Source organism: Lemur catta, chromosome 2, assembly GCF_020740605.2.
Source record: "Lemur catta isolate mLemCat1 chromosome 2, mLemCat1.pri, whole genome shotgun sequence".
In the NCBI taxonomy this organism is placed as follows: domain Eukaryota; kingdom Metazoa; phylum Chordata; class Mammalia; order Primates; family Lemuridae; genus Lemur; species Lemur catta.
This window is the reverse complement of record NC_059129.1, coordinates 50620686-50689860: the sequence shown is the minus strand read 5'-3', so window position 1 is coordinate 50689860 and position 69175 is coordinate 50620686. Positions and strand designations below refer to the sequence as shown.

Here is a 69175-nt window from a genome sequence, read left to right as displayed (position 1 = left end):
GAGAAACTCTGCCTACAGATGCTACGCCCCTCACTCTGGCTTTACCTTATTCTGGCCCTGGTCCCCAAGTGCCCACATCATACCTCTGGTTTCTGCACAAGAAGTAATCTTTGCCACTCCATCTTTTGGCAACTTTGTTCTCTGTTATCGCTTGTACCTCCTGGCCTCCACTGCTTGTATTAAAAAGTCAGTAAGATGCAAAGTCTGTTGTGGCCACACTCGAGAGGGAAAAACACGCAGAAACGATGGATACATGAAACACAGGGTACACCCTAGATTGGGGTCATGCTTGCCCAGGGCAGGGAGGCAGGGACTGGGCTAGACCCTGCGGGTATAAAAGAGGAAGGAGCACTCAAGCCTTCCCTCTTCTGCAACTGCAGAACTCGGAGTGGCTTTTCCTCTGCGGCCAGTTGGGAATCAGCATGATGAAGTGGATGGCGGTGGCCTTGCTCTGTCTCCAGCTCGTGGAGGCAGCAGTGATCAGGTGAGTCTGGGCCTGGCTGCTGGTGCAGGGAGCCTGGGTGGGAGCCTAAAGCCTCCGAAGGGCCCTCTCGCCCAGAGCCCTCTCGCCCAGGGGCCGCTCTACCTATCTCTGCTCTGAAATTTCTGCTAGGGAAGGGACATTTCTGCTGGTGTTGGACAGGACTCAGAGGTGGGAGGAGACACAGTCCCTGCCTTCAGGAAACAATCCTTTCTGGATAAGGGATAAGATAATCCTTTCTGAAAATGTTCTTAAGGCCAAAATCATCTAAGCGGCAACGCCGTAAATGTAAATCTCTATACCTGGAGGGGTCAGGAGAAAACTCGAGGAGCAGTAGGTGGCACGGCTCACAGCTGGCGGGAGGGGAGGACTGCTGCCCGGTGAAGAGCTGGCTCCTCTCAGAAACCTCTTTGAAAGTGCAAAAGGGGTGGCTGGCATGGAGCAACTACCAGTCTTCAAAGGCTCAGCATGAAGCGGTTTAACAGGGAATTTCTGGAGAATGCAGGGGGCTGAGGGAGTGGGGACTAAGAAGGCGAAAGACATGAAAGAAGGAGGAATTCTGGAGCTGGAGTAAGGCCTCGGTGGACCCCAGAGACTCAGGCAATGGCAGCAAGCAGGCCTGGGAGAAGGAGGGTCAACGGGCTGACTGTGCCCGTGGGAAGAGGGGCAGAGACGATGATTCCAAAGTTCCAACTCCAGAGCCGATCTGGGCTCCAGGCCACCCAGGCTGACTTCCCGGTGGCCCTGCTGTCCTGAGAAGAGCAGTGACGAGCCCTAGGCCATACCGTTAGCAGCAGGGGCGGAACTAGGACCCTGTCTCCTGAGTCCCAGCTAATTCTGTTCCTGTCCCTCCATGCTCGGTCATATCCAGCCGGTGACGGGTGCCTGAGGATCACCATAGAAAGGGACTCTGGGGTGAGCTTTGCCATCTCTAAAACTTTCCTTTAAAAATGCACATATCCTGGAAAGGCTGATGCCTGAAGCCCCTCTCCCCTTCCTGGGAAGGAATGAATGGGATATTTGAGTGGAGGGACAGGGTAGCCCCTTGAGATAGGGTGAGGGCACGCATGGATGGAATTGATGGCTTTCTGAATCTTGGAGCAAGTGCTGTGAAGAGTTTTGAAAGAAAGAGAAGAGGAAGGGAAGAAACAGAGAGGCCGAGGGAGACAGAGAGACACATGCAGAGACAGAGAAACAGAGACTGAGACAGGGAGAGAGAGAAAGAGACACACAAGCAACAGACTTGGGGACAGGGTGGCGGCAGAGTGAGGCGCCCGGGTAGAGATGGGGAGAGAGGGCAGACTGGGAAGAGAGGAAGGGGCCTGCCCTGATGCACGGCCCTTCTGCAGAATCCCCGTGAAGAAAGTTAAGTCCATCCGCGAGACCATGAAGGAGGAGGGCTTGCTGGAGGAGTTCATGAGGACCCACAAGTACGACCCCGTTCAGAAGTACCGCTTCAACCAAGTCGTCGTGGTGGGCTACGAGCCCATATACTACAAGGACGTGAGTCCTGACCCTCCCCAAAGGCTGAGAGCCAGGTGGGGCAGCAAGCTGCACCCCTTCTCCCTGCCCCCGTGGTCTGCTCCCCGACCCCACACACAGCTTTGCGGCTGCCCTGGGCAGGCACAGACTGAGGGTCCCTGGGTTCTGGGCAGGTGTCAGGGGGAGAAGGGCCCCTGCTTGTGGTGCGGGCTGGAGGGCAGGGGCTGGTGCTGTCACTGCTCTGCCCACGGAGAAACTGGGCCCCAGGATCCCCCTGGAGCTGACAGCCTGCCCATGGCCCCACAGGCTTCCTACTTTGGTGAGATCAGCATTGGAACTCCACCCCAGAAATTCAAGATCCTTTTTGACACCGGCTCCTCGGACTTCTGGGTACCCTCTGTCTACTGCCAGACCGTGGCCTGCAGTGAGTGCCCGGCTGGGCAGGGAGGGTGGTGGGCAGGGCAGGGCAGGTCACAGACACCCCCCAGGGAGGGCCACACTGCATGAGGGAGAGCTGGGGGGGGCTCAGCCCTGGAGACGATGTCACAGGGAATTGTGCAGGGTCACACAGCACGCCCAAGGCAGAGGGAAGAGTCTGGTGACCCCTTAGCTTCCCTGCTGCCCAAGGTGTATCCCTGCGTTTGTGCCACTCCACCTCACCCCACTCCATTTATCCCACTCTAACCACATTCTGTTAAGTCTGGGTGATGCCACGCCATGTCACATGCATAATTTCCCCTCCATTCCAACGCACTCAATTCTACAACATTCTATTCCATTCCACTCTACTATCAAGGTCTCACTGAGTGTCTCTAAGAGACATGACAGAATACAGGGTGAGGTCCCTGGACTGTTGTAGCTTTGGGAGACAGGCAGTGTTCACTTTGCCCTGGCCCCTGCCAAAGCCCTGGGGTTTTGGTCCTGACACCTCTGGCCCAATGGGTCTCTCGACAGTGAAGATTGGGGCACTTGGGGATGCCCTGGAGGATTGGGAGAATCACTGCTTCATCTGCTGAGTGATTAATTACTCAGCCCCCGCTGTGTGCCAGGTGCTCTGCCAGGGCCGGGGACACAGAGATGGGTTCTATGCAACCCTGCCCACAGGGAGGCCACAGTCCTGGCGCATCCCAAGATTCTGTAAGTCACAGGGGGCTTTGGGGCCAAGGCTGGCCAGCTCTCATGGGCCTTCCAACACCAGGAGCCTTGGCCGGCTCCCCCGACTTGGTGAGCAGGGCTGCTAAGGCCCAGGCTGGGTGAGAGGCAGAGGTGGGAGCCCTGCGGGCCTGGGAGCCAGCAGCCCTGCGTTCATTTGCCCGCCCGACTCTCCATCCTCTCCCTCTGCCTGCAGCCAACCATTCTCGCTTCGACCCCGCCAAGTCTTCCACTTTCTCCACCAAGTGGCAGAGCTTCTCCCTGGAGTACGGCAGCGGCGGCCTCAGCGGCTTCTTTGCCTACGACACTGTGGCTGTGAGTGGGTGCCACCTGTCGCTCCCCATCCTGGGGTGCGGGAATGGAGGCCAGGGCTGTGAGCTGTGAGCTGGCAGGGACACTTGTACGGAGCCCCTGAAGCATGGTGGGACGCTAGTGCTGGGCTGTGCAGGACAGGAGGGCAAGACAAGAGGGGCTCATTCAGTGACTCCCTGGACACTCACTGTCAGCCACCACGTGCCAGGCACGGGGGCACCATGCTGGACGGAGACAGACATTGTCCTTTTTCTTAAGGAGTGTAAAGCCTGGGGAGTTCAGAGAAGAGGGAGAGGGGGTGGGGAGGCGTGCTGCAGCAGTCAGGGAAGGCTGCCTGGAAGAGGTAGCTCCTATAAGACCTGTCCAAAAGGGAAGGGGCAGAAATGAGGAAGGGATGAAGAGGGGAGCTTTGAGGGGTCTTTGGGGCAGCCTGGGGGAGATAGGTGAAGTCAGACTTGTCACCTTCCCTCCTTTGTGTGCACCCCCCACCCCCAGTTCCCGTCCATCACTCTCCCCAACCAGCAGTTTGGCCTGAGCGAGTATGAGCGTGGTATGGCTTTCTTCTACGCAAAGTTCGATGGCATCCTGGGCATGGCCTACCCTGACCTGGCCACGAATGGGGCCACCACAGTCTTTCAGGGAATGGTGAATCAGAAAATTATCAGCAACGCCATCTTCAGCTTCTACCTCTACAAGTGAGGAACCGCCACCTCCCAGCCCCTCTCCTGCAGCGTTGGACCACTGAGGCTCAGTGCTTTGGGGTTTGGGGGTCTCCCAGCAGGCACCTGGCTCCAGCCACTGCTGTTCCAGGGCCTTCCCGCCTGGGCGCCTGAGTCCTCCCCAACCCCACCCCTGTGTCTACCCCCAGCTCACTCCGACTTTTCTTTGCATTCCTTGGCCTTGGCCTGGACAGAATCTCTCCCACTTCCAGCTGAACTTTGCTCTGGTTCTTGGCACCTCTCGGGTTTGCCTCCCGCCTGGGGGCCCAGTTAGCTTACTTCCTTCTGACTAAATGTTTTCTACCCGTATACCTCTTTTGTATAGTAATCTATTGCTTCATCTTCTTTGATCTATTGTTCTAGCCTGGTCCCGGAGTCTTCTGGTCTAGGTCCACCATTGACTTCTAACAAGCTGTTATCCTCACCAGCAAACACAAGCAAAGGCAGTCATTTAGAGAGCGGCCTGGGACTGACTTCTCTTTTCCTCTTCCGAATCAGCCAACCACCTTCTCCAGCCAACCACCTTCTCCAGACAGCGTCTCCTCTCTAAGGCACAGTTAGCGTCTACTGTCTAAGGCTTAATCACTTGAATATGACTTTGAACAACAACACCCTGTTACCGATGTTGCTAACTTACTCTGCCTCTGTTTACAATCTGTCTGCATGTGACCTTTCGGAGCTCCACCCAGTCCCACACTCCAGCTGCCAGGGGAGGCCTCTGGAACAAACACCGAACATCCTTCCCTCCCATCCTCCAAGGCCCTATCTCTCTCGAGTCCCAGCAGAAAATTAACAAGCTGGGTGGGCCTGGGTGGGGCTCCTGGTGACATGTTCCACTAGTGGCACGAAGTGGAAGGCAGAGGAGAGGGAGTGTGGGGTGGGGTGGGGGTCCCAACAACGAGGGGCTCCCCTGGAGGCAGACATCATTCCGGAGCCTGAGACACTGGGAATTCCGAGAGGCCCAGCCAGAGGGGAGCCCTAGTCTGAGGGGAGACCCGGCCCTGTCCTCGGGGAGCTGCAGTCTGAAGCCGGGGAAGGAGCTCTGTTTCCCTCCTAAGGTGACTGCTTAGCAGGAAAGTCCTTTTCCACAGCTCTCCCTGACTTATCCTGGCTTTTGTCTCTGTAGGCGGACGGTCACTGAGTACGGAGGAGTGATCATCTTTGGGGGTGTGGACAACAGTGTGTACACAGGGGAGATCCACTGGGCCCCCGTCACCCGGAAGCTCTACTGGCAGATCACCATTGAGGGGTGAGTCTGGTGCAACCCTGGGATGCAGCACTCCCTTGGAGTGGGCTTCAGGGAACCCCACGTCACACACAACCGGGCACTGCTGGTGAGGGGGTGCAGAGGCTTGCCCCACAAAGCCACAGCTGCCCTCTGCAGGAGTGTCAAGCCCTGGAGAAGAGGGGTGGCGTGGGGACAACATAGGGAGGGGCAGGACCTAGAATTCCAAACATTAGAGACCCCGTGGTCCAACCCCATCTATAAACGTTATAGGTGGTTTATAGATTAGAAATGGGGTGGGGGGTGTGGTGAGTAATATGCTCAAAATCCTTGCAATGAATCAGTGGCCCTGGCTTTCAGTGTTTTTAGAACCTTCCTTGAAACTTTCTAGGAATAGATACCACGGCCAGTGAGGTGACCTTGGACAGATTCTGGTATGGTGTGATTAGGCCAATAGCTAGATTGCCCCTGCAGGGTCCTTACTTTCCTAAGTACAGCTTGATTCTGAGGCTAGCTGCCTGTCCCTCAGTGGCAGGGAGAGCCCACCCCCAGCCGCCCTGAGTTGGTGGGGTGCTGAGGCCGCCCATCTCTCCCATTCAGGTTCCTCATTGGCCAGAAGGCCACCAGCTGGTGCTCCCAGGGCTGCCAGGCCATCGTGGACACGGGCACTGCTCTGCTCACTGTGCCCGAGGAGTACCTGGGTGAACTTGTGCAGGCCACAGGGGCCACGGAGAACGAGCAAGGACAGGTGCATCTAGTGGGGGTGTCTCCCTCCCCAGGGGAGACCAGCCCATGGCACTCATGGTTTCTCCTGGGAACACAAGAATAGCCTGACTTGGCCTCTGTGCCTCCAGCTGCCCAAGGAACTGGAGGTGGAGGGACCTCGGCCGACGGGCTGGGGGCTGGTTGGGGGCCTGGAGGTTCAGGTGGGCCAGAGGCTTGTGCTGAGGGGGGATGGGAGGTTACCATTAGGCAAGAATTTCTCTGAGCTGCAGTCATTCAGGGGAAACAGATTAAACACTTGCTGGGCTTTGGGGTGAGAGCAAAATAACTGGAATGTGGGGCTAAGCAAGTGAGTGACAAGGGCTAACCTTTAATCCACACCTCCCCCACCTCCACAGGGCCATGCGCCACCCCCCCGCCCCCAGTCCTGAGCCCAGCAAAGAGTTTGCCTAATTAGCCCATCCCCACTAACTATGGGGGACCAATGGGGTGCTCTTTCTGCAGATCTGTGTGTTTTAAAAGGACACTTGTAGAGAAGGGAAGAGAGTCAATCTTTCACAGGGAAAATTCAGGCAAGAGAAATGTTTTTGGGGTGGGGGAGATTCTCAGGTCTCCCCAAATTATACCTATTCTATAGGAGTTCATATGTGTAATGCCGGCCCTACTGACACAGGACTTTTCCTTGGAGCTGCATCCTCTAGGCCAAAAGCAGGCTTGGGGCTTGGCCTGGGGCTCAGGCCTGGGATCCCAGGGATGGGGTGATGGTGTTAGTGGGGTCTCTCAGGTGGGAGATATGGCACCTGGGAACCTGTTTCTCTTGGCAGTATCTTGTGAACTGTGACAAGGTCGAGAGCCTGCCTGACTTCACCTTCATCATCAACGGTGCACAGCTCCCTCTGCCACCCTCTGCCTACGTCCTCACGGTAAGTCCTGGTCCCTGCAGGCTGAGCCACCATGACTGGGGGTGGGAGGAAGGGGTGGGGAGCCAGAAATGCTCAGCCTCCTTACCTTGTGCCGTTTCCCAACTCTTTGCAAACACTGATTTATTGTATCCATTCATTGATTCTAAACCCCCTTCTTTGGAACAAGGCTATGAAACAGAAAAGTGTCATCTATTATCAATTAATATTAATTAATGGGGAGAGGCACTGGGCTCTTTGTTGAGCACTTACTGGGGCCAGCCACTGTAGGAAGCCCTTTGCCTACACTATCCCACTTAATTGTCACCTTTGATTAGGAAGATACTCATTTCTGTTTTACAAATGAAAACCTGGAGGTTCAGGGAGGTTAAGTAACTGACTTAAGGCTACACAGCTAGTCAGGGTGAAGCTAAGATTTGAATCCAAGTTCATCTGGCTCCTAGGTTTAACCACCACGCTGATCTGCTCCAAACTGGAAGCAGGACGGAGGCCTGTGGGAAGAGGAGTTTCTTACCATGGGGAGAGGAGACCCTGTGGAGGACCACTAGAGCCTGAATTTACCTATTCCAGAAATCCCTCCCACCAGCCTCTGCTCTGGTGGTTCAGCTGTCCTATGAGCCCTCAAGGGCGGAGACCTTGGCTCATTTATTTCTGCACTTATACCTCTAGCCCAGGTTCAGGGCTGAGCAGTGCCCAGCTCACGTGTGAGCAAATGAATGAACACTGCCTTTCTGTGTTGAGCAGAACGGTGTCTTCTGCGACGTGGGAGTCGAGATCACCTACCTGCCCTATGACGACGGCCAGCCCCTGTGGATCTTCGGGGATATCTTCCTCAAGTTCTACTATTCCATCTTTGACATGGACTTCAACAGGGTGGGTTTTGCCACTGCCGTCTAGACTTGCTGCCTGGACACATGGGCTCCCTTCTTCTTCTTGGCCCTGCCCCTGCAGGGGGGTTCTCTCTCTGTGGCTCCCCTCTGGATTCAGCTTTCCTTTTCTGGACTCTGGACTTTCTCTAACAATAAATAGTTCTTCCTTACGTTGGCCATCCTGTTGTTTTGGGAGGGGGGAGTTGTGACCTGTAAGGTGTTTCTAGTCTCAGGGAATTGGGAGAATGAGAGTCAGGGGCAAATTTCACTTTGATGCACCATGTTCTCCCTGAGCAACTAGGTTTCCTGGTGGGTCACTGAGATTCTAAGAGAAATGGGCCTAAGGCACGGCTTGGGGATGAGCTCTGTACTCCTCAGAGCTTAGAGTTGTTCATACCTCCGCCCCCCAGAGGGAAGACAGTGGTAGTGGCATTGTGGGGGTATTCCTTTTCCTTTGTGATAGACAAAGGGGCCCTCCTCTAATAATCTGAAATGCTCTGCTGACCCATCTACCAAACTACCACCAGAACCAGCCCCGGGACATCAGGACCCACATACATGTCCACTAGCAGTATGATTAGTGGTCTGACACACCTCAGATCTAGGCCTCTGTCCCCTCACCTGTTGATCTAGTTTGGACTAGAAGTTTCTGAGGAATGTTGGATGCCTATATGTACTTGTAAAAGTCATGGGATCCTTTGTGGGGAGGGTACTACTTCCAGAAGCTATTTCCGGAAGGGCTTCAGAAGGCTGGGGCTAAGTTAGGCTGACTGTATTTTTACCCGGACCCTTATGCCCCAGGACGTGTATCTGAAGGAGGGCTGGCCCTCAGTTGTGGACAAGAGGGTTAGCTACTTGAGTCACACAGAAATCAAGCCCACTTGCTCTAACCAACTCAGCAAGAGGTCTTGTCCCTCTAGACTTCATCCTTGTCTTTCTTAGGATCCTCCTAGCGATATATCCAGAAACCTGGGGCAACATGGCTTGTGGGGGCGGGGGGCGGGGGAGAAAGCAGAGAGCGATGGCTCAGCACCCTGTTAACTTCCAACAGGGGAAGGTAACATGAAAGGAGATCATGTCCAGCAACACGGTGGTGGTGGGGTGCCAGCAGGCTCGGGCTCATAAGGGGATGTAAGTGGAAAACCCATAAGGCGGGGGGGGGGGGGGGGGGGGGGCGGCAGGCTCCATTCTCGTCATATTTTACCGTGTCCTTCACTAGGCTGACCCCAGCCTTGCCCCTTATGCTCAGGGGGAGGCGTAAAAGTGCAAGATCCAGGTCCTGCACCCCGCTGCAAACCAGGAGGGAAGCTGGGGTTTGCCACCAGAGGAGTTTCTATGGTAATGGCAGCCATCTGGGACCCTACATCTTTCCTAGACTGCCAGAAATACAGCCTGCTGCAGGTCCCTCCTTGAGGGTCAGACAAGCCACTGGATGTATCGTAGTGAACCCTAGTTCAGGACCTTACTACCTGAGGAAAAAGGAAACTTGCCAAGGGGCAGCAGTGGGACAAAGGTTCCAGGTCAAACGTCAACTCCCCGTAGGCCTTGGCCCGCAGAGCGGGACTACAACTCCCGGTGTGCCTAGCGGGGCTACAGCGAGGACTACGCTTCCCAGCGGGCGCCGCGGCAGACCGGCGGGGGGCGGGGCAGGGCGGGCCGCGGGGCGGGTGCTGCCCTCTGCCGGGCGCGGAGGGAAGTGGGCGCGGAGTGACAGCCGGAGCCCGGGCGCCGGGCGCGGGGCTCGGTGACAGCGGAGGCGGCGGCCGCGGGCGGGACGCAGGGAGCGGCGGCGGCGCCGACAGCGGCAGGAAGGGCGGACGGGGCGGGCCTCCCTGGTGGTGTGGAGCCGGAGGAGCCCGGGAGCGGGTGGCGGGCGCCGCTCCCAGGCCGGGCACTCAAACTTGGGACAAGTTGCCGGAGCCGCGGGGCGTGAGCGGCGGACGGATTGACCTTCAGAGCGAGGTGAGCGGGGCCGAGGGGCAAGGGGGGCGCGGAGGGCCCGGGACGTCCGCCCCGGGTCCCCCGCCGCTGTCCCGTGGGTCCCGGAGACAGGTGGGCGGGCGGGTGGGGGATGCCGGCAGGGCAGGGAGCGGGACCTCGCGCGCCGCCCGCCCCGCGGTCCATCCAGTCCAGGCGCCCAGCGCGTGGCCGCAGCGGCGCCGCGAGCTGAGCCCGGGCGCCCCTGCGACCCCTCCCTTCAGGCCGGGGCCGGGGGCGGCTGCTCTGCGACCTTATGTAACCGGGCGGGAGGGGCTGGGGCGGGCACGGGCCTTCCCGGCCCGGGAGCTGGAGTCGAAGGGGCGGGGGACGTGGGAGTGAACTTGCAAGAAGTTTGAGGGACGCGTGAGCTCTGCGCCCACTCCCTCTCCACCGGAAGCGGCGGAGGCGGTGATGCTGGGGAGGGGGTCGGAGGCAGGGGAGGCGAGCGGGGGCCGAGTCCGGCCGGGCCAGGCCCAGCCTGGATGGTCCCCGGGAGTGGGAGGGCCGGAGCGTCGCCACGCCCCGGGGGCTGGGCTGCTGGCGGGGCGGGTGGAAGTACCATCTCTCCCCCCTTCCCGTCCCTTCCTCCTGCTCGGTCTGCTGAAGGAGCCGTCCCTGCCCGTGTCCCTCTGGTGTCCCTGGGTGGTCTTTTTCTCCCCTTGCACTAGTCCACGAACCCAGGGAACACCATCTCCGGAGAGCGCCCTCCGCGCGCCCGGCTTTCTGCCTCCCCCAGAGCTCCCTGCCGTCGCCAGACCCCCGAGTTTCCCCCTTCCCCCGGTGTCGGTCCCGAATCCCGGAAAACACGCCCCCTTCCCCCTAAGCCCGCGTCCGCGCCGTCCCCCCGCCGTCATGGCCCCTCGGTCCCCGCCTCCCCGTACCCCACCAGCTATTGGGCCCGGCGCGTACGCTCGCCTCGAGGGGAACGGGCAGATGCCGGCTCGGCCCCCGCCCTCGGCCCCCTCCCCGCGGGGTTCTGGCTTCACGCACGGCTGCCCCGAGCTGCTCCGGGCTGCGCGAGCAGGTTCGCGCCGCAGCCGCCTGGCGCGCCCCAGCCCCGCGCCCCGGGGGAGGAAGGGAGGGCGCCCGGGGCGGGGCCCGTCCGCGCCAGCGCCCGCTCTGCCGGGCCCGGCCCTCCGTCCTCCCTGAACCCCCGACAACTCCAGCCGTCGTTCTCTCGTTCTCTCGCCTGTCTGTTCTGGGGACGGTTCCGCGCGCGGTTTCTCGATTAAACTTGAGCGCAGTTCTTGTGCTTGGCGCTCGGTGGGGAAGTGCAGGTTAATTACTGCCCTGCTCCCACCCCCTTGGGCGAGGGGGTGCTTAAATCGAGCAGGGAAGGGGACAGGGCCGATGCAGGCCCCTGTGCACCTCTGGGGCGTGGCCTCAGGCCCCTGCACCCGCCCTGGCCAAGATTCCACTGGCCCAGACCTGGCACTCTTGGGCAATTTGGGGTGAGGTGGAGGGCTGGTCTCTGGTTTCCTTTAGGGCCCAGAAGCGAATGTGCTGAGTTCAGAGCGCAGTTCGTGGTGCCCTGCCCGGGAGACAGCCCCCAGGCCCTCCCTTTGGGGAGCTCACAGTCTGGGGAGAGACAGCCAGCAATAGTTACTGGAGGGCCTGGAGAGGCAGTGGGAGGGGAAGGGTCGGTCGGGGAAGGGTCGGTCGTCTTGGAAGCCCTGCCTGGTAGTCTGACAGTATGCGTTTACCATGCCTCAGTTTCCTCAGCCCCAGGAAAATTAGCACTCGCTTGGTCCCCTTCTTTCTGCCAGCCGCCTGGTTGCTGGGACAGGGAGAGCGGGGAATCTGAGCGTATAAGTGAAGGGCAGGGCTGTTTGGGGTGACTCCGTGCTCCGCTTCTCCCAGAGGGGAGCTCGCGTGGCTTACATTAGAAGGCCTGTTCCAGCTGCAGTGTTATGTTGTCCTCAACTCAGCTCTGTGAGGTGGAGCCAAGTGGGGACCCAGGTGTCTTGGTTCTGGGTCCCATGAAAGGGAGCACAGGGGATGAGGCAGGGGTCATCTCAGGTGAGCACTGAATCCAGAAAGAGCCAGCTGGGCTTTTGAGGGGTAATGGCCTTGTGACTCACAGTCAGAGGTGGGCAGGGGTTGACCAGGGCAGGCAGGAGCCCACCCCGGGTTCCAGGATGGTGGCAGTGCCCAGTGCCCGCATGCACTGCATGGGGCCTCCTCAGCCTGCTTCTGAAAGCTGACTGGTAGGCGGGAGGGGACTCCCACCCCTCAGGCCTGGCTGCCCTTTGAGGGTCTGGCTTCTGGCCCCGTCCCTCCTGGGGCTCTGTTTATGGCTGTAATTGCATCATTAGCCAGAGTTTATAGAGTTACTTAGCACCTGCCCCCACAGGGAGTGGCTCAGACACCCCCTGGCTTCTGTCTCTTCCTTTTCAAAGTCAACTTGGTTTCTGCCTGCAGCAGGGGTTTCCCCAACCACAGCTGTCATTAAAGCCAGGTTGGGCCTTTGTCCTGGGGATGGAGGGCGGTCAGCACTTGGGGCCCAGCCGGGGCTGCCCTGGAGATGACTGTGGAAACTGGGTTGGCCTCCTCGGATTGGAGGGAGGGAGTTCAGGGTACCCAGCGCTGCCAGAAATGTCCAGATCCCAAGATGCAGTGAGTGTATATGCACACTGTACTGCATATATCCTCTGAAAGGAGGGAGATAAAAGCACACTCACCTCACAGGCTGCTGTGAGGATTAAGAGAGGAGCACTGCCTGGTACATGGTGAGTATGTGATGTGGCTCTTTGGGTCAGTGTGGGGTTTGTGTAAAGGATGTGAGTTTGCGTGTGTGGTTATGAGATTACAGGTATCTAGGTCCATGTGTATAGATGACTTGTGTATGTGTATGTCTGTAAGAGTATAACAATATATTAATAGAATATGTTTTCTCTTTATGCTATACTAGAACAATGTTATAGTAAAATTTGTCACACACTAGTTGCCAGTGTTTATTGTGTATTTACTCTTTAGAGTGAGGTAGGAATTATTGTTTTCATTATGCTGATTCAGAGAAGTTAAGCAAGTTGCTTAAAGTCACACAGCCTGGAGGTGTCAGGACTGAGATTCTAACCCAGGACCACTTGACTCCAAAATCTGTGTTCTCAATCCCTAAAGACCACTTCAGGGTTTCCCAGGAGCTCTCTCTTAAAAGGTGGGGGTATGGTGGCCTGGGGACCTTCTTTTCCCTATTCAGGGTTTCCTGCCCTAAGTAGTGTGGGAACTTGCTGAAACTCCTGCCCCAGGGCCACACCTGTCTCCTGGCCTGTGTTCTGAGCTGCCAGCATGGGTGACCAAAGGAACCCTGACTCGAACCCGTCTTGACTGGCCAGGGGAGGAGATGGATTCAGACAAGGCTTCCTGAGCCTCTTTGGAGACCTCAGGTGCTCAGGAAGCGAAGAGAAGGGAGCACCCTACTGACAGCCTTCTGGGTGCCTGGCTCTGTGCACGGACTCCACGACCATTAGCTTCCACTGCAGCCTTGGGTAGTGCTTGTTCAATCACACGTGGAGAAAAGTCTGTGGGGACTGTTGGGTGAGAAGAGGACAGCACTGAAGGTCGTATGGCACTGGGCTGGGGGTCGAGAGACCCTGCTCTGTCTTTGGTTTTGTGGCTGGGGCAGGTCCCTGCTTTGCTCAGCCTCAGTTTCCAGGTCTGTGAGCCTAGATCATCTGTGGGGTCCCCTCTAATGCAAACCTTCTACAGATCTTTGCCAAAGGCACCAGGGCTGGAAAGGCTTCAAGAGGGAGGGGTGTAGGTTGTGGGGGCGTTTGGGGGAAACTGGAGTCCACAGAATCGAGCTTTAGCTAAAGGCTGGCCCTGGTGGAGCAATTTTTCTTGGGATATAGCCACAGCCACCGCGTATTTAGCACTGGGCCGGTGCAACCTCATCAGGGGGTTGTTGACACCATGGGCTCTGGGGCCAGGCCACCTGGCTTAGAATCCCAGCTCTGCCACTTAATACTGCATGAGCCTGGGCCAGCTGCTTAACCCATCTGCCTCAGTTTCCACACCTAAAAAGTGAGGCTCATTATAGCACCCACGTAATAGTGCTGCAGCGAGGGCTAAGTATGTTGATGCGTGATGCACACGCAGCACTTAGAATGGTGAGTGTAATTAACTCATAACTCATTTATTTCTTTATTTCTCATGTTCAAGTGAGGAAATAGAGGCATAGAGGGCTTCAAGAAAGGAATAAAGACCTGTGAGTTGCAAGTAGGCCTCCCTGTGTGTCTAATGTCCTCTAATGTAACGCTTTATGTGGGGCTTTGCGGACTCAGTGGCCCCAATCCCTACCGCTCCCTGCTATACCACACCCAGCCGGGTCTCCTCACTTAACAGGACAGCGGAGGGCACTTGGCAATGCCTGCGGCACCTCTACCACCCCTGCCTTGCCCCTTGGGTTTCCATGGGTAGCATCTAGCCTGGCCCCTGACCCCCCCACACCTGGCTGTGGCTCTCCCCTGCCGTCCTGCTGCCTGCCCCTCCTCCACTCTGCACCAGAGATACGGATCCCCTTGGCTGTGATGTCACTGAGGGCTGAGATGAAATCCTAGTGATACGGTAGGGTCTGGGACTTACCATGCACGCAGGAAGTGCTTTGCTGTGGAGTGGTGGGGCAGTGAGAGCAAAGGGTAGCCGAGAGGGGCAGAGGCAACAGGCAAGTACATTACTGGCTTTCTTTCCTGGCTTTTAAGTGTGGGCATAAGGAGGAGAAGAAATGAGGTCTGGCCACCCCCATCTCCTAGCTGGCTTTCTTTGGGGAAGGCCACCTCGTTGGCTCTTATGCATACAGCAGAGGTCCCAACGTAAGACGCGATGCCGTGGGGATTTGTCCGGGAACTCCACCAGACTCTCCATCCAGAAACCCAGGGTCTATTCCCTCCTCCTAGCCCTCCCTTACTCCCTCCCTGTAACCCAAATCTTCCTCTCTGTCAAGGCACACCTTTCCAGGATACCAGGGGCACTGTTCCATCTAACCGCAGCCTGGCTGGATGTTATGGTCACCTGGGGAGCTCAAAAAATACTGTCCTAGCTGAATCTCTGGGGGAGGGGCCTAGGCCTGGCTGGATGTTATGGTCACCTGGGGAGCTCAAAAAATACTGTCCTAGCTGAATCTCTGGGGGAGGGGCCTAGGCATCATTACTTTAAATTCTCCAGATGATTCCAATGCCTTTTCTCTAGAGCAGTGGTTCTCAAATTTGAGCGTGTATCAGAATCCCCTGGAGGAATTGTTAAAACACAGATTGCAGAGTCAATAGGTCTGTAAATTCCATGAGGTCTGGAATTTAAGTTCCCGACAAGCTATCAAGTGATGCCAATGCCGCTTGTCCCCAGAGCACACACACTTTGAGGACCACTGTCTTAGAGGCCCACTGCTTTGCAGCTACCCTGACAGCTTCGGGTCTTTTAGGCCTGTCTCTTTTTTGAAGGCAGGTCCCCGAGGGCAGGAACCACTTCTGAGACCATCTGGTGTCCCCCCCAGTCAGTCCTCTCCCCTCCCTCCACCCTCTGCCCCACCTTCCATTAAACCGACCTCTGATCAGCTTTGTGGTTCTTGGTCTCACTCCCTGGGACAAGTGCTTAAGAAATACGTGCTGGTTCATTAAGGCAAGGTGAGGTGGACAAACGAGGTAGCGCTAGCTGAGAGTCCATACTGTCTTGTATCAGTCGGAACACGGGGCAGGGGCTGAAGCTGCTGCAGAGGTACTTGGAGCTAAAGTAGCATTGTTGGAATAAGGGGGGGCTGTGTCCAAAGTGGACCCACACTTTGTTGATGTGAGGCTGGGGCATGTGTTTGATCATGGTCTGAATCATATTTCTTAATAGTAAAAATGATAAAACACACAAAAAGAAGGCATTCCCTTTTCCTTTCCTTGGCCAGGCTAGAGATGTTGGGAGGACAGGTAGAGGGGTCTCTGCTGGAGATGGTGATGTCTTCATCATCTTCTAGGAGGTCTTGGGCCTTGAGGCAGCAGACAGTCGTGAGAGCTTGGGGGCTGGCCCCTGGGGGTGTGGGGTGGAGTTGTCCTTGGAAACCGGAGGGAGTTGGGCTGGAGCCAGGTGGAGGCGAGGTGAGATGGTGGCAGGCCCTTCAGCCCTGGGGGGCAGGGACTTGGAGTCTGAGCCAAGCAGTCAACAGGTGAATGGGACGTGCCCACATCAGCACCCCGAGGACAGGGATTTGGTCTGTTTTGTTCCATGCCATATCCCCAGTACCTAGAAGAGAGCCTCATGTACAGTGGATACTCAGCACATCTTTGTGGAATGAACGAGAGAATGTGAATTGAGCCCCCGTCATGTGCCCAGCAATGAAGACACAAAAAGATGCTTTACCCACTGTCTCTACTCTGCAGGTGCTTCACCATCTAATGCCCAGGGACATCGCACACAGCCTGACAAGGCCCTGAGCTCTCTGCCTTGTGCCCCCCCAGTTCTACCAGTGGGGCTGTGGGTGGGGCTGTGGTTTGTTTTCTCCTGTTTGCCAAGGGAAGTCACAGCCTGTCCCTTTGCCTTGTTTATAATTGGTTTGGGGACAGCACCTGCCCCAGCCCCCTGCAGTCCTGAGGGGTGTGGAGTGGCCAGGAGGTGACACACTATACTGTCTATCCCCCGCCGCCTCTTGTCCGCTCCTGGCTCTAGCCAGGTGCACTCAGCTGCCCTGCCCGGGCGGTGCTGGCTGGCTCTGCTTCGGGCTGAGTGGAGCTGTTGAGCTGGGGGCCCTATGTTGTTGAGAGGTGGGGACGCAGGCCCAGGGACCCGGCAACCCCTGGCCTTCAGTGCCGTCTGAGTCAATGGCGTGCACTATGCTGTCCAGGTCGGGTGGGTGAGAACAAGAACATCGCTTCTCCCTCAGGGAGCTGATGGCCTAGCCAGGGAGTCTCGGTGACGGCAGAGGACAGAGGAAGGCAGAGTGATAGGAGATAGTACGGAATAACGTACCAGATAAACATAAACGTGGCAGCATTTGGCCCTTTGCTTCCTTGAGCCTCTTGCTAGCATGGAGACCGTGACTCGGTTTAGGCCCTCAGCCCTCCCACCATCCGGGCCCCAGAAAGGGCAGCTCTACTGCTCCCTGGGCCCTCCCACCTGGGGGTCACCTCTGCAGGCCCAGGAGGCTTCCTTTCTGGACAAGTCCTTCCTTCCTGGAGGACTAGAGGCTGCTGAGTGCGAGGGAAGCCCTAAGCCACCTACCTGCCACATGGAAGCCCTGGGCCGTGGGGGATGTGGTGCCAAATGGGGCCCAACTCAGGCCTCTTTGGACCTGCCTGCTGCTGAGCCCCCAGACTTGGGCCTCAAACCTGGGGCCAGGGCCTCTGCTCCCCCACCTCTGGCACCTTCTTTCTTCCCCCTTGTTCCTCTCCCCGCAGCCCATCGAGTTCCGTAGCGTCTGGAGCACTGGCCCTCATGGTGTGCACCTCTCCCTCTCCTGTCCTGTCTCCCCTTCTCTCCGTCCTCTTTATGTCCTTTTCTGCCCCCCTCCTTCTTTTGATGTGTTCAGAGGGTGCTGAGGCCCACCCCCCAGTACCTTCCCCAGAGTGAGCCTCCAAGTCCTGCTGTCAGGGACCCAGAGGAGAGGCCCGGGGGAGGGTGAGGTGGGTGTGAAGCTCCTCAGCCTGATGCGGCCCCCATCCGTGGCCGGGCAGGGTGGGAGGTGAAAGAGGCTATGGGCTGAGGGACAGCTATCTGCCTGGCCAGCTGGGGAAGGGGGCCCTCCCTAGACAGCCCTGAGCAACATCAGGTACTCCAGACCTATGACTAACTATAGGGTCACCCAGTTCTTTAGACCTAATTATAGTATTTTTCAAAGCCAGGTGTGAGAAGAAAATATTAGAACTTTCATTTCTATTTATTTATATCTCATCCTTTTCACTCTTTTATATTGCAAAATACGGCACCGTTGCTGAAAAGACCATGAACGTACATGTACAATGTAGCAAATTATTATAAAAATGAACCCCTAGGTCACCACCACCCAGATGAATGAACATAATGTCACTTGTACTCCAAAATCAACTTGTGTGTCCCTCCCCCGCCTGCGGAGGTAACCACTATCCTGACTTTTATGATAATCAGCTCCTTGCTTCTTTTTATCCTGTAGCCCAAGGGATGTCTGTACCGCTTAGTAATAGAGTTTAGTTTTGCCTGGCTTTGAATTTAACACAGATGGAATGACACTGGACATGTTCTTTGTCATGCTTTTCCCATCCAGCATATTTGTGAGAGTCATTCATGTGTGTAGCTGTAGTGTGTTCATCTTCATTGCTGTAGAGCATCCATCTGCTACTCATGAACCTGTGGGCTGCTTCCCTTTTTTTGGCTACTAGCAACAATGCTGTAAGAATACTCTTGCGTGAGCTCCCTAGTGCACTGGTGCATAAATTTCTTCAGAGTGTATATAACCTGGCGTGGAATTGCTAGAGCACAGGGCGTACAATGCGTATTTTAGCTTTAGTAAATATTTTGTTAAGTGGTTATACCAATTTACTCCTTGCTAGTGACACGTAGAGATCCTGTTGCTCCATATCTTTGTCAACATTCGGTTTTGTTAAACTGTGTGATTTCTACCGTGCTGGTGAGCGTGGAACCGTATCTCATCATGATGTAAATTACATTTTCATTCTCTTTTTTTTCATAGATCTACTGATATTTTGGTGTATGTTTGCTAACGTGCATAATATAGTCATGCATTGGTGTCTATATAAGGGCTTTATGAGGAAAGAAGCACATCTTGAGGGTCCTCGAAATTTTTTATTGATAGGAATGTCTGATCAAAATATGATAGTTGACAGACCATTGTAACATTGAATGCTAGGAAGGGGGCTGGTGTATAGCTTGGGAGTGGGAGGGTAATATTCGATCTTGAGAGGAGACCCCCCCGCCAAGTGGCAGTGCCTGCGAGGGGGCAGCCTTTCCTCAGAGGGGAGTGAGCCCCCAGAGTACCCGCCACCCTTCAGGCCCTCCTGCCTGGCACATCTGGCAGGAGAAGGGGAGACACCAGGGCTAAGCCCCCGGCAGGTGTGCCCTTCAATTTAGAATTGGTGGGTGCTGTCTTTATTAGGTGCTTTTAGGGCAGTGGTTAGTTAAGTGGTTCTTTTTTTTTTTTTGAGACAGAGTCTCGCTCTGTTGCCCGGGCTACAATGAGTGCCGTGGCGTCAGCCTAGCCCACAGCAACCTCAAACTCCTGGGCTCAAGCGATCCTTCTGCCTCAGCCTCCCAAGAGCTGGGACTACAGGCATGCGCCACCATGCCCAGATAATTTTTTCTATATATATTTTTAGTTGGCCAGATAATTTCTTTCTATTTTTAGTAGAGATGGGGTCTTGCTCTTGCTCAGGCTGGATTAAGTGGTTCTTAACTGGGGGTGATTTTGTCCCCCCCAGGGGACATTTGCCACTGTCTAATGACATTGGCCAGGGATACTACTAAACATCCTAAAATGCACAGGACAGCCCTCCACAACAAATAATTACCTGGCCCTGGGTGTCAGTGTTGTCATGGGCAGGAAACTCTGATCCAAGAAAAGAGCCAGGAAACTGAGATTTGCCGCAAACTTGCTGCATGGCCTCAGGGAAGTCACTTAAGTGTGCTGAACCTCAGCCTCATCATCTGAACAATGGGGTAAGGAGGGTTGCTGTCCCTCCCCTTCACGGGGCTGTCGTCAGGATGGGGGAGATGGGGGACACACAGGCATGTGAGGAGGTGGCCCTGCAGACGGTCGTGTTCCGGTGGAGGCAGGGCTTCCCAGCACTGGCCCTTCTTCCTTGACTGTGTTCTCTGTCCACTGAGCTGGAGGCGTCAGGTGACCAGCCTTGAGCCTGGGTCCTCGTTCATGTGGTTCCCCCATAGCCCTGAGGGCCCCAGCCTTTTGATGAGGGCTGCAGAAATGAGGGGCTCTCTGGGAGCCCTGGGGCCCAGACAAAACCATCTCCGACTTTGTCCTTAGCTGGACGGGAGTCCAAGGTTGTGGGGGTGATAAGAGGTGTTTATCATGTTCCTTATCTGAGGCCCCACTGAGGTCCAGGGCAGTGAAGGGTGGGAGGCAGAGGTCATCTCTGGGGGCTCCGTACACCCAGGCCAGGCTCCTACTCATCCTTTGGGTCCTTCTGGAGTTTGCTATCCCAGGGAGGGCCCACTTTAGGGTCAGAGTCTAGGTCGGTCCTCCCTGAGCCTCTCTGACCTTCCTTGTCTGAGTTTGCCTCACCTCGTTGGCATCCTACCTTTTCCAGGAGCCACAGCCTGCCTCCCCCTCCCCATGCTGCACTCTTCCTTCCTGCAGTGCTCTCACGGAACGCCCGCAAACCATCCACCCTGGGGTGTGGATGACTGGCCTTTCTTGACAAGCAGTATTTACCTATCAAAGATAAGAATCCCTCAGCCACCAGAAAAAAGCACTCAGTTAAAATCTCTGTCAAATCTCCTTGATAGGCTGCTAGGAAAGTACTTTGGGGCTGCAGAACCACTAAAACCGCATGTGAGGCAGGCACATTGCTCACAAGTGAAAACTGTAGGGGCTTGGCCCTTCGCAGGGCTCCCTGGGCTTACGCTCGGCCTCAGGGGCCATTTCAAGGTGCGCTACGGTAAGACTTCCAACTGGGTGTCTGGAGGCCCTGGGAAGGCCCAAGGTCAAGGTGGCAGGTATGTGGTCAGTCAGAAAGATGACGAACTGTGGGGCTTCTGGCTAGAAGGACGCATGTCTCTGGGAGGGGCTGGCAGGAGGCCTGGGTTGGGGTTAGGCCCACGCTGGTCCTGGGGGGGCTCTGACTCCAGTGAAAGCTGGACCGGGGGTGGGGGGGGCTCTGACTCAGTGAAGTTCTTGCCTCCCGGAGTCTCTGCAGCTTGGGTGGCTGGGGCCGTCTGAGGCCAGGCTGGGCGGGGGGTGCTGTGAGAGGCTCCTTCTGGGGGACGGAAAGGCACCGTAGGTGGCCTGGCCGGGTGGGTGAGATTGGAGCAGGCTGCGGGTCGGCCGCGGTGTGTGCGAGAGGCCTTCCGGGGCTGCGGTTCCTCTGTGCTGTGAGTAATCCTCGGCCACATTTGCAGCTCCCAGGGGATTGTGCAACTTCCTCTGAGGCTGAGGTGCAGGGGGCTGGGTGAGAAACAGTGCAGGGGAAATGAGGAAACTGGGCCTGGTGCTGGGGTGGGGGCGCGGGCCTGGGCTCCGGCCCCCGGAGGAGCTGGGCCTTCCAGGGGGGCTCCTTCCAGGGGGCTGCCCTCTGCCAGGTATGAGGGTGAGCGTGTGTGTGCGTGTGCGCGTTTGTGTGCGTTTGTGGTGTCTTTGGGGAGGTGGGTGAGTGGGGACGTGGCCCTCAAGCTGCATTGGTGTCCGATGTCTTTTGAGGAGGGCTAGGGGCGGCTCTGAGCAGGGCCGGGGCTGGGAGCAGGTTGGGGGAGGAAATGGAAGCAGGTGGCCAGGGAGAGGCTCCTGCCCAGGCTCAGGGAGGAGCGCGGGGTGGCGGAAGGTGTGTTGCGAGGTTCTGGTGAGGAGGTCACGGGCATGGTGTGCCTAGGGCAGCACCACAGCGAATACCCATTCATGTTAGGGGCTGGGGGCATGTACTCTGTGTCTACCTGCTTTGTAGCTACGTGATCCTGGCAAGTTACTTACCCTCCGGCTGCCTCAGTTTCCTCATCTGTGAAACAGAGATGACAATTACAGAACCCACCTCATGGGTTCGTTCTGAGAATTAAAAGACTGTCCTCATGTGGAGTGCTCAGCACAGAGCCTGGCACCCACCAAGTAAGCACTCTGCACAGGTTAACATTTTACCTGTACGTGGTATTTGTGTGCAGACAGCAAAAACCCACCCCGGGAGGGCTCCTGGTGATTATTGCTGACGGTGGAGATTTGAGTTGGAACTGGGAATAATTATGAGAGCTCATGCTGGCTTGGACTCGGGCCATGTCAGGTGCTGTGCCGAATGCTTTACTGACCCTCACAGTCACCCTGTAGGGAAGATGCTGTTATCATCCCCATTTTACAGATGGGGATGCCAAGGCGCAGAGGGGTCTGGGGACCTGCCACAAGGCAGTGATGTCAGTGAAGGAGGGATGCAGAATTGTCCCCCCAGCCCTCAGGTGGGCCCCCCCACGCCCTGCCCCTTCCCTGGGTTTGGCTAGAGATGGGTGGGTGAGGAGGAGATAGCAGGGCCGGCTGTGAAGGGTGTGAAGGCCGGCCTTGCAGCCTGTGGGCTCTGGCCAGGGAGACCTGTCTTCTCTCTGTCCCATCTCCAATTAAGTAATCAACAGATTAAAGAGTTAAGTTAATATAGGGAATGGTTTTTTAGTAGTTAGATTTGGAGTGAACTTCCTTGGAGGCTCCCTGCCAGTGTAGTCTTAAGAGACGGGCTTGGCCAGGTGTGGTGGCTCATACTTTGGGAGGCCGAGGTGGGGAGGATTGCTTGAGGCCAGGAGTTCGAGACAAGCCTGGGCAACATAGTGAGACCCCTAGCTCTACAAAAATATTAAAATAGACATTAGCCAGGTGTAGTGGTGTGTGCCTGTATAGTCCCAGGTACTCAGGAGGCTGAGGCAGGAGGATCACTTGTGCCCAGGAGTTTGAGGCCCCAGTGAGCTGTGATCATGCCACTGCACTCTAGTCTGGGTGACAGAGTGAGATTCTGTCTCAAAAAAAAAAAAAAAAAGAGGGTCCTAAGACCACTCGCCTGGTGGGCAGTGTGGTGCAGTGGTCGTGACTGAGGCTTCAGACTCAGACAGCTCTGGCTCTGAGCTCTGGCTCTGAGCTCTGGCGGAGCCACTGACTGCGGCCACATTTAAAACGGGGGTAATAGCAGTTCCTGCCTCCTAGGGTGACGGTGAGGATGAAATGAGATGCCATGCTTAGCAAGGCCTGGCCCGCGGCATCCGACAGACGGGTGCCGTTACTAGGCACCTGTTTCAGAGATGGTCACGTACCAGGCTGTGAGTTGGGCTACACAGACATCTTTGGAATGATATTTTCAAACTGTGAATCAGGGCCATAATATTGTCATGAAACCAGTGTAGTGGATCTCCAGGAGCATTTTTTTAACGAAAAAGAATAAAATAAAAAATATTCAACTGTCTCTAACAACGACTTTAAGTATTGTTTTGTAGAACACTGTTGTGTGTGTGAGTGTGTATGTGTGTGTGTGTTTGTGTCCAGGGTCAAACAAAATATATTTTTCTGTGAGTCATGGTGAAAAACTTTGGGACCAGTGCTTTAGAGATTCTCTCCCTCCTGGGCAGTGTTTACTGAGCACCTACTGAGTACAACACCCAGCACCAGTGCTGGAGCCAGAGTTCTGTCCTCTGCAAACCTGACGCTCTGGCTGGGGGGTCAGGCCAGTCCTTTGCAAGGTGGCTGACATGTCTGTGGGTCAGCAGGGGCAGGGGCTGGGGGTGGTCAGGGAGGGCTTCCTGGGTGATGGCCGTGTGGTGGGTAGGAGGAGTGGGAGGAGACGATGCCTGAGCATCCAGGGGCCAGAGAGCCACCGACGAAGACGGGAGGCTCCCTGCCAGGAGCTGCCCATGCTAGCTAAAGCGGAGGGTTGTGTAGGGGTTGTCTGAGGGCACTGGGCGAGGGCCGTGCCTGCCTGCCCTGGCTGGGGTCGGGAAGGGTAGCAGAGGACTCAGGCTTCCCACTGCCTGACCCCCGCAACTTGCAGGATCTGCAGGGGTGGTGGGTGGGACCCAGGGCCCATGGCTCAGCCATTTCCTCCTCTTACCTTGGTTCCTGGAAGCTCCTGAGCTTTCTCCTCCCCCTCTGCAGCCCCCACTGGCTCTGGTGGGCCTGCCTGCGACCTGGCTCTCACCTCTGACCCTGGTCCAGAAGCCACAAGTCTTTCTACCATTTAGATCCCTGCCCTGGCAAGTGTGTAGCCCAGTCAGAGCCTCAGTTTCTCCATCTGTAAAGGGGGCATACTAAGCCAGGAGCAGCCAGCCTCCTGAGTGGTGATGCCTGTCTCGTGACCTGATGCAGACAAAGTGTCTGTAGGAAGTGTGGAGTGCTCCGGGGGGTTACTATTGTCGTCTCAAGGCTGGGAGGGCCGGGGAAGGTCATGAGGACGCCAGCCGCCTGACTGGAGATCCTCCTGCCCCCACACCCCGTGACCCAGGGCAGTGGGAGGAGTGGTAGGGAGACGCCTGTGACCCATGGCTGGGGATATCCCCGGCTCTGAGCAGAGGTGGCCTGGCAGGAGACTCAGAGGATGAGACCCAGGCCTGGCGCGGGTCTGGGAACCCCACCCTCCAGAGCCCCAGCCTGCGTTCCGCAGTGCAGGAGCCCCGGCTTGGGGTCTGTGGTGCCTGGTGGAGCCTGGTGGAGGGCGGTAACCTGGGACTGATACGCAGGGGCGATTGCGAGGGAGCTCTGGGTGGCTCCCGGCCTGCTGAACACAGAGCCCAGGGGCTTAGGCATAGCTCCCACAGTAGAATGTGGTGTTTAATGATCGGTCACATATAGTAAGTACCTACAGTGTGCCGGGCACTGTGCTGAGCACTTTTGTATATTTGTAAATTTAATCTCACAATAACCTAATATAGGTTATCCCATTTTACAAATGAGGAAACTGAGGCCCAGAGAGGTTCAGTCCCTCACCAATGGGTTACCTGGCCACTCACTGAGTGGCAGTGCTGGGTTGAGGGCAGGAGTTCTGGATTCAGGCTGCCAGGGTTCAAATCCAGTACCTCCCACTAGCAGAGGGCCCTTGGACAGTGACTAAATCTCCCTGACCATTAGTTTCTTCCTCTGTTGCTGTGACGTGGTGACTGTAAAGTGCTTAGCACGCAATCAGGGCCCAGTAAAGGGGACCCACTTTGTGATCTCTCCTGCCCATAGCAGTAGCCTGCTGTGTGACCCTTGGCCAGTTTTCTGGTCTCGGGGATCCCCGTGTCCTCAGTTGTGTGACATAGGGTGCCGATCCCTCCTTTGCCTCTTTCAGTAGGGTTGGGGAGGGCCCCGGGCGGGTCCCGAGGGAGGCCTTCGGTAAGCAGAAGTGCTGGGCTACTGGAACCCAAGAGCGGCCGGGAATCTTTCAGGGCCTGCGGCTGCCTGCAGGTCTCTGCACTTTGTGTGTCCTGTCCAGCTTCAGGCCTTCGTGTTTCCCATGGATCCCTGTGGGTGTTTCAGCTAGTGATCCCAGATCTGCTCCAGGTTTTCCCAGGATGTTTTCTGTGGAAGGGTTGGCGGTCAAGCAGGCATGGGAGAGTGGGAGTCAAAGAAAGCAGAAAGCAAAACAGGTGAGGGACTGGGGAGAGGATGGTTAAAGGATACAAAGCTTGAATGAGACAGGAGGAGTAGGTTTGGTTTTTTGGTTTTTTTTTTTTTTGAGACAGAGTCTCACTCTGTTGCCCAGGCTAGAGTGCCATGGCATCAGCCTAGCTCACAGCAACCTCAAACTCCTGGGCTCAAGCGATCCTCCTGCCTCAGTCTCCCTGGGATTACAGGTGTGAGCCACCGCGCCTGGCCTTGTTTTTGGTTTTGAGGGCTGTTGCACAGCATGGTGAATATAGTAAATAATAATGGTTTGTACCTTATAAAATCACTAAGTAAATTTTAAATGTTTGCACCATCAAAAACGATAAATATTTGAGGTAATAGATATGTTACTTGGCTTAATTTAATTATTCCACATGGTATTCTTAAGTTATAACATCACTTTGTACCCTGTAGACATATACAACTATAAAAAAATAAAATGGGTTTCTTTGCTGCAGGACTTCTCAGAACCTTTGATATGCTGATATTTGTTGGGCGTATCTAATATAGGGTCATGATATACTCCAGGGCTGTGGTACCCAACCCTCGGGCTGTGGCCTGGTACCGGTCCATGGCCTATTAGGAAAACGGCATCACTGTCTGAGCTCCACCTCCCCTGACCCCTGCCCCTCCCACCCCATCGATGGAAAAATTATCTTCCATGAAACCTGTTCCTGGTCCCAAAAAGGTTGGGGACCACTACCCCAGGGTATCTCAAAGACCTGGTGGTTAAAGCCTCATTTTCCAGAGGGAGAAACTGAGAACTAGAGTGAAGCTTTGGAAAGGATTTCCCAGGTCATACAGTTCTCTGTGACAGAGCAGGGGCTAGACCCCAGCGCTCCTGACTCCATAACCAGTGCTCTGGCTGGACACCTCCTCCTTTTCCTCCTTGTTTTGTTCTTCTCAGAGGAATGCTGTGTGCAGTGCTGCTCCCTTCCTGAGTGCTCCTCGCCTTTCTCTGGCCCCCTCTGTCTGGCTCCCAGTGTCACAGGGTGTCCTGTTCCCACTGGGCATGGCTGAGACGGAGCTGTACCCGGCGTATGGCTCCTGGGAGGTCTCCCCAGGCGCTGGATGGCGATGAGACTTTATCCCAGCTGCAGGGCCCCTAGCAAGTCAGTTCCCTTTTCTGAGTCTTAATCTCCACAACTGTATAATGAAACTCATCATCTTGTCTGTCATTGGAGTTGTTGAGAAATTTAGCTCTGCTATCATATGTGAATGTGCTGTATTAATTTTCAATCCATGTACAGATTTCCATGAGTCTAACAATTTTTATCATCCTGGGGGCAACGAGGACATGGAAATCTAGCAGGGGATCTTGCATCGTTAGGACTCCTAAGTTATGATCCCCCGACATTTGACGTCCACCCTTTAGCATATTGCCACCCCTCTCTTGTCTCAGTTCTCCTGTCCACCCCTGAGGTGGGCCAGTCTGGCTGACTCTAGGGACCCATTTCACAGGTGAGACACGAGATGAGGCATGATTTTCAAGTTGGGGACCCAATTTTCCTAGTTTCCTGCTGGAAGTTGGTGTTAGAGCTGGGAGAGAAAGTCAACGCATCTTCGTGCCTCAGTTCACTCTGCCTTGAGCAGGGAGTCCCCACCAGCTCTGCCCACCCCTCTGATACCTGCCTCCCTTCATGGAGGGAGGCTGCCCACCTGGCTTGTGGTGGGAGTGCAGGTGGGCATGCCGAGGGACACAGCAGATAGGGCAGAAATACTCCAGGCCCTATGCTGACTGTGGGGGGCTCCAAGTGACAGGCCAGGGCTGTCTCGTCTCCCTGATAGAGTCTCCTCTCCCGGAGGTCTGTTTGCCCAAGTTATTCTTATCACTGACTCATTATAGTGTCTATTTTTAGCCCTGTTTCTAAGTGTTGCCAACATCTGGTGCAGCCAGTACTGAAGGAGGGGGGTTGGCAGGGGCGACCCCTTTGGGCATTTCTGAGGACTGGAGCCTCTGGCAGGAGAGCAAGGACAGAGTATTCTATTTCCTGCACCTAGGAAACTTGAAGACGGGCACGCAGTAGGTGTCCTATTCATGCTTATGCATCGATTGCCCTCCTCATCCTTCCAGCTCTAGCTCCTGTGTGCGATGGTGTTAGCGTATAGCTGGAGAGCAGGGGCTGAAGGTGTTTATCTCATAGGCTTTCTTGCGTCCAGCCCTTGGGGTCCAGTTGACCTCTGACCCCTGCAGAGAGGGGCTTCAGGGGCAGGAGGCAAGCCCCAATATGGGCACCTGTGACAGCCACCACCAAAGGAGAAGCCCACAGATATTATAGAGAGGGAGTGTAGCACAGTGGTTAGATGTGCAGGCTCTGCAGCCAGACTGCCTGGGGTTGAGTCCTGGCTTTGCTACTTCCTAGCTGTGTGAACTTAGGCAGCTCATCAACCTCTCTGGGCCTCAGTTTCCTCATCTGTGAGATGGGGATGGGAGTGTAGTGTTGTGGGGATTAAGTAAGGAAACAATGTATGAAGTGGCTAAATAGAAAGTGCTATATGATAGAGGGATGTTGGTGTCAGTATAGTTGTATTATTATTAATGAGCAGCTCTGTATGTGACATCCTGTTGGGGTGAGTTGGGTAAGAGGCTTCTCAGCTTTTCTCTGGGTGAGATGAAGCTTGCAGTGGGGCTCAGAGGGGCCAGTTATACCCAGGCATCATCACGATGGTGGCAGTATCTGCAAGGCTACAGCAGGGGGTCAGCAGTGCACAGGTGGGTTGGAATCTGGGCTTTGGCACTCACAGGTTGGGCGACCTTGGGTGAGTCACTTAGCCTTTCTGAACATCCATTTCTTTATGTACAAGACAGAGATTGTAATACCTAGGCCAGGGGTGGGGAAACTTTTCAGATTGGAAGGCCACGTTAGTTTAGCTGTAATCAAATAAGGCTGCCTTCAAGAAACTTCAATTAGATGTACTTAAAAGTGTACACTATTTTGTAAAAATCTAACTACTGGGTACTTAATAATTTCAAAAAATGAAAACTGTTAATTTTAAAGTTAAGTAAACTTTTAATGACTTTGTTGTGTCTGCTTTTTGTTGGAAGGCATTTGAATATTTGGTTGCAACTTGGAGGTCTGTAGTTTCAGTTGATCTTCTAGATCGGTGGTCCCCGATCCCTGGGCCATGGCCTAGTACCAGTCCATGGCCTGTTAGGAACTGGGCAGCACATCACCGCCTGAGCTCTGCCTTACCCTCCACCCCTGTCCCCTGTCCGTGGAAAAGCAGTCTTCCGTGAAACTGGTCCCTGGTGCCAAAAAGGTTGGGGACTGCTGCTCTAGATGGGTGACAGTCGTTTGTGACCTTAAGGGCATCTTGATTTGGGTTAAGTAGGGGAACGTAGATTCATTTGCAGCAATTAAGTGGTTGAAAAGCAAAAAACCATTTTTCAGACATGTTGCCAAAGGCATGGGTATTCTACTGCATTTTTCCATATTTCAATTGGATCTTTTTTAGCGTCAAACAATGACTTTAAAATGTCATCTACTGAGAGCTCAATGAAGTCCATCTGTGGTTCTTTAGGTGCCTTGGTGATATCAGCTAGGTGAGGCTGAAATGCTAATCTGAGTGTGATGTCATGATTCCCAAAGTCAGTGAACCTTTCATTGTCTTCTCCAATTAATAGGCCTATAACAGCTGCATATACTTCAGATGATTCACGTATATCATCCTGCTCATCAATGACCTTTGCTAACTGGGGATAATGTTCATCAGAAATTTCTTTTTGAAGAAATATTTTGAAAAAAGATAGCTTTTTTTGAAATGCTTAGAATTTTTGCCACATATCATATATAGACTTAGTTTTACCTTGCAAATAAATATTTAAATTGTTTTGATTTGATGTGATATCACACAGAAATGCTATGTTCCTATAGAAATTGTCTTTCAGCAATTCACATTGCTGATTCTGTTCTTCATAGAATTTAACTATCTATTCTTGCAGAGATAAAATTTTGGCTAATACCTGTCCCTGCGATAGCCAACACACTTTAGATTGATGCAGCAAATCCACACTGAATACCTCATTGTTCAACTTTAGCATGGTACAAAACTGATGATACTGTGTTGGATTTGCATGAATACACTTAACAATACTTATAACTTGTTGCAAAGTGTCCCTTAAAATAGTAGCTTTGTAGCTTTGGCACATAGAGTTTGCTGATACGAGATACAATGAAAAGAAGTGAGAGCGTCTGGATCTGTTAATACTTTTTTTTTTAATCTGTGCAATAAACCCTTCATGTTTTCCTGTCATAGAAGGTGCACCACCTGTACATACACTTACTAAATTTACCAAATTCAGTCCAACTTCACATTTGTCTTGAAAGCTGTTGAAGATATCTATTCCCTGTGTTCTGTTCACAAGAGTGCCCAAAGCAAGTAACTCTTCATAGCAAAGAAAATCTTCTGTTATGACCCGAATGAAGTATATAAAACCTGTGCCAAGTCAATAGTATCAGCTGATTCATCCAAAGTGATTGAATGATATATATTTTCCTTTTGAAGTATTGCATGAAGCTGTTCTGATAAGTTGAAGGCTAATTCATGCTGCTGATCAGTTATGGTTCTCCTTGAAAGAAGCAGTTGTTTGTACTTTGAAATGTACTGGGGTCTAAGCATCCTACAACTTTGACAATGCATTCTTTCACAATTTCCACATCACTGAATGGCTTCCCTTTTTTCCTGAGTATATAAGCTACTTAATAAGTTGCCTCAGTGGCATTATTTCCAGGTCTTATTGCTGCTTGAAAGAATTGCCATTGCTTTTCATCTTTTAATTTCTGCAATACAACCTTTTTTGCACCTCTCCCTCTAATTTAAAATATTTATGATCCTTATGAGTGTTATTACACAATGCTGATGAGCATTGAATTTCTGTAATGTTGATATTGCAGTATCACAAAGCAAACAAATCATCTTATCTTTAGCAGAAACAAGATAATATTGCAATTCTCAATCCTCATTAAAAAAAAATCTGTTTTCTTCCTTCAGCGTTCTCTTGGTATTCTTTGATATGATGGGCTGTTAAACGGACAGAATTAAAAATATCGTTGAGCTATGCAACTATGCACAAATTCCACTTCAAACAGAAACACAGTGCACCGTTGTCAAAAGTTGATAACAGCCTGGTGTGCTCGATCCCCGTAAACTCTCGCCAACCAGCCTGGTGCAGTAGTGGCGCCAGCCAGGCGGGCGAAGTTAGAACTAAATCATGAGCGTAGCAGCCGTCAATTTAGTCCTTATGGCTTACTAATGTTCTAATTGTGCCAGTCAATCTGGGAAAATTGTTTTATAATTTGGTATTTTAAATATGTTCATTTTAGGCCGGGCGCAGTGGCTCACGCCAGTAAACCTAGCCCTCTGGGAGGCCGAGGTGGGTGGATCGCTCGAGGTCGGGAGTTCGAGACCAGCCTGAGCGAGACCCCGTCTCTACTAAAAATTGAAAGAAATTATATGGACAGCTAAAAATATATATAGAAAAAAATTAGCCAGGCATGGTGGCACATGCCTGTAGTCCCAGCTACTCGGGAGGCTGAGGCAGGAGGATCGCTTAAGCCCAGGAGTTTGAGGTTGCTGTGAGCCAGGCTGACGACACGGCACTCACTTTAGCCTGGGCAACACAGCGAGACTCTGTCTCAAAAAAAAAAAAAAAAAAAAGTTCATTTTAAAAATAAAGTATTAAAAATATAAAGGACGAACAAAAATGTATTAATAAAATAAAAAGATTTGTTTTGTAAAGTTTGGATTCAGTCAAAAGGCCACACTTAAGGACCTAGAAGGCACATGTGGCCTTAAGTCCGCAGGTTCCCCACCCCTGACCTGGGCCAAAGGGCATGATGTACATGCAGCATTTGTCCAGTGCAGCGTGCATGATAGGATCTGAATCCACAAGATTTTTTTGGGAGAGGGATGTTACTGTGTCCCTTTCCCATGTGAGTGATGGGGTCCCACTGCATTGGGAGTGATGGAGAACAGCTTGGCCCAAAGTTTGGAGGGGCAGGGACTGTGGCACTGGCTCTCCCCGAGCTATGTGATCCATACGCCCTACCTGCTTCCTCGGGGCTTCTGTAAGGTAAAGAGGCCAGAGAAAACTGTGGTCTTCAGACTCTTCCTCAGTAGCCCAGAAGGTGCCAGGGGACTGTCCGGGAGTGTGGTAGAGGCCTCCAGTTGGGAGCAGGTTGTCTGGCTCTCCCCACTCCCCACTGATGCCTTCTTGGTCCTCACACTGACTCCTCGTGCCTAATGGGAGCTGCTTCATTCTCATGTTTTATATATCGAGGTTCCAGGCAAATTGTTTCTGAAAATAGGTTTCTTCTGCTAAAATCAGCCTAGGACTCTCTGGTGGGTGACTTCCCAGGCTCCTTGTCCTCTGACATTCTGTGCCCTGCGGCCGCCATGGACTCTGGGAGGGGTGCTGACCTGTGCCGGGGCTCTGGTGTGCCGTGGGCACTGGACACCCCGCGTGCATGGAGACACAGCGGGGGCTGCTTCGTGGACGGCTGTTCTGGGCTAGAGCTTTGAGTGCCGCCTCGGCCCCGATGCACCCCGGGATGGGGGAGCCCTGAAGACAGTAGTCAATCCCATCGGTGGGGCTCACAGGAGGGAGCAGTGGTATTGGGCAGAAAGGCCCCTGCCACACAGCCGACATGTAGCAGGGGCTCAAGAAATTCTTGAAATGCATTAATGAAATGGTGCCAGCAAGGTGGTGGCAGCTCTTCCCCTACTGCCCTGCTCTTCCTTCTAGCCACCCCTCTTACCCGGCCCTGTTCTGTCTGACTCACCTTGAGCTACCCCAGGCCTGGATTCCAGGCTCAGCCTCATTCCTAATCTTGAGCAGAGACACTTCCCCAGTCTGAGTCTGTTTGTCCACCTGTATAATGAGGGGACGGGCTCGGCTTCAGAAGGTCCTTCTGAGTCCCACAGCCTCTGTTCCCAGGGCCTGGGGATGACTTCTCAGGGTGGGGTGAGGGTGGTAGAAGCTCCCCCCATATGTGTGTGCATGTGTATGTGCAGGAAGGACTCAGGGAAGTGGTCCTATCCGGGAAAGGTCCTCTCCTCCGACCAGGCAGGGCCCCTCAGGGCCCAGTGCTCCGAGACACGGCACTGTTGGGGCCTATAGGATGTGGTGTGGCCGCTGCTGCTCAGGCTGGGGGTGCCTGTGGGTGTCAGGGGATGGGCAGCCATCCAGCTGTGTCTGCTGGGCTGGGACTGCCACCGCGATTTTGTGTGTGACCTTCGGGGAGTGTGGGTGGCAGCCGTAGAAGCACATATTTGTGTCGTTATGACTGTGTGAAGGAGTGTGCATGTGGCATCTAGCTGGCGAGGGGCAAGGGCACTTAGCGCCTGTTGCCCGGGTGCTTCCTGGCTCTGAGGAGAATGGAAAGTGATTCATGTAAAGGAGCCCTCCCTATTTTGGCCCCAACCTCAGGTATAAGGTGGCCTGGATTCCTCCCTGTCCCCACTGCCCACCAGGTGCCCGAGTTCTCCCTCCTCCCTTGCCTCAGACGCTGTTTCTTGCTTGGGGTAAGTGGCTGCCTTCAGCTGCAGTCTGACACCCCTCTCAGGGGCATTTCAGAGGAGTCGGTGTGGGGACCGGGAGGCCATCAAGCCTCCTGAATCCTGGAGCCAGGCAATCCCCGCGCCAGAGGAAGTGGCCTGCCGAGGCCAGGGCTGGGACGCTGTGGTCAGCACCGGTACCAGCCAAGTGGTTTTCCAGCTTGAGAAGACCTGTGAGGGAGGGGAGGGGACAAGCCCCACCTGTCCACTGTCTGGCCCGCCATCCTTGCTGCAGCCAGCTGGTGACTCATTCCCCTGGGGAGTGAGCCGGCTCCTCTCCTCAGCACCCAGTGCCCTGGTGCAGGCCGGGTGGCCAGAAGTCCTGGGTGCCTCAGAAAACCTGTGGTGAGCCCAGGTCCCTAGCAGGCTGGGGAGGGGGGAGCAAGGCCCTCTGTATGGGGTGGGGGTCGCAGCCAGACTTCTCTTGCTCCTTCTCCTGGCCCCTGCACACATCTCCCTTCCTCTGGCCACAGAGGAAGCTGCAACCCCAGATTATGTAATGGATCCCAGATGCCTCACAAGTGAGCCGTCCAGCCATCGGCTAGACTCGGAGTCCCCTTTCCCCAGTGCCTGCCACCAGGACACATTCCCATTCCCCTCCGCGGGCTCAGTGGGGGGAGTGGGTGGTGCTTACCCACCTCTGGACAGGGCTGTGCTGCTTCAGAGGGGGTGGGGAGGCTTTCTCCAGGGACATGAATTCTTGGCCTGACCCCAGATGCCGGCCTGCCCAGCTCCGCTCCAGGGTAACGCTGGGTGCACACAGCCCCATTGTGTGCCTGGGCCCGGTGCCCACTGAGGGCCTGGCACTGGCTCTATCAACAGCAGTGGCTCCGTCAACTCCTCAGCACCCCCTGCCAGGACCTGAGCCCTTGGGCCCCTGGTGAGGAGGAAGAGGGAGGACTGGTGATTAGAGGTGAGAGTCCTAGGTAAGGGGCCAGGACCATTTGGATAGTCAAGAAGCCATCCACTGCGAGAGACACAGAGCAGGGAGGCCTGGCCTACGCACCGAGGAGGAAACTGAGGCACTGGGAGGCTTCATTAACTTGCCTAAGGCCTGCCAGCTAGCAAGTGGCAGAGCTGGGGCTGGTGCCCAGAACCGGGCCTGAGCCACTTGCCGCTGCTTGCTCAGGCCTGGGCCAGGGCTCAGGAAAAGGTGGCCGCCTTCTTTCTACAGCCCAACTTTGAGGAGCAAGGCAGGTCTCTTTCTGCAAAATATGTGTCGCCAGGGTGGAAGAGGAGCCTGCAACAATAGGGTCTGGGGTCCCTGTGTGCTTTCAAGAAGCATGGCGGTTGACTTGCAAGGATGGTGCTGGTGGCTGGGCAGGCAGAACAGGTCTCCAGAGCTGGAGGGCAGGCTCTGTGCCTCAGTTTCCCTGCTCTGCCTGCACTATATAGCCCCTGTGCCTTCTGGAAAGGGATAGGAATGTAGAGGTGAGATGTGGCCAGGGCTGGGGCCTGTACCCCTGCTCCTGAGCTCCATGGCTGGCTGGGAAGCCCCCTTTACCAACCTAGACCCTCATGCAAGGCCTCTCAGTGCTTCTATTCTGAGGGTTTGGCCTGAGCCACCCACCTCCTCAGGTTTCGCAGCCTGAAGGAGCCTCTGACACCAGGTGAGGCTGCCAAGGCGGCAGCCCAGCTCTAAGCTGTGAGGGTTCTGCCTCTGCCTTGGGGTGCCCATGCCTCCCAGGCCAAGGTGAGGGTACCCAGACATGACCCTTGTAGAGTCTGCCCATTTTTGTTTTTATTTTGAGATGGCAGGGGGTCTCCCTATGTTAACCAGGCTGGTCTCGAACTCCTGGGCTCAAGTGATCCTCCTGCCTCAGCCTCCCGAGTAGCTGGGACTACAGGCACTCGCCACTGCTCAGCTTGCCTTGTGTTTTACTTTCCAGGCTCAACTTACTCACTCCGAGAGCCCCTGCCCCCTGGGCTGGGTAGGGCTGAAGGGCCCTTTCTTCTCCACTCTCCCCGACCCTGTTCCCCTCTCTGTCCCAGGCATGAAGCCTGACTCCTTCCTTTAGTGCCACCTCAGCCCTCTTAGCAAAGGGACAGGGCATTCTGCAGTGACCACAAGATTATGAAATGCCAGAGCTGGGACTTAGGGACAGGTGGGGAAGAGGGAAGCTGGAGGGAAACACTGAGGCCATCTCCCTTCACACGCCACCCTGGAGCCCTGTCCCCTTCTGCACTCTGCGTGGGCTCTTCTGCCTCTGTTCATACGTTCCCACCAGCCAGGTAGCACGTCATCATCCCAGGCCACAGAAAGGGCGTGTTGAGCCCAGAGTTTTTGAAACATGGCAGAGCCCAGAGGGTCAGTGCTGAGTGTCCTCTACCTGGAGGCCACATGGGAGTTGGTGAGAAGGAGAAAATCTGGGGACACCCCTCAGGAAGCTCACATTCTAGTCAGAAAACCAGACAGAGTACCTTCTCTCTGTCTCAGTCTCTCATTTGCAAAAGGGGTACACTAAGAGTTCCTCCTTCTTGGTATTGTTGGGAAGGTCAAATGAATTAATACATGATAAAGCCCTTAGAAACCATTCCTGACAGACTGTTAAGTGCTCAATGCAGATTTTGTTATTAGTAGTAACAGTTCATAGTGGTAGAAGAATGACAATACATGATATCAGGTAATGGTATTTTTTCCGAACGGAATTGTACCACTGGACAGGAGCTGCCTAATTCATCCCTGTATTCCTGTATCAGGCACGGAGCCTGGCTTGGAACAGACTAAGTAATTATTCTCAAATGGTGATCAGAGGAGGGTGAAGTCAGGGTAGCCTGCCTAGACGAGGAGGAGGCCCTGGAGCAGGGCTTCCAGAGATTAGGAGGGTTGGATAATCTGTGGGAGAGAAACTGGGGGAGCATCTGGAGGCCCATATTGGGTTGGGGCGAGAGAGTAAGGAGGCCCCCTTGGCTGTACCTAGGGCTTGTTTAGGGAGGGGGATTCTGCATGCCTTGAAGGCAAACTCCCAACTAGAGAGTGCGGACTTTGTCTGGTGGGTGGTAGAGAGCCATTGGGGTGATGGAACAGGGAATGACCTTTCTCTGTTGCTTAGTCCATGTTGTTTCTGCTCCCATGTTCTCTGAGAGCTATTTTCATTCTCTATGTTTCCAGAGATGTTAAATCCTTCTCTCTGCTCCTCAGCCTCTTTTCTCTGATCCCTACTGACCTCCATCCCAAACACCCACACTCTGTATTTGGCTTCTCCTTGGCCATCTTGGCCTGGATAGATATCCAGCCATTCACCACTCCGTTACGTCCATCCATTCATGCATTATATTCATCCATCCATCTATCCACCCATCTATCCATCCACCCATCCATGCATCCATTATTTCCATCCATCCATTATTTCCATCCATCCATTCTTCCTGTTCTGCTTTTGTCTGGCTTCCCCTTCCTCCCCTGACCCCTGACCCCTCTTGCCTGGAGTAGGTGTTAGTCGGAGTTGGACTTGAGGGGAGAGGGATACTGGCATTGTGTGACCACACGGTGGGAACTGGTACAGAGGTGACTAAGCTGGGAGGATATCCTCTGTTCTGACGTAGCCCTATATATCCTTCAGGGAATAATCCTCCTCCAATAATGTGTCTAAGGCTCATAAGAAGGATCTTTCTTTGCATTTGTCATCCTGATAAATGAAAACACAGATTTCCAAAACAGATAAATTAGGGAGTGATGGGATCTCATTCTCTTGTTTGTAAATTTAGCAGAAAGGGATATTGAACCAGATGGAAACTATGCACACAATTATTGTATCTGTTCTGTCTCCTTTCAGACATCCATCCATCTATCCATGCATGTATCCATCTATTATATCCATCCAGTCATCCATCATATTCATCCATCCATGTATGCTTATGTCCATGATATCCATCCATCCATCTGTCCATCGATCCATCCACTCTTCTACACATGAATTATATCCATCCATCCATCCATCCATTGTATTTCTGCATTCATCCATCTATGCATGCATCCATTCTATCTATTCATCTATCCATTATATGCATCCATCCCTCTATCCATTATATCCATCCATTTATTCATCCATTATATCCATCTATCATATTTATCCATTCAACCATCTATGCATGCATCCATTATATCTATTCACCTATCCATCATATCCATCCGTTGGATCCATTTATCCATCCATTATATCCAACCATCCCTCTATCCAATATATCCATCCATTCATCCATCTATTATATCCATTCATCCATTCATTATATACATGCATCTATGCATCCATCAAATATTTGAGTACCTAGCCTGTAAGAGGCACTACATTAGCTACTTCATATTTAATCCTTACAGAAACCCTCTAAGATGGACATTATCCTCATTTTACACATGAGGATCCTGAGGCCCTGTGAAGTGAAGTAAGTCGGTGAAGGTCACACACCTAGTAAACCACAGATACAGGATTCAGCTGTAGCTGCTTCAAAATGCATACTCTTAGTGGTGAGTCAAATGGCCTCCCTTGGTGTCGCCAGTGCCTAGTTCTGAGCGTGGAACACAACAGTTGTGTTATTGAATGAATGGGCGTGCTAAGGTTCTGGAATGCTGGAGCTCTACAGTTCTATCCTAGGGGGTGAAAGGCAATGCTGGGCTTCTAATCCTGTTGAAATGTTGACATTTGCCACTGGTAACTTAATGTTGCCATCACCAGCCCAGGTATGGAGGTTTCTTCTCCATACAATTTGCAACCTTGGCAAGTCCTTTTTCTTCTCTCCACCTTCCCAACTCTGCTTCCGAGGGCAGTCTTACCTTCCCACAGGTAGGAAAGTTCTAGGTACACATTTGGCCATTGCATCCAGCTCAACCTGTGTCCCCAGTGACTGGGCCTTACACACCTGCATCCCCACAAGTGGGCCAGCACCCATTGCTCTGGTCACTTTATTGGCCTTTCTTTCTAAGCTTCTAGAGTTAGTTGCTCAATTTCAGGTCAAAACTGGTTCCTCAGGCTCCATTGGCTGAGACAAAGATGTGAGTGCAAATAGTTTATTTGGGAAGTTATCCCAGGTGCACCAGAAGTACAGTTGGATTTGTGAGACAGGGAAGGGAAGGAGGCTGATAAAATGTGTGTTAAGGAGCAGGTGACTGCTGTGGGCATCTGAGGCTTGATCCCACTGGGGCCCTCTCCTCTGTAGAACATGCTTTAGAGTCACCTGGTGAAGGGATCGGGGTCTTAGGTTAGGGGATGCAGGGAGAGGACAGGTGGTTAACTTCATTGGCACCAAACAGGATGCTGGCAGCTGGAAGTGCCCAGTGGGCAGGCTTTAGACTGTGAGTGCCCAGGGGGCATGGCTGAGGCCCTGACAGCTTCTGCTATACTCACTGAGTCCTGGTGGTCTGCCAAGCCCCCCTCTCACAGCCCCCTTTCTACGTCCAAGAGGCGTCCTCAGGCAGACCCTTCCCACAGGTGCCTGTCATCAGTACCACATTCGTTGTGTTCAGCAGACACTGAAGGAGAACCTACCAGGTGCCATGGGCAGAAAGAGGGAGCTGTCAGGGTCCCCCATGGCACTCACGGCAGGGGAGAAGTGACCTTGCACGAATGAGGTGCTTACCATATGCCAGACACTGGCTAGTGATGCCTCTGTGCTATACCCTGTCCTAGAAGGAGGTACAGACATGCTGGGTGGCACACAGCCTGGAGCCATCTTTGAGTCCCCTCCCAACACTCACATCCTGAGACTGTGATTGTAGCGGTTTTCTGACTTCCTTTTCCTTTCTGTCACTGCCCCTGTCTCTTCCCCTAGCCCGTGGCTGCCACGTGGCTGCCTTGTAGTCAGTCAGGCACTGACCCTGCTGGCGCTCTCCCTGTGTCAGGAACGGGGTGCAATTCACGGGCAAGAGGGGTTCATTTTATGCAAGGGCACCCACTTTGTCCCTGGTGAATGCTGTGTCAGTGCCTGCTTCCTGGAGAGGGGCTTCCTCCCTCTGGGCTCCACCTGTGCCCACCCCCAGAACCCCTAAGTAATTATTCTCATGCCCAGGTCTCATGCCTTGCAGGGCTCAGGGAATGAGAAGAATTAAAAGAGGGAAGTGGTGGGTAGGTAAGGCCCTCTGGGGTGGGCCGAGGGGGAGGGCAGAGACAGCCATGTGGCAGGGGCCGGGCCCTGCCTGTGTGTCCCCACTGGAGACGCTGTATTGGGCCATGGCAGGCACACCAAATCACAGTCCCTTTGACTCCTCCCTCCAGCCACTGGCCCCTGCCTTTCCCTGTCACGTTTCACTTCCAGACCGGGTTTGGTCCACCAGGTGCACGTGCCCAGAGGTGGGGGCAGGAGTGTGTCTGCCGTCTCATTCCCTCTGACGTCCCCCCCACTTACTAGGAACATCCATCCCCCCGCCGGTGGGCAGGGCTGGCCTTGGCAGTGCGGACCTCTCACGAGGATGGAAAGGTGGTCGTACTTATTCCAGCAGGCGTGTCGGTGCGAGGCCTGGGAGCAGAATGAGGAGGACTTGTACAGGAGTCGGAAAGTGGGGTCTATGGTCAGGGCTGTGCTACAGTGTCCGTGCCCCAGGGAGGAGTCCCAGCCCTGTGGGGAAGTGGAGCAGCTGCGCGCCTTGGGGCTGCGGAGAAAGGATGCTTGGCAGAGAGAGCGGAGGGCAGACCTCCTGACGCCCCGCACCCACAACGCACACAGAATTCACGGCACTGGGTTCCTCTCTCTGTCCTGGTAAGGGCAGAGTCCTTCTTGTGATGTTTAAGGACGAATAAAAGGTTGGAAGTGTCTGTGAATTTTGTGAATAAGGCCCTCGTGTTCCTCTCATCCCTGGAAGTGGGGGGCCCAGTGAGGCGGGGGCAGGTGCGGGGCGCGGAGTGCTGCTCTGTGGGTGTTTCTGCTCTGTCGGGGGAGCCTGGCTTTCAGGGCAGGTCTCTTCCGGCTTCCTGGACAGAGAGCGGGTGGAGATGCCAGCCGGAGTGTCCCTGGGCAGGGCAGGAGCAAAGCCGGGCTCTGGGTCTGGGGCAGCTGACGTCACTGGGGCGTCCTGGGGTGGGCCAGGGCTGGGGTAGGACCCAGGCAAGGAGCCCCCTGGACTGTGTGCCCCATTAACTCTTCCTGGAAGCCCAGCTCTTAGGTGGGGCAGGGGAGGAGGGCTAGTGGGGTAGGCGTGTGGTGCAAGGGGAGAAGAGCCCCTCGGCTTCCAGTTGCTGGGCCACGCCTGTGGCTGTCCAGGGGCTTCTGCCCGTGCTGGCCGCCCCGTCCTGCCCCCACCACGCGTGAGTCAGATCGAAAGCAGAAGCTGCCAGACATTGCGCAGGGTGAAGTGAGGCAGAACCAACTGTGCTATTTTGGAACCTGGTTAATTCCCCCTTCTGCCCCACCCCCTTCTCTCAGGGCTCCCACCGCCTCCCGGTCTCGGTACTTGGCTTCCTCAAGGGGACAGTTGGGACACGGCTTGATTTCCCCTGGCATGTGTGTGGAGGGGTGTGCCAAAAGGCTCCGGCCCTTCCAGGCCCCCCACCCTGGCCAAGAGGTGCTGGCTCATGGGGACCAGTCCTCTGGGTGTTGGGAGGGCAGAGCGCCCCCTCCCACTGGGAGCTGGCGGGCAGGGTGGCCCTGGCTTCCAGCACTGGCCTTCTGGGCCTGGCACCCACCCTCCCCCTGCCCATCTTTGGCCACTCTCAGGTCAGCTGTCAGCTGCCTCTCCCAGGGGCGTGAGCTGACGAGGGCTTCAGGTGGGAGCCTCTCCCAGCAGTGAATCTCGGAGGGTTGGGAGGGATTTCCGGACCCAGAGGGAGATATTTTGGGGCCAAGGGCCTTTCCAGAACCTGTGAAATCACACACCCTGCTGTGGCCCTGACTGACTCTCCTAGTTGATGGTTCTTTCTTGGGCATTCCTGGCCTGCTTGGGGCTCTGGCCCCACGTTTTAGGGCTTCTTTGCAGCCCATGTGAGCCCGGGGGCCCTGGCAGTCCAGCCTTTGGTGGTGAAAGAGGTCAGTGGGGCGTGTGTTCTGAGCTGGAGATGGGGTGCGAGGTGAGAGCTGTCTCCTGTCCAGGGACAGGGGGGACAAGGGTCCCTGCCCCTCCGGAAGCTGAGTGGTCAGGGAGAGGGTGGGCTTTGCCGTTGTCCTGTGTGTGTGCATGGGAGACGGCTCAGGCTCTGTGGATGTGGCTGCCTCTCAGGGGCCCCTCAGGCCAGAGCTCCACCCGGCAGCCGGTGAGGTGGGCGTTTGTGCGCTAGGGGACAGGGGTCAGCAGGCAGATGCCCAATTAAAATTTGGGTCCTTGCTAACCAGCTGAGCAGGACTTGGGTTTCTCATTGCCCAGATGGAGGTGGGGTTTAGGCAGGTGAGAGGGAGGGGAAACCGGTACGGAGGAAAGAGTGGCCCCCTAGGCCGGCTGCAGGGGTTCAGCGCCCCCAGGCTTCCTGTGGAACACATGGCACACGGGCCCAGGCACACGCTGTCCCCAAGGTTGCCTGCTCTCTGCTGCAGCTGTTCTTTGGGCAGGCAAGTCCCGGGGCAGTGGGTATGTGATGGTGCATGTGTCTGTGGGTACGATGGCTCGTGTGCAAGAGATGGTGTGTGTGTGTGAGAGGGCGGGTCTCACACGGTCCGACTGGGTTTGTTTTCTGCTGGTGACCGTATCAGCTTCTAGGCTGCTTGCTCGCAGACACGGCTGTTTCCCTCTCCCGCATGGGCCAGAGCCCTGCCTGCCGGCCTCCCCCTTGGCTCCAGGCCTGAGAATCAGGCTGTTTGCTCAAGTTCACTGTGGAGCTCAGAAGGGCCCTGCCTGTTCTTTAAAATCTCTCTCTGTACCAGGGGCCTGCACCTCCCTGCTGTCTCCTCCCACCTGTCACCAGTTTTCATGCTGGGAACCAGGTGACCATGTCCCCAAAGGCAACAAGGAAAGTTTCTCTAAGGTGCCCACAGATCTCCTGGGGTGATTTGTTAAAAGGCAGATTCTGACTCAGTAGGTCCGGGCTGGGACCTGAGCGTCTGTTTCTAACCTGCAGCCGGGAGATGTGATGCTCACAAGGCCCTCTCCTGTCAAAGGCCTTCGCTGTGCCACCAGATGGGCTGTGGCCGCCTAGGCAGGGAGCTACCACTCGCGGACCACCCTTCAGGTGCCAGGCACATCGCACACTTCAGCTCCTTTTACCTCCTACCCTCTTACCGAGGAAGGTGGCATTACTGCCATCCTGTTTGACAGATGGGGAAACTGAGGCTCTGAGAGGTTAAACGCCTGCCCCCAGTCACACAGCTGATAAGTGGCAAAGCCAGTTTTAGACTCTGGTCCATCAGGGTCCGGAGCATGTTCGTGTTCCACTAAACCCAACTGTCTTCCAGAGGGCAGACTCGGAAGAGACAGTGCAACTTCGTTCTTTTGGTAGGGGTCAAATGCGGCTGTCAGGGACTGCAGGGCTGGGCTGGGTGGTTCCTGGGTGGGAGTGGTGTCTTGAGGGGAAGAAGGGACTGAATAGGGGTGCTCCGTGCGCAGGAAGTGGTTGGGTGTGCAGACTCGGACACTAGGCACTCCACTTCCACTCCCTACCAGCTGTGTGACTTTGGACAAGTTTTCAGCCTCTCTGTGCCTCAGTTGCCTGTCTGTAAAATGGGGGATATGTTAATACCTCTCTCATGGGTGGATGGGTGGGGTTGTTTTGAGAATTAAGTCAGTAATATATATCAACTCAGAACAATGCCTGGTGCATAGTAAGCGCTCAGTAACTCAGTAATACGGGTAACAATGCCTGTTGGTTTGTACCTGGGAGACAATAGGCCACCTTCTGCGAACCTAATGCAATTGTCCATGCTCATGCTCATAGATGTTTCCTTCCTTTCTTTCCCCCACCTTCTCCAGTCTTTTATTTAGCAAAGTCTGGTTACTTCAGTTATAAGAGGGTTATTTCCAAAGTACTCAGAGGCAGATTAGATTTGTAAAAACAAAGCCAGGGAAGAGTTCTGTGCAGTGGACAAGCCACAGGAGACTGGAGAGGCTGGGCCGGGGTGGGAGGAGAGGGAGGCCCAGGAGCAGGGCCAGGAGCCAGGCGCTGGTGGGGTAGGAGTGCTCTGTGGACCTTGGGCCTGGGGCAGGGAGGCTGGGGTGTGGGTGGCTTAGGTACTGGGGCCCTAAGGGCCATTATTAGCCAGCTCAGGAGGATAGACACAGGGAGGCCTGGCCTGGGGCTGGGTTTGGGACCTGGAGCCAGAAACCGCTGTGTGCCTGGCTGTGAGCTCCTCTGTGCCCCTTGTGGCCGCATCTTCTCACACCTGGAGTCAGTGGGCTTCCCTGCCCTAAGCAGCCGGCTGGCAGAAGAGGCTGGCGTGTGGATTCCCGTCTCCTGAGGAGATGGAAAAGCAAAGGCTGGGTCCCCAAGGCTGCCGTAGCTCTGGAGAGGGGGCTGTCCCCTCCCAGCCCTGCCAGCTGACTCCACAGGGACCCAGCCTCGCACATATCCCCGCTGCCGGAACCCTTGGCACCCCACACCGGAAGGACCCTGTGAGAGGTCCCATCCAGCCCCTGCACGTTATTAGTGGAGGGCCCAGGGCCCAGAGAGGGGACAGGACTTGCCCAAGGTCACACAGCTGGGCAGTAGCATAGCCAAATGCAGGTCTCCAATCCCACTTTGGCCCTGGGCAGGCTTTTATGCCAGGCCTGTGGGCTTGAGGAGCCCTTCCGAAACAAACTCACTCCAGAGGGTCAACGCTTGTGGGCCCCAAATCCACTGTGGCATGAAATGACCAATCAGACAGAGTTTTGAGCTTCATCCTCCCTGGGGAGGGGCCTCCGTGGCCACATGGGCCGACCTGTCATCCATGAGGACAGCTGACCTTCCCCTGCAGGGGAAGGGAACAGGTCCACTGGGGTGAGTCCGACGAGGCTTGGGGCACTTGGAGTCCTCTGTGCACCCCCTCCCTTGCCCTCAGGCCCCTTTCCTGTCCCAGGAGCCATCTATGGGCTGGACACCTCTCCTCCCCGCCGCCACCACACTCACTGCCCCGTGGTCCCGTGAGCTCTCTGATCCCTGCGTCACCTTTCTGTCTGGCCAACCTGCTGTAGCCCCTGCCCCCGGCCCTCTCGTGGGCCATGGTGACCACCTCAGTGGGATTCACGTACGTTGTCCCCGAGGCTCCTGGGCATGGCCGGCTTGGCTATTTAGCAAGAATGTCTGCACGTGGGGTCTGGGAAGGCTGAGGGGTGTGCAGGCCTCCCTGGGGACCCTCTGTAGGATTCGCTGAGGGCGACATGGCATGGGGGGAGTGAGGCAGGGCTGGGAGCGTAGGGGACCATCACCCATCTCCATCGGGGGGATCATGGCTGTGGGCCCCAGGTTTCCTCACCTGTGCCGGAGCTGTTGGTGGCCACACACCTGAGAGAGACCTGGGCTGGAATCTCCGCCTCACTATGTCCTCGTAGCATGACCCTGGACAAGTCACTTAACCTTTCTGAGTTTCTGTTTCCTCATCTGCCATCGTTGCTGTTTGTCCCATGAGGTGTTTGTGGGGGATAAGTGGGGTCTGACGCAGGCCACGTGTTGAGTGCTGTGCCTGGCGCGTGGCAGGGACTCGGTGAGCGTGTGCTGCGGGGTGGCAATGGAGCGTGTGTCGGGCCACTGCACAAGCAGCCCCCAGGCCCTGTGTCTCCCCCTGAGAAGCCTGATGGTGGGACGGCGTGGAGGCTCTGAGGAGGCTCTGGAAGCTTCCTTGTAGCTGAGGAGCCTGGTAGGGCCAGGAAACACCTAGCGAACAGGCAGAGTGGACACACGCAGGGCGTTCGAGTGGACGGGACGCTCGGGGGTGCAGGGAGCAAGGGAGAGCGGGCTTCAGGCTCCTCACTCGCCCCACCCAGGAGAAAGGCAGCCGCGTGCTCAGGGGAGCCTCTGACTGCCAGGGCCAGCAGGGGACTCGGCAACGCACCCGCGTGTGTGTGTGTGTGTGTGTGTGTGTGTGTGTGTGTGTGTGTGAGAGAGAGAGAGAGAGAGACACACAGAGAGACAGAGGGTCTGCCTGGGTGCCTGGGCTGGATCTGTGCTTGTCTCCAGGGCGGAGCACCCCCAGGACCTTTCTGGTTTCTCCTTTCCCCACCCACGTCCTGCCGTGCCCAGTGGCAGTGCTCCTGGGCAGGCCTCACGCCAGGGCCCAGCTGGTCCCTGTGGGACAGGACAGGACACCTCTCTGGTCTGCAGTTGCCTTTGAAGCTGCTCCCCCTGTTGCCCTGGGCCAATGGGCCAGCGGGAAGCGCCAGCTCCCGCCCTTTCCTGTGGGATGTGACGGGGTCTTGGGGTGGATGGGCCTGAGCTGTGGGAACTGGAGGCCACTGAGTGGGCCGGGAGCTCTTGTGACCCCTGTCTCCTCCCCTCTCCTTCCTTTCCCTCCTTCTCACCTCCTACTAGTGCTCAGAGACTTAAAAACAAGCCTCTGCCCCCAGCCCTGCAGCCCCCTGCAGCCCCGTGCGGTGGATCTGGGAGAGGCGGCCACACGGTGGTCCTGGGTTGGAGCCTTGTACAGCTGCCACTGATGCGCACTGTGCAGGTTCCCCTTTTGAAGCCTTGGCTTCTTCCTGTAATTCACGATTTGTTTCCTGATCTTTATTCATCACAAACAGGGGTTTGGTCAGTCTGCACTAAGTGTTCCCACTTGGCAGAGCGATTATGTTGCATGAAAGACACAGAAGGCCACATCCTGCGCCACGGCCGTTATGTGCTGCTGGAGACCAGCACACTCAGCCGTGGGGATGGAGGCCACGCTGGGGTACCCTCCGGGACCCTGCCCCGGGAACCCTCCGGGGTGAGGGAGACCCTCTCCATCTTGACCTAAATGGTGATTTTTACAAGTACAAACCTGTACAAATTTATGAGGCTATATACTATAAATCTGTGCATTTTGCTGGATAAATTATAACTCAACAAAAAGGAAAAAGATTAAAAAAATGAATTAAAAATATTAAAAGCATGTACCTGTACCGTTGACCTTATTTCTGCTTCTGGTACCACTCCAATCAAATGGTGCACATTTACCAGGTGACTTTAGTTTGCTATTTTTCAGTATTGGAAATAGCCAGAGAACCCTGTTGCTACCCTTCATAACCTCTAGGAAACCACTGGGCCGGATCCTGTAATAATAACCTGCATTATTAAGTGTCCTCTCCAGTGTGCCAGGCGCTGTGCCAGGCGCTGTGCCAGGTAGCCTGCCTACTTCACAGGTGGGTTCATCATCTCTGCAGAACCCAGAGAGGTGGGTGTTATTCTTCCTCACCTGCCTCTCTCAGATCCACTGCAGTGAATTACAGGATATACAAGATTTGAAAAAGAAAATCTTAAAAACTCAAGGCTTTTGGAGAGGAAATACAGAGGGTGCCTGGAAATGGGAAAAGCAGGCCCGGGGCCTTTCTCCCCCCTCCAGTAAGGAAACAGCGGCTGGGGAAACTGCCAGGCTGCGCTGCTCTGCCCCAGCCTCGGGCCTTTTGGTGCTGTGGTGTGTGAATCCGTGGGCGAATGGAGGGGACCCTTTCCCCAGAAGGAACTTACGAGAATGGGGACTCGTGCAGGGACACCCGCAGTGGGCCTGGATGCAGCAACAGTGAACAGTGGCTGGAATGGTGGCACCTCCCTTCTGCCCACATTTTCACCCTTGCACAGGCCTCCACACCCAGCTTCCTCACTTAGGACACAGCTCTGCAGGAGAGGGGGCCCCAGCTGGCAAGCGCCACTTGACGGATGGGAAGACTGAGGCTAGACCCAGACACTGAGTCAGGCCCAAGGCTGGGACTGGAACGCAAGCATCTGATGCCATACCCTAGGCCTTCCCCAGAGCATCTTGTGGGCAGGCCTGCTGGCTCCGGGAGCCGTGTGACACCTCCCCATGCCTAGCTATGTTTGGGTCTGGGCTAACGGATGCCCCCTCCCCAGGCCCTGCAGGGACCCACGACCATCTTGGTAATTTGGAATGGCCTTGTCCGGGGGGGTTATGTGGCCATTCTTTTTCTGTTTCCTAGTTCATCAGGCCTTCCTCTACCACCTCCCCTGCCAGGAGGGGCTCAGAAAAACAAAACAAACCCCAAACCTGGACTCTTTCCCTCTCTTCCCTTCCCAAGGCTGAAAGGTTCCTAGGAGGTCACGAAGTCCTTCCTCCTGCCTCTGGGAGCCTCGGCACCTGTTCAGGAGGCCTTCCTTTCGTGGTCAGTGTATTTCCCCAGGACTGACTGGGCAGCTCCCACACAATTGGTAGTTTGTAACAGACTGGATCAGAAGAAAACTTCTGACCACAGAGGCATAAAGCGTCATAAATGGCTTAAACAGGCGTCCCGGCCTCTGGGCTTGCACACTGTGTTGTTTCAGCTGCCAGACATGTGTTTTTCTAGGAATACAGGAAATTATCTCTGCCCTTTGAGGAAGGGTAGAGTTTTTTTCTGCCTGTGTTTGGAGATTCCAGACCATTCCATCGTCCTGGACACCCTCTGGCCCCTGGGCTGGATGAAAGAGATCAGCTGCTGAAACCCTTTGCTCACAGGGGACTTCTTCAGTGGGAATCTCTAAAACAAAATATGACGACCCTCATCCCAAGTGCAGGGCTGTCAGGGTCCAGCCTCTGTGACCATTAGCAAGTGACAACCTCTCTGTGCCTGTGTTTCCTCATTCCGAAAGTGGGGACACTAATGGTACTCACGTCATGAAATAATTGTGATAATTAAACAAGTTGCTTCGAACAGTATCTAGCACATAGTAAGCGCTCCACAAACATTAGCTGTTAGCACAAAATATTTTTTCCTGATTAGACAGATATATATGTTCATTATAGAAAAAGAATAACATTCCAACAGATTTTTAAGGACCACACAAAATACTTAAGATTGCATCGTCCAAAGAAGTCAGTAAAATTTTTGTATATTTCCTCCCAAGAGGCTTTTCTTTCTTTCTTTTTGTGGAAACAGGGTCCCTCTGTATTGCCCAGGCTGGACTGCAGTGGCCTGATCATAGCTCACTGTAACCTCGAACTCCTGGGCTCAAGTGATCCTCTTGCCTCAGCCTCCTGAGTAGTTGGGATTACAGGTATGTGCCACCCATGCCTGGCTAATTTTTTATTTTTAAATTTTTTTGTAGAGACAGGGTCTTACTATGTTGCCTAGGCTCCAAGAGACATTTCTACACATAATTTTACAGGGTGATGATCATATTTTAGATATAATTTTGTATCCTACTTTTTGTCACTTGAAATACCCCCGTGTTATTTATTGTAAATGTAACATTCCGTCAGCAGGGACAGGCCATAATTTATTTAACTATCCTATAACTTGACATTGAGATTATTTTCGATTTTTCTCTATATAATGTGAAGTGCCTCTTTATGCATAAAAGCCTTTTCTGCAACTAGGATTACTTCCTCAGGCTAATGAATAATTTTTTTTTAAGGCTGACACATATTGTCAAATTGCTTTTCCATAGAGGTTGTACCAAGGTATGCTCTGGCAGTTGTGTTGAAGGTACCTGGCACCAAAGGCATTTTAAAATTGTAGACATACTTGGGGGAGAGGGAGCATTGGTGAAGGTAATTTGCTTAACTCTTCTTTTAAACTATTTAAAGTCTGCCCTCCTTCTTATGTGATTTTTTTTAATGAGAGTATAACACATACGAAAAATTACAAATTGTAAGAGAGGAGCTACACAAATGATTATAAACAAGACACTCTCATGACACCAACATCCGCATCAAATTACAGAACATTCGTATTCCCCCACCTACCAAACCATCCTCCTGTCTCTCCCAGGCATCTCCCCCAAGGGAATTAGAATCCTGACTTCTAACACAGTAGATTGGTTTTGCTTGTTTTTGAACTGTATACGCGTAGAGCATGCTGTATGCATTTTGCCGGCTTCTTTTGTTCAGCGTATGTCTGTGAGAGTCATCTGTGTTGTGTGCAACGATAGTGCGTTTGCTGTCATTGCTGAGTAGCATTGCATTGTGTGGATGTACCACAACTTCTTTTTTTTGGGGGGGGGGACAAAGTCTTGCTTTGTTGCCTGGGCTAGAGTGAGTGCCATGGCGTCAGCCTAGCTCACAGCAACCTCAAACTCCTGGGCTTAAGCGATCCTCCTGCCTCAGCCTCCCGAGTAGCTGGGACTACAGGCATGCGCCACCATGCCCGGCTAATTTTTTCTATATATATTTTAGTTGGCCAGATAATTTCTTTCTATTTTTAGTAGAGACGGGGTCTCGCTCTTGCTCAGGCTGGTCTCGAACTCCCAACCTCGAGCGATCCACCTGCCTCGGCCTCCCAGAGTGCTAGGATTACAGGCGTGAGCCACCGCGCCCGGCCACACAACTTCTTTATCCATTCCTCTCTCCTGGACATTTGGGTGGTTTTCAGTTTTGGCTCCTGTACATGGTGCTGCTGTGAACATTCTAGTATATGTGCTTTGGTGAACACATGGATGCTTTTCTGTTGGGCACATCCATAGGAATGGGGTTGGTACATCATGAGGTAGATGCTAGATGCGTTTTCAGCTTCCTGCTCCAGTTTTTAAAGGATCATCTAGAGGGCAGTTCAGGCCCCACAGACAATTGGAGGGACCTGCCTCAGCTAAGAGCAGTTGGAGGGGCACTGCATGAAGACTGTGTCCCCTCTGAGGGCTCATGCCTGGGGCGGTAGGGGAGGGCTGGAGCCCTGCAGCTCCAACTGGCATGTGGCTGCTGGCCCTGGCTCTGTGGCTCTGCTGGCCACTCAGCGTCCTCACCCAGGGTCCTTGGCTGGCCTAACCACCATGGCACTGAGCAGGGCAGCGCTTGGGCCAGACTTGGTGGAGCTGGGGGGCGCCTTCCCCTTGGAGACCCGCCTTTGGACGTGATTGGAAGCAAGTTGGGCCCCTCACAAAACCTAGAAGCTGCCCCGTTTCTCTTTCCCTGTAGTAGGAGAATCACACGTGTAGCACGGAGTCACATCGTAAGGGTTAGGTGCTTCATCAGTGGAATGAGACACTACAGAAACCCCTCTTTACCCCTCCCCGCTCCACTGCCCCTCCCCACTCTCCTCCACTGCACTAACCACTCTGAACAGTTTAGGGTATGGGGGAGGGGAGGGGGGAGAGCCCAGCATAGTAGTTAAAGATGGCGGCTGTGAACCAGCCTGCCTGGATCAAATCTCCATTCTGCTACTTATCAGCTGTGTAACCTTGGGCAAGTTCCTTCACCTCTCTGTGCCTCAGTTTCCTCGCTGAAAAATGGGGACAGTAAATAGTACTCACCTCAATGGGCCATTGTGAAGGAAAAAAATGAATTAATATTTGAAAAGCACATCAGCCAGCCCCTATCCATGGCAAGCATTTCATAAGCACTCAGCTACCGGTGACAGGATCCTTCTTGTCTTTTCTGCACATGTACCCATTTTCTGCCTAAATGGGCTCAGGCTGTACTTTTTATTCTGCAGTTTGCCTTTTCCATTCAGTGCTGTGTCTTTGATATCTTTCTTCCTATATCTGAGGCTTTTCTTGTTCTGGAGTCCTCTTTCTCCTTACCGCTCCCTCATGGAGGCAGGGGATTTCTCCCTGTCTCTCCTCTCCCTCTGTCCACATCTTCCCTCAGGAAAAGTTCTGACCAGCTGATTCATACTAAGATGTAAATGACTGATGGGGGAGGCTAGATGAAGCCAGTTCCGGCCTTGCTCAGAGGAGACCAGGATCCCCCTGTTATCAGATGCCCAAGGACACGCTCACTGTGTCACCCTGAATCTTCACAATGGCCTCATGAGGCAGGTGCTGTTATTGGTTGCACTTTACAAAGGAAGAAAGCCAAGCACAGAGAGGTTAAGTGGCTTTCCAAAGTCACCCAGCCAGTATAGACAGTGAGTCTGTTAGACTACAAAGCTCATTTTGGTCATGACTAAGCTGGAAGCCAGACCGAGCTGAGGGCTGAGGCAGAGTTAGCTGAGAGGCTCTGGGTGGGCAGCAGTGGGGGGCAGCTGGAGGGTCCGGAGAGCATGGATGGGGCTGACTGTGCACCTTGGGAGGGGCAGGAATTCTCTGGGGCATCAGACCCCTCCCCGGGGGGTGGGGTGGGGAGAAGGTTCTCCAGGGAAACACCCCACCCCTGGTGTCTGCACGCAGTCGGCACTCCAGGCCCCCGGCGTGACTGATTGCTCGAACGGTGGCCCCTTTCCAGGCGTGGTGAGTCTGCACATCGGGGTGGTGGAGAGGGCCTGGGGCATTGTCGTTCTCCCGTGTCCCTCCTCTCAGTTCTTCCTGGCTACACTGGGCGCCAGGGGAGGCTGTGAGTGGCTCCTCAGGCTCTGAGAGTGAGCAGGTGCGCTTGGGGGCCGAGGGTGGGGGATTAGTGTCCTGGACCACCCCATCGCCCTGGGATCCCCGCAAGTCCCTCCCTTAACTCCACGCCCATCCCACCCAGACCACACTCGTAGCCACCCAGCCTGGGGACAAGGGCAAGCGGAGAAGGCTGAACTCTGCTGGCAGAGGCAGCTGTGTGGGGTGTGACAGCCCTGACGATGACTGGCTAGAGAGTGGGAAAGCCTCACTCTGCCCTGCCTGCCAGGCCACCTGTCAGAACACACGGGACAGGCTGAGGCTGCCGACACTCTCAGATGCAGACACCTCGCTGTTCACAATCATCTGACATCCTGTCCTAGGGGGAGGCTCCCACAGATTCCGGGCAGGTGGTGGCGCATGAGTTCCTCAGTCCATTTGACAGATGGAGGAACTGAGGCTGGCCCAGCCGGCCAGAGGCTGAGCAGGCCTAGCACAGTGTCTCCTTACAGCAAAGCCAGCTCTAGCCCTGACAGGCAGGCACCCGGCCCTTTGTCAGAGAAACAAGGGGCTCGTTCTCCCCCAGCCCTCCCTGTGCCGGCTGGCACTGCCAGGCCCGGCGCCGGCCCCCCTGCTCCCCCCCAGCCAACTGAAGTCAGATTGTCCCTGAGGGGGAGGGGCTGCCCAGCGCTGTGTGTAGGGGGTGCAGCTGCGAGGGGGTGGGCCGGGCTGGGGTCAGAGCCCGTGAGGTCTGTGGGGCTAGTGTGTATGGTGGGCAGTGTACAAAGACAGGGGTACCCCCTGCAGGAGCACAGGGAAGGGGGTGGGCGAAGGCATGGGTGGAGGCTGCATCTGTGTCCCTGCTGCAGGAGGGAGGAGGGGGTGGGGAGGGTGTCTGCTCCTTTCTCCCTGGGGACAGCCCTGCTGGGAGCTGGGCAGACAGACCCAGGGGGCTGCGGCAGCCCCTTCACTGATTCGTGGCCTAGAGGGGCAGAGAAGGACGGGAGGTGAGGCGAAGGCTACTGCGTGCTTTCCCACCTTGTAGGGAAGCCACCCGTGGCAGAAGGAGCCCAGGTTGGGAGTCAGGTGGCTTGGGCTCCATTCCTGGCCCTGGATCAACCAGCCGTGCAACCTGGGACAAGCTCCTTCCCAGCTCTGAATGGAGACCCTCTCCTCCCCATCGTGGGCTCAGGGACCTGCCTGCCTGGGACTGGTCCCAGCTCTGTCCTCGCCGCGAGACACTTAATCTCCTTGTGTCTCTGTGTTTTCTTTATCTATAAAAGGAGAACAATAATCAAAACCACCTCATAGCGCTGTTTGAGGTGAAAGTGTTTGGAACATTGCCTGACGCACAGTAGATGCTCAGATACATGTAAGTTATTATTATTTCAATGATCTGGTGATTTTCGCTGAACATTTCCCAGTATTTTTCTCCAGTTCTGACTAAGTCCAATATCTAGCATTGGCCGGAACATTTCAGCCTGTGCTGCTTTCCTTCGCCACCCCCAGAGGGCTGGGGCTCACTCTCAGGAGCTTGGGACACAGCTCTGGCCCCTGGTCCATGCTGGTCCGCTCACCCTGCCTGTCACATGCCCATCTGTGTCTCACGCACTCAGCCTACCAGGTGGTGTGCACTCTGCAAGACATATTTTCATTTAACCCTCCCACCAATCTTCTGAAGTAGAAACGGTTTACAGATGAGGAAGGTGAGAGGTTAAGTGACTTGCCCAAGGTCACACAGCAAAGAAGTGGCAGAACTGGAATTCATCCCAGGTCTACCCTGTTTGAAAGCCGTTGCTCAACCATGAAGTCAAACTACCTCTTGTAATATCCCCAAGATAGGACCCTCCAGCCCTTGCAGGACCCTCGTGGAGTTTGGGGCACCCCCAGGAGCACTGCACCTCTCAGAGAATCTCAGCCCATCCCAGCTAGAAGGAACCTTAGAAATCACAGGGCCCAACCCTTTCATTCTGTGCATGGGGAGATTTTGCCCAGGGTCACTCAGTGAGCTAGAGATGGAGTGGGCTCAGCTGCGGGACTTATTCTGCCCTGTCCTCCCACGTTCGGGACTAGGCTTGGGAGCCTAAGTCACACCTGTCTCACTGAGACCCATAAAAGATCAGGGCCGATGTGCTGGGTGGCAGGAAGTCCTCTCTGGGCCTTGGCCGCACCAGGGGCCCTGAAGTGGCCCTCCTTGCACAAGGTTATAGTTGCCTATGGACTTGCCTTTCTTGTTTACTGACTGTAGGTCCGTGAACCCAGGGACTGCGGTGGTATTCCCAGTGCCTGGCTCATACATAATATTCATTCCTCACGTATGCATTCAGCACATACCATGTCCCAGGCTCTGGGCTAGAGGCCCAGGGTACAGCAGTGAATAGGACAGCCTGTCTGTCCTCAGGGAAGTTTGCATTCCTAGTAAGAAAGAGACAGACAATGAAATAACCAAGCAAACATGCATAGTATTTAAGATGACAATGAGTGATATGGAGGAGAATAAGAGGGAAGGGGCATAGGGAGGGGGGCATGGGGGTTAAGGGTTTCGCAGTTTTGACAGGGTGGTCACAGAAGGTAACATTTGAGCCTTGGGGGAGGTGAAGGAGTGAGCTATGATGGCATCTGGGGAAGAGCATTCCAGGCAGAGGGAACGGCAAGTGCAAAGGCCCTGAGGTGGGAGCATGCCTGGGGTGTTGGAGAGATTGCAAAGAGGCTGGTAGGCGTGGCTGGAACAGATGGAACAAGAGGGAGAAAGGGGGAAAATGGGGTCAGAGGGGAGCATGAGGTGAGGGCAGGTCATACAGGGCCTTTCTGGCATGGTGAGGACTTTGGCTTTTCCTCTGAGTAAAGTGGGAGCCATGGAGAGTTCTGAGCAGAAGGAGGGACAGGATCTGGCTTAGGTTTTAACAGGATCCATCTAATTACTGAGTTGCAAGCAGAACGGTGTGGCCAAGACAGAAGGAGGGAGAGTGAGCATTAGGAGGCTCCTTCAGGCATCCAGTTAGGACATAGTATGGGCTGGGCCCACAGTGGTGGCAGCAGAGGAGGCCACAGAGGAGGATGTGTCTGATCTAATGGGGTCAGCAGATGCACTGAGACAGAGCAGGGAGTCCAGGTTGACTCCAAGAGTTTGCAGCTGCCCAACTGCAGTACATGAAGATGGCAGAATCTGTAGCTCTGTTCCAGGAGCCAGAAGCTTGGATTCACGTCTCAGCCCTGTCCCCGGCTTGCTCAGTGACCTTGGGCAAACCCCTTCCCCTCTCAGGGCTCAGCGTCTTCCCCCGTATGATGGGTGTGATCCCACCTGTCACGGCCCCTCCCCAAGCCCTGGTGCTCTGGGGAGGACAAGTGCCTCACAGACCTGTCCCCCCATCCACAGGGAGCCAGCGCCGGCGGCCGCCATGGCGTCGCGCATCGGGCTGCGCATGCAGCTCATGCGGGAGCAGGCGCAGCAGGAGGAGCAGCGGGAGCGCATGCAGCAGCAGGCCGTCATGCATTACATGCAGCAGCAGCAGCAGCAGCAGCAGCTGGCGGGGCCGCCCACCCCGGCCATCAACACCCCCGTCCACTTCCAGTCACCACCACCTGTGCCCGGGGAGGTGCTGAAGGTAGGGCCCACTCTGGCCTGTCCCCACCCCGCTGGTGCCAGCCCTCCCTAGAGCCCTCACCTTCTCTCCCTCCCAGGTGCAGTCCTACCTGGAGAATCCCACGTCCTACCATCTGCAGCAGTCCCAGCACCAGAAGGTGCGGGAGTACCTGTCCGAGACCTATGGGAACAAGTTTGCTGCCCATATCAGCCCTGCCCAGGGCTCCCCGAAGCCCCCGCCAGCTGCCTCCCCGGGGGTGCGGGCCGGACATGTGCTGTCATCCTCAGCAGGAAACAGTGCTCCCAACAGCCCCATGGCCATGCTGCACATCGGCTCCAACCCCGAGCGGGAGGTGAGTGAGGAGTTGGCCAGTGGCTGCTGCTGCTGGCAGGGCTGGTGCCAGCTGCTGTGGTCCTGAGATGCCCAGTCTAATGGCAGAGGCAGGGGTGCTGTCCTCGGGGAGTCCCAGTCTGAGGGGGGACACAGCCCTGTCCTTGGGGAGCCCCAGTCTGAGGGGTGACACGGCCCTGTCCTTGGGGAGCCCGAGTCTGAGAGGGGACATGACCCCATCCTTGGGGAGCCCCAGTCTGAGGGGTGACACGGCCCTGTCCTTGGGGAGCCCCAGTCTGAGCGGGGACATGGCCCTGTCCTTGGGGAGCCCCAGTCTGAGGGGAGATGCGGCCCTGTCCTCAGAGAGCCCCGGTCTGAGGGGGAACACAGCCCTGTCCTCGGGGAGCCCCAGTCTGAGGGGGGACACAGCCCCATCCTTGGGGAGCCCCAGTCTGAGGGGGGACATGGCCCCATCCTTGGGGAGCCCCGGTCTCAGGGGAGACACGGCCCTGTTGTCGGGGAGCCCCAGTCTGAGGGGAGACACAGCCCTGTCCTCAGGGAGCCCCAGTCTGAGGGGAGACATGGCCCCGTCCTCAGAGAGCCCCAGTCTGAGGGGGACATGGCCCTGTCCTCGGGGAGCCCAGTCTGAGGGGGGACATAGCCCCGTCCTCGGGGAGCCCCAGCCTCACAGGGGAAACACCATCCCTGCTTTTGAGAGCTCTGATAGGGAGAAGCAGGAGGCTCATGCAGGACAGCCCAGCACACCCACAAAGCCCTAGGCAGCAGGTATGTCAAGGAGGCTCCCTGGGCAGGGAGGCTCCTTGGGAAGAGCCCTGGCCTGGCCTTGGGGCCAGTGAGATGGGGACGGCTCCTCCCTCACTCAGTCTGTTTCCTCCTCCCCCAGAGGAGCAGGTTGGGTCGGGTGGGCTCCAAGTTCCCTCCAGGTCAGTGGCTGTTTCAGTGCCCCTCCCCCCTGCCCATCTCCTGGTGGGCCCTCCCCAGGTGGACTTTTCTTTCTTCCAGTTTGATGATGTCATCGACAACATCATGCGACTGGACGATGTCCTGGGTTACATCAATCCTGAAATGCAGATGCCCAACACGGTACTCCTGGCCAGGCTGGGGTGGGTGTGTGTGGGGTGGGGGTGGGGTCGAGGGGCAGAGGACCAGAGTGGCTTTGAGCCTGAGAGAGCTAGAGACAGATCCTCACCAGGCAGAGCCGGCATCTTTTTTTTTTTTTTTTTGAGACAGAGTCTCACTCTGTTGCCGGGCTAGAGTGCCGTGACATCAGCCTAGCTCACAGCAACCTCAGACTCCTGGGCTCAATCGATCCTCCTGCCTCAGCCTCCCGAGTAGCTGGGACTACAGGCATGTGCCACCATGCCTGGCTAATTTTTTCTATATATATTTTTAGTTGTCCAGCTAATTTCTTTCTATTTTTAGTAGAGACAGGGGTCTCGCTCTTGCTCAGGCTGGTCTCGAACTCCTGACCTCGAGCGATCCTCCCGCCTCAGCCTCCCAGAGTGCTAGGATTACAGGCATGAGCCACCGTGCCCGGCCTGGAGCCGGCATCTTTCTGTAGGTGATAAGGGCCCAAGGCCCAGCAGAATTATGGATCAAGAAGGATGTGCCTCAGCCTGTGTGCATCATGGGCCTTCAGAAGGGAGAGAGGAGCTGGGACAGTCGGGGCGGCCTTCTGCGTGGGGTGGGAGCCGAGGGAAGGCAGGAGGGGGATTGTGGGGGTGGGTGTGGGCGGTGTGTCCACAGGGAGGCCTGGAGCTGATGAGCTCTTCTGTGGATCTGGCCTCTCTCCCCTACCAAGCCCAGGGCCCTGCAGTCAAAGGCCTGTGTCCCTTCACTCCATGGGGCAAGTGATTGGGGCTGGCTTTGTCCAGCCACAAGACCCCTTCCTCTGGCAGCTGCCTGGCAGTGTGACCAGTTCTCTGGGTCTCCTGGGCAGAGGTGAGGTGGCAAGTGGGAAGGCAGAGCTGGGCTTGGGATCGAGAGGCCTGGCTTCTGGCTTTTGCTATGACCTTGGGAAGTCCCTCAAACATTCCGAGCCCGTTTTCTCAAGTGGAAAGTGGGGGTGAGGCTATCTACCCACAGGATTGTGGGAATATTGGGTGAGGCAAGAAATTGAGGCAAGCTGTGCACAAGGCTGACAGGTGTTTCTGCCAGGCAGGTAGAATCGCTGGTGCCCTGCCCCATGCTCCTCTGCAGGTCCTAGGCCTCCTCTGCCTACTCCTGCTCCTTTACCCAGATCCTGGCCCCAGCCCGTGCCACCGAGGGAAAGTCCCCAATTCCTGCGGTGGGGAGTCAAGGAGTTGATTCTCAATCTCCACTGCTCTGGTGACATTGCTGGATGGCTTAGCAGGAGCTGGCTGGGACCAGTTGAGTCCAAACCTGCAGCTGGCAGGGCCAGCGAGTGCTGAGGAGGGAGGGAGGGAGGGAGGAAGGGAGGGTGCGAGCGTCTGGTGGCTTTACTAGTTCACAGTGGGGTCTGGGCCTGTGATTTGTTCTGTTTCTGTCTGTGGCAGGAGCTGGGGAGATCTTTCCAGAGCTCAAATCTTTTCCTGCCAGGCCTCTGCTTAACCCTCCACTGACTGTCCCTTCCAAAACCCCAGTGTCTTTGCAAGTCAAACAGGGCAGCCCAAGATCCAGCCAAATCTCCCGCCCCTGCCCACAGCACACCCGGCAGTCCACGCTCTGCCAGCCGCCCCTTCTGTGCTCGTTAACCAGCCTGTAGTGCTTTTCCTCACGTATCCGCTCAGGACTCCATTGAGTTCCATGCCCTCCAGGAAACCTTCCAGAAACTCCAGAATTGATTCGGCCTCCGCCCTATGGCTTCCATGATGCCTAGGGGCTAATCCCATCCGCACTTATCACTGCTTGATCGTCCTTGAGGGGAGGGGCTGCATCTCTGGCAGCTCTGCACTCTGCAGACCGTCAGCTTGCATGGCCGGGTGAGGGGCCCAGGGTGAATCTGATGCCTCTGGAGTCCCAGGGAACCGCCGCTCTTGGGATGATGGGTACTCCTCCCCCTCTCACCCCACAGCTGCCCCTGTCTAGCAGCCACCTGAACGTGTATAGCAGCGACCCCCAGGTCACAGCCTCCCTGGTGGGCGTCACTAGCAGCTCCTGCCCGGCAGACCTGACCCAGAAGCGAGAGCTCACAGGTACTGCCCTCGTCCCTCCCTGTGCCCTGGGTCCCCTCCTCCTTCATCCCCACCCAGCACCCAGCTCCTCTCCTTCTCCCTGGCCTCCAGATGCTGAGAGCAGGGCCCTGGCCAAGGAGCGGCAGAAGAAAGACAATCACAACCTAAGTGAGTCCTACCCAGCCCCTCTCCCCGCCCCCTCCCCTGCTCTCACCTGAGAGGCCAGACAGCCATTGCCTGACCTGCAGCAGTTCTAGGAAGGCTTCCCCACCCAAGGCCAACTGCCTTAACCCCTCCCACTGGTGTAACTCAGTGTTGGCTGGGTTTGTTTTTGTTCTCCCCCGCCCCCTCCCCCGCTAGTCCTATTTAGGAGGGGGTGGGAGAGGGTCTCCTGGGGTGGGATATTCATGAAACCCCAGTGTATCAGATTGTTTTCTGGGTTAAGGTGTGGAACCTGGGCCACAGAGGAGTTCTGTGCAGTGGGGAAGAGTCCTACCCCAGGAGCTTTGCTGTGCTAACAGCCCAACCAGGGCTGATTCTGCCTCGCAGTGCCCTAAATGGCATCTGGCCTTTGCCCTGGCCCCCCTCACCTCTGTAGAAATCCCAATCTTTTGGTTACCCTTTACTTCTTTTTTTTTTTTTTCTTGAGACAGAGTCTCGCTCTGTTGCCCAGGCTAGAGTGCCGTGGCGTCAGCCTCGCTCACAGCAACCTCAAACTCTCAGGCTGAAGCAATCCTTTTGCCTCAGCCTCCCAAGAGCTGGGACTACAGGTGTGCGCCACCATGCCCGGCTAATTTTTTCTATATATGTATTTTTAGTTGTCCAACTAATTTCTTTCTATTTTTTTTTTTTTTTTTAGTAGAGACGGGGTCTTGCTCTTGCTCAGGCTGGTCTTGAACTCCTGAGCTCAAACAATCTGCCCGCCTTGGCCTCCCAGAGAGCTAGGATTACAGGCGTGAGCCACAGCGCCCGGCCTACCCTTTACTTCTTAGAAGGGCTAAATCTGAGCTGCAGGTTGCCCCTGGGGTGCCCCTCCGTGGGCTAGATGCTTCTCCCAGTGGGATCTCTATCCCTCTAATTGTTCCCTGTTACATTTAGTCGAAAGGAGACGGAGGTTCAACATCAATGACCGCATCAAGGAGTTGGGAATGCTGATCCCCAAGGCCAATGACCTGTGAGCAGATTTCTGGGCGGGAGGGTAGGGGCCTGGGGTGGGCAGGAGCTGACAAATACTATCTGCCCCCAGCCCCATGCTAGCTGCTAGGCTGGGAAGAGAATCCCTCCTAGAGCTCGTCATCTATTTGAGAAAAGAAGGACGATCCCTCACTCTCCCAAATCAGGAGGCTCAAGACAGATGAGCTTCTGTCCTGGAAGTGGGGCTGGGGTGGAGCGAAGCTTCCTGGAGGAAGAGTCACACTGGGAAAGTTTCCTCAAGGGCACTGGACTGGTAGAAAGGAGAGAGGTGGTCGAGGGGCAGGAGTACTGGGAGCCCAGGGTAGGCTTGGGTTTGGGTGGTCTTGGGAAGGAGGTTGCATCAAATTGCTCGGGTCCATGCGGTTAGAGAGGTGCGTGGTGGCAACAGAAGTCACCCGGGAGGGCCTATTCTGTGCAAACTGAGATCAGCCTCCTCCGCAGATAGCGGGTGGCCAGGTCTGGGCTTGGTGGGCAAGGCTGGGACAGGCGACATGGGCTTTGACACCAAATCAAAGGCAGAGGCTTGGCCACTCCTCTAAGCATGCATCTCTGACCCTGACTGGCCTGCTGCCGCAGGGACGTGCGCTGGAACAAGGGCACCATCCTCAAGGCGTCTGTTGATTACATCCGGAGGATGCAGAAGGACCTGCAGAAGTCCAGGGAGCTTGAGAACCACTCCCGGCGCCTGGAGATGACCAACAAGCAGCTCTGGCTCCGTATCCAGGTCTGGTCCTGAACTTGGACTTCTTGGGTAGCTCTGACCCCTGACCCTGACCTGGCTCCTGACCCCAGGGGCAGTCCTTACACTTTTGAAGCTGGAGACACAGGAATGATGCCCATGAGTAAGGAGGATGTCTCAGTCAGGATGTTATGCTTTGGTGACAAACAATCCCTAGCACCTTTAAAGCAAGAAATACCAGCTGAGGTTCTGTTCTATGAAACCCTCATTCTGGAACCCAAGCTGATAGATAGGCACATCTAGAGCTGGCTCTTAAAGCCATGTGTCACTCTTAAGGTGCCACATGTGGCTTCTACTTACATGTGCTTGACCAATGCAAGTACTCCGCACACCCAACCTCCAGGGAGCAGGAAAGTGCAGGCCCCCCAAGTGCCTGGGAGGCAGAGCTGGAATCATTTGGTGGCTGGTGCTAGCAGTCACCACATGGCAAACCAAAGGACAAGGGTTTGGGAGAGTCAGCTCCACCAGCTGGGACAGACAGTTCTAGTCCTGGCTCTGTGTTGAGGGCTCTTGTCCTCTCTGGACGTGAGGCTGGTCCTCTCCACAAAGGGCGATTGGACTGCCGCTTTTAAACTTTTCTGTTTCTTGTGGCAGATAATACAATTTACATTAAAATCTACCACAGACACACTCAAAGTGAAAAATCAAAATTTCATGAAGGAACACTCATTCTTAATAGATGCAACGTGTTCTGATAATTTCTATTCCAGTCTAGTCTAGACAAGTCTACTTCGACTAGGGAAAAAATAGAGAAAGAGCTGGTCAAGACTCAGTACAGCGGTTTCACAACCCACTGATGAGTTACGACTTGCAGTCTGAAAAACACTGGTCTAGACTCCAGAGCTACCCTATGCTTTCTCCCAGCGGAGACGTTTCGTGGTCTTGGGTGCCGCGAGGGCAGGGCCAAGTGCTGGGAGGGAGGTCTGGGAGGGGTGGGCTGGCAGCTGGTGTCTGTGGTTGTGTGCCCCCAGCCCTCTGTCTGCCCCCCTGCAGGAGCTGGAGATGCAGGCTCGAGTGCACGGCCTCCCCACCACCTCCCCGTCGGGCATGAACATGGCCGAGCTGGCCCAGCAGGTGGTGAAGCAGGAGCTGCCGGGCGAAGAGGGCCCAGGGGAGACCCTGATGCTGGGGGCCGAGGTCCCTGACCCTGAGCCGCTGCCGGCTTTGCCTCCCCAGGCCCCACTGGGCCCGCCTGCTCAGCCACCGTCCCCATTCCATCACCTGGACTTCAGCCACAGCCTGGGCTTTGGGGGCGGGGATGACGAGGGGCCCCCGGGCTACCCCGAAGCCCTGGGGCCGGAACATGGCTCCCCGTTCCCCAACCTGTCCAAGAAGGATCTGGACCTCATGCTCCTGGATGACTCACTGCTACCACTGGCCTCCGATCCCCTCTTATCCACCATGTCCCCCGAGGCCTCCAAGGCCAGCAGCCGCCGGAGCAGCTTCAGCATGGAGGAGGGCGATGTGCTGTGACCCTGGCTGCCCCTGTGCCAGGGAACAGGGGCCGGCCTGGGGGCTGGGAGGGCTGGGACACCCCCTCCCTCCCTCAGGCTGCACTTGTGTGTGAATTAGCCACCTGCCCTGCCTCACTACTCCCCACTGACCCCCTGTGTGGACTTTGTGCCTGCCTGGCAGCCTGTGGGGTCAGGAGAAGCACCCCCACCTCAGTGCCCGCCCCGCCCCCGGGGCAGCCCTCCTGATGGGGCTGGGAGGGAGTAGGCCTTCAACTTGGCTCCAGGAGGTGAAATCAAGGGGAAGGGAGGGGCAGGTGTACTAGTGGTAAGACGAGGACTCCTAGTTGGGGGGGTCCTATCTTCCCAGCCTGATCCCCCTCACTACCAATGAAGGACACGTTGGAGCAGAGGATTCCAGAAGCTCCTTCTCTGAGACAGTGACTGGTCCGGGGGTGCCCAGGCCTGCCTTTCTGGGACTCAGATGGCAACAAGCCCATCCCCCAGCCTGGTCCTCCCCCCTCCCATAGGTGGGGTCCCACCCCCACCTTCGGTGCTAACAGCTCTCCACCAGGTGGTGTGCGGGTGGGGGTGGCCGGAAGAGAGGGAGCGGCTGGGTTCGAGTTAGAGTGTGGGGTCACTGCTGGACGAGCAGCCCCCTCCAGACTCCCCACTTTGTGCCTTTAGTAAACACTGTGCTTTGTACCTGCGTGTCCTGTCTCTTTGCAGCGGGTCTAGGGCTGACAAAACCCAGGGATGATTCAACCCAATGGGCCCCTTCTGGACTCAGAGTTCGGATGCTCCTGGAGGCGGGTTGGGGTGGGGGGTACAGAGAAGAGGGAATAAGCCCTTCGCCTGGTTGCCCCCAACCCCTCAGCCCGGCCCCAGGAAGCTGGGGGCGCAGCCTTGCTTCTGGGTCTGGTGCTGATGGGGGCGTTGTCCCCCGTCACAGCCACGAGATGGCGCCGCCGCCACGCTGGTCCTGCACCTCCGGCTGTGGCCCGAGACGGAGCAGGTGGTGATGTGGGGGACGGCGCTCCTAAACCGAGCCCACCGGCCTTAGCTGCTTCTTTCGGGTACCCTTGGCCCAGGTTACCCCTGCCCGGGGTGGGGGGCATGCTTCTCTCCCCACCCCCCAGTGCTAGCGGTGACCTCTCCAGATACCCTCCCCTCCCAGGCGGCTGACACGCAGCTCGAGCGGCTCTGGCTGCCGTTCTGGAGGCCAGGCCAGCCCTCCTCTCTCCCCAGTGTCCCCAGCAGGACAGGCTTCCTAGTCACCGAGGGCGTCCTATGGGTGTGGGGAAAGGGACCCATGTGAACTGTTTGGGAGGGGACAGGCGCACAGGACGCTGGTGGTGTCAGTCACGGGCTTTGCTCCCGCTCCACTCCGGCGCCGTGTGCGTCCAGGCTGCCATCCCCCAGACACGACGGTCCCCGTGGGCCTCTGCGCCGAGATCCTGGGGTTTTCTGATCTCAGCCAGGATGGGTAGGGGGGCTCGGGGCAGTGGGAAGCCGAGTGGTGTCTGCTGGAGCCCCAGGTGTCTGCGGGAGGGAGGAGAGGGTCCTCTCAGGCTCTGGGCGCCCAGCGGTGCCCCCTTGACTGTCCAGTGTCTTCAGGCAGAGGCCAACTCGGCTTCCCCTCCCCGGCCCCTGAGAGGCTGAAGGGGCCTAATTAAAAAAAAGAAAAAAATCCCAGGATGAAAGTGGCAAAAGAGGGCAATTTCCTCTGTGCAGAACGGGAGATCAAATCAACGTTGGAGCAATTAATGTGCGAGGGGAGAGAGGGAAAGGGGGCCGGGCGGCGTGGGCACTGCTGGCGGCCTGGCTGGCAGGGGCTGCAGGATTAATCTCAAGGTCAGATGGAGCTGCAGATGACCTTGTGGGGTCTGTGCCAGCCGAGGCCTCCGTCCAGTTCCAGGTCCCACCCCACTGCCTGGGGTCTGCGCATGCCCTGGGAACTCTCGCTAAGCCCCTTCTGGGGCAAGCGCTGGGCTCCGGCTGGGAGACACCTGATGATTCAGGCTTGGGCTGCCTTGGCACTGGAGGGGCTGGGGGTCTGGGAGAAAGCTCTGTCCCAGCCACTTGGTCTTCCACTGCATCCTGAGGATTCCCGCAGTGGAGTGGAGAGCAGCCCTGCAAGGTTGCTGGCACCCTGGGCCACCTGCCTGCTGGCTTCCTGCCCCCTGGGCTCCTTCAGTGGCGATGGACAAGACTGAGGGTGTGAGTGGGGTTCTGTCCACAAGAGGGTGCCCCCGGGTCAGGACCAGGCAGCTGCCTGCCCTGGCTGGTGGGGGTGAGGGTACATTCCCAGCTGTCTGCCTGGGTGGCTTCCACCCTGCCTGGGGCTCCCGCAGTCCTGCTGGTTTGGTTAGGGATGGCCCCTGTGCTACCTCCAGTTTTTCAATAAGCCACCAGGAAGTGTTCTGTACCTGAGACCCGCCTGCACCACCCTCATCTGGTGGCGGGAATGGAGTCAGGCCATCGGCTCTGTCAGCTTTGGGCGGGTGGTTGCGAACGTCTCTGATTAAACAAGAGGGGAATGTGTTCTTCCGCCATGTTCTTTATTTGGTGGACACCACCTTTCCGGGTGACAGGTCCGTGGGGGAAAACTCTTTTGAAAAAGGCCGAGTGGGGAGGCTGGCTGGTGTGAAAGCAGGGTGGACCTGTCCAGCCCCTTCGTTCCTGCCAGAAAGCCCCCTGGGCCCGAGAACAAACAGAGCGCACAGTGGGAGAGGGAGGGGGAGAGGCCCACGCCGGTGGGGGCGGTGTGGGGACAAGCAACCGTAGCTCCCGCCCAGGGTGATGGGGGGGCAGAGGTGGTGCTGGCAGGGGACTCAGAGCGCCCCTGCCCCTGCCCCCACTGTCCCCGGCTCCCGTTCCTGTGTCTGTCCTGCTAGCTGCTCTCTCCGCCTGAGTACCCGCCTCCTCAGCCGCAGGAAGTTCCAGGTGTCAGCTGCATCACCGTCGGTAGAACAGGGCCGTCGGGGGCCAGAGCCCCAGGGGGGAGCAGGTCCTCAGAATGTGCTGCTTGGGATTCAACACGTTTCCATCACCCATGGCCCTCTAAAATCAGAGATGCTTCCTTTGCTATTTGGGGCCATTGACTTGGATGATACACACTGTGGATCTTTTATACACACACACACACACACACACACACACACACAGCCTCCTAAAAACTAACCCCAAGTCTAACGCTCCTGCCCGGAGCCCCAGCCCCCTACAAAGCCCACGCCCCTCCCCACCCTAGGAGCCACCTGGCCTAGCGGAGGGGGGGGAGCCAGACCCCTCCCCAGGCACCTCCTGCCCCCTCCCCCCGGACCCTCACCTCTCGGCGTCCAGCCCCCATCCCCCTCTCAGACTCCTCCAGCCTCATCTTTTTTCTTCGCTCTCTCCTTTCCGAGGGGGGCAGTGGAATTTATACAATATTTAAGCAGCCAGAGCCGAGTCCGGGAAGATATTATTAATGTAAAAGGGACGGGCTGCAAATGCTTTTGGACCTGGTTACAATTAGAGGGTGATTTTTCTAAAGGTCAATGAATTCAGATAATATCCACAGGGGGGAGAGAAATTTAATACCTTTTTAGTGAATTAATTAATTATAATATTATATCGGCTTGGGGTTCTTTTCCAGAGTGATTAAGGGAGCGATCCGTCTTCTGTGAGGCCAGGGACGGTGCTTGCCGCCAGCGAGGACCCTGTCACGGGGCTCAGGATGGGGCCCTTCCCTCTCTCCTCTCACGCCTGCGGTGGCCACGGGGCTTGGGGGCTGCCAGGCAGGAGGACGGGCAGGCGGGACCTGGCCGGGGCTGAGGGCAGGTGAAGTTAGTGGCCTTTCCCCACAGCCTGCTGGGCCCCAGGCCCAGCCCTCCTCCTGCTGCCATGTCACCAAGCCTCACGACACAGTGGCCTGAAGAGCTGGGATGTGGGTTATGGCCTCCTCCTTTACACTTGGAGAAACTGAGGCCCAGTGTGAGTTACGACAGGCTGGGTGACAGCTGGCGGGAGACACCGAGAGGATGAGGAGGACCTCTCCCACACCTCCCGAACCAGGCCTTCCGGAAAATCTCCACTGGCCAGAGGTCTATGGAGCTGCCTGCGAAATTGTCCTCTTTCCAAAAGAGGCTCTTTCGGGGTGTGGAGTGTGCCCAGGCTCTGCTTGTAAAATGAAAACGCCTCAGGCATGTTGATACTTCAAGTTACTGCAAGGCCTGGTGAGGGAATAGCCAAGCTTTCTGTCCCTGAATGGACCTAAAAGTGTCCAGGGAGAGATGCTTTTCGCACATTTATTCATTCTTTCATACATTCAAACAGTCATTCAACAAACATTTGTGGCACGCTTGCTCTTGTGCCATAGGAGACAGACTGAAATAGCCCTTCTTGAGCCCCACCCACCTCATCTTGAGCCCCAGCTGCTCATCTGAGACCTCCATGAGGAGATGGGGAGACCTCCATGGCTCCTTTCTGCCCAGATAACGGTCCTGAACTCCACCTGAGGGCAGGAAGACCGCTGGGATGTAGTGGACTTGCAGAGCAAAGTGGGCACTCGTTCACTCAGCAAGCCCTGAGCACCCACTTTGAGCTGGCCCTGTGCTGGGTGCTGGGGACACATGGATGGCCAGCCTAGTTCTCTATGAGCTAGTCCCTGGGGGATGGGGTGCAGGGAGACAGACTGGGAGGCTGCACCAATGCTCAGTGTGGGTTCAGAGAAAGGGGCGGAGGTGATGGTAAGCTGGGTCATGAGGGAGCAGGCTGACAGGGCAGAGGGAGGGCACGTGGACGGAGAGGGAGGGGCATTCCAGGCACAGGACACAGCGTGTGCAAAGGCCTGGGGCATGGGGCCACCTGCAGACGAGAGGGCATGGTGGGACTGGCAGTGGATGAGGCTGGGTGGGCAGCCACCTCTGCCCCGCCCACGCTCCCAGGCATGTTAACTGGAAGACGATTCCACAAGGCTACAGGTTCTGGGTCCAGGAAGGCAGGGAGCAGCAAAGCGAAACAGACCTGCATTTACATGTGGGCTCTGCCGTGGCTCGATGTGTAATGGAGCCTCTCTGTGCCTCAGTTTCCCCATCTGTAATGGGGGATTGCAATATATACCTCCTAAGGTTGTTGTGAGCATTCGAGGCATAACTGAAGGGAGGGCCAGGCACTGCATTTCACTCAGGCTGTGACTCTAGACAGCTCAGCCTCTAGATGGCCCGAGAGGGGGGTGGGTGGGTCAGGGCCCTGTCCCCGCTGTGCCCTCAATTCCTTTTCCCTCCCAAGGGGGTGCCAGCAGAGGCCCTAGCCTGGGGACCTCTCTTGGGGGGGATCAACATTTCCCTCCCCTGCTCGCTCAGCCCATCATTCCCCCTCCCTGCCTCGTCCCTCCTCTCCCTAACCGCCCCCCTCCCTGTAACAGCCCCTCCCCCACCCTCTCCTCGCTCCGTGTGCGGCGGGCCGGGGAGGGCCTTCCCATTGTACTATCTTTGGGCCCTAAATTAAAATTGATGACATCTTGAAATGAGCAGTGAGGGTAATTTTGCTTCTGAGCCGGGATGCTAATGAGGCCCCTTAATGGTGCGAACGCTGAGCTGACGGGTCGTGTGTCACGCACAGCGGCGAGGGGGGTAATGGCCACGGTAAGTGCTGGTAATTACACCCTGTCTCGCTGTATTTTGGCAGGCCTGGTGGGAGAGCGTGGGCTCAATCACCACCGGAGAGGGTGCCCCCCACCCACCTCGGGACTGACAGGCAGAGATACCCCCTCGGCCCAGCCAGGCCCCTCAACTCCAGCCTCATCTAGCACGAGAGGCCTGGGCAGAGGCCCCCACCCCATGCACACACGCAGTGTGACACACATGGTCACACATGCCGTGATCGCACCATTGTGCACCCCTCCTCCCCATATACTCACCTCCACAACCTGGGCACAGCCCCCGTGTGCGCACAGCACATGCAGTGACACACGCACATGCAGTGACACACGCACATGCGTGCTCACCCATTACGCCCCCCCACACCTCCGCACTCTGCAAATACACAGCTCCATGTACACAGCCTGCACAGCACGCACACATACATGTGCACACAAATACATTCTCACATAGTGCACATGCATGGAGCACCTACTGTGCTTCGTGTCTAGGAGCTCTGATCGTCTCCACTCTCTTCTGAGATAGCTATTATTATTCTTATTTCATGACCCAGAAACTGAGCCTTCGGGGATTCAGTAACTTGGCCAAGATCACACAGCTAGGCAGTGACAGAGGCAGGACTGGAACTCGGCTCTATGTTACTTTTCCAGCTCTTATGTATGCATGCATATATGCCCGTCACTGTGTAAACACACACGCATGCACACGCACACATTTATCACACAGCTCACATGCATCCTGTGTGCACCAAAAGACAAACACAAAGTCACTGTGCAAATATTCACCTACGCACTGTTGACACACACATGCAAGGGGTGCTTGGCACGCACACATAGATGTGTATGTGTGTGCGCATGCTTGGGTTATGCGATGTTCGCAGTCCATGCACACACAGTGCTCCGTATGTCACCGAGAAAGAAGCCTGGGCAGCATGAGGAACTCGTCATGGAGCCGCTCCAGGCTTTGGCATCTCAATTCCACCTCCCTCCCCAGCACTTAGCTGTTGCTAAGGCAGAATGACAGCCACACAAAGGAGTGTGACATGCCCTTCTGCAAACGCTCTACAGAGTCACACACCAGGTGCACATACATTGTACATGTGTGCACACACTGTCCCTGTGGTGTCTAAGCTTTCTGCACGTACAGCACGCAGTCTTCAGACACATCTCTGCACACACACTGCACACACGCTGTGAATATACACCACAGCACTGGTGTAGAACCCCAAGTGAAAATGGAAACTCCACAAAGCTAATGGGTACTTGTCATGTGTACATCCTCCCCACCCCAAATGTTTATCAATCCTATAGTTATAGTAGAGGTTAAAAGCATGGACTTTGGAGTTTGACTTCCTGGGCTCTTGGCCTGTGTCCGTCATGTTAATTGCTGTGTGACCTTGGGAAAATTACTTAACCTCTCTGTGCCTCATTTACTTCCTCTGTAAAATAGGGATAATAACAGTATACCTATCTCATAGGGATACTGTAAAGTTAAATGAGTTAATAGATGTACTCGGGTGCAATGGCTCACACCTGTAATCCCACATTTTGAGAGGCCAAGGCCGGAGGACCGCTTGAGACCAGAAGTTTGGGACCAGCTTGGGCAACGTAGCAAGATGCTGTCTCTACAAAAATAAAATTAAAAAATTATCTGGGCACCGTGTCATGCACCTGTAGCCCTATCTACTCACAGGAGGATCACTTGAGCCCAGGAGTTTGGGGCTGCAAACTCCTGTGATCATGTCACTGCACTCCAGCCTGAGCAACACAGATAGACCCTGTCTCAAACAAAACAAAACAAAATTTAAAAAAAAAAAAGAAGAAGAACCCACTAGATGTAAAGCACTTAGTGCCTGGCACATAGCCCCAGTAAGTGTAGGGGCAAGGTGTGTATCTGTGACAAAGGATGCACCTCAGGTTATGACAAGCACCAAGGAGTGGGCAACGGAAGGCAGGGTAGGGCATGCCCACCTGGGGCTGGGGTGGTCAGGGAGGGCTTCCCGGAGGAAGAGGGATTTGGGCTGGGCCTTGAGGAAGCCCTGTAGCCACCGTGTGAGTACCGACTATGTACCAGGCCCTGTGCTAACAGCTTTGTGTGACTGATCCCAGAGTCCTCTGCGGACCCCAGGGGGTGAGGACTGCCACGTCCACAGATGTCCACTCACGTTGCGGATGAGGAGAAAAGGGTGCAGAAAGAGTTGGCATCTAACTTGT

At 55.5% G+C, this 69175-nt stretch overlaps 2 protein-coding genes across 3 annotated transcripts; both read left to right on the top strand.

Annotated features, from left to right (window-relative positions):
* Positions 1-348: 348 nt before the first annotated feature.
* Positions 349-8053, top strand: PGC (progastricsin). The gene is made up of 10 exons (XM_045541902.1): positions 349-484; positions 1831-1984; positions 2270-2387; positions 3312-3430; positions 3923-4122; positions 5112-5127; positions 5289-5395; positions 5972-6119; positions 6919-7017; positions 7759-8053. Exons 1-10 carry the CDS (start codon positions 423-425, stop codon positions 7909-7911), a joined length of 1176 nt encoding a protein of 391 aa, XP_045397858.1. The 5' UTR covers positions 349-422; the 3' UTR covers positions 7912-8053.
* A 12932-nt stretch (positions 8054-20985) lies between these two features.
* TFEB (transcription factor EB) lies at positions 20986-62028 on the top strand. Of its 2 annotated transcripts, none has more exons than XM_045541901.1 (9): positions 20986-21086; positions 54247-54475; positions 54552-54806; positions 55808-55888; positions 57840-57960; positions 58051-58107; positions 59038-59113; positions 59710-59857; positions 60866-62028. In XM_045541901.1, the coding sequence occupies exons 2-9, from the start codon at positions 54269-54271 to the stop codon at positions 61343-61345; spliced, it is 1425 nt and encodes a 474-aa protein (XP_045397857.1). In that variant the 5' UTR covers positions 20986-21086; positions 54247-54268; the 3' UTR covers positions 61346-62028. The 2 variants fall into 2 exon arrangements, with proteins under 2 accessions (XP_045397857.1, XP_045397856.1); XM_045541900.1 differs by lacking the exon at positions 20986-21086 and adding an exon at positions 32989-33003.
* Positions 62029-69175: the final 7147 nt, after the last annotated feature.

Coding starts and splice junctions, on each gene's coding strand:
- PGC (XM_045541902.1), top strand. CDS start 423: ATGATGAAGTGGATGGCGGTGGCCTTGCTCTGTCTCCAGCTCGTGGAG. Junction 485..1,830: donor GTGGAGGCAGCAGTGATCAG/GTGAGTCTGGGC, acceptor GCCCTTCTGCAG/AATCCCCGTGAAGAAAGTTA. Junction 1,985..2,269: donor AGCCCATATACTACAAGGAC/GTGAGTCCTGAC, acceptor ATGGCCCCACAG/GCTTCCTACTTTGGTGAGAT.
- TFEB (XM_045541901.1), top strand. CDS start 54,269: ATGGCGTCGCGCATCGGGCTGCGCATGCAGCTCATGCGGGAGCAGGCG. Junction 54,476..54,551: donor TGCCCGGGGAGGTGCTGAAG/GTAGGGCCCACT, acceptor TCTCCCTCCCAG/GTGCAGTCCTACCTGGAGAA. Junction 54,807..55,807: donor GCTCCAACCCCGAGCGGGAG/GTGAGTGAGGAG, acceptor TCTTTCTTCCAG/TTTGATGATGTCATCGACAA.